Here is a 72,089-nt window from a genome sequence, read left to right on the forward strand (position 1 = left end):
CTGCCTGTAGCACTGGCATCCCATATGGGTACTGGTTCTAGTCCCAGCTGCTCCTCTTCCAGTCCAGCTCTCTGCTACGGCCTGGGAAAGCAGTAGAAGATGGCTGAAGTCCTTGGACCCCTGCACCCGCATGGGAGACCAGGAGGAAGCACCTGGCTCCTGGCTTCGGATCAGTGCAGCTCTGGCTGTTGCGACCATTTGGGGAATGAACCAACGGAATAAAGTGTGGAAGGTTGTATTTTACCACCTGTAACATTATTTGACTCTAAGCCCCATTATTTTCCACATCACTAAGAAAAAAAAAACCTGCCTTTTCAACAATGGCCATGCTAATGGGTGACTGACTGTAAGACACCCTGAAGGACTTGCTAAGATGTGACTTGATAAAATCCAAGACAGCCCAGACAGGCAGCTCCAGGCCATGGTGCAAGGAGCTTGGGACCCCAGAGCAAGGCAGGGTATATTTCACCATTTTCCTCGCAGATGCCCCAGAATTTCAAATGCTGTGGTTTCAGCCCCATGCCAGCTTCTGAATTTGATGTCACATATTGATCAGAAGTGTTTTATCCATGAGCTGATCACCGCGGCCAAGGGAAGAGAGTGCTGTGACGCGGGAGAGCGGAGTCACGTGCCCCCATTCTAGGCAGGTCAGGACGGGACCACTCCACTCCAAGAAGGGGTCTGCAAATGTGGGCGGAGGAGGGGAACACCTTGAGGGGTGCCAGCCAGACAATATACACCCACAAGGTTACTATTACCCACAGAGTGGATTCCAGCAAATCTAAGATGTGGAACAACACAGATGGGACAGAAGAGTTGGTCTGGCAAGAAAAACAAGGCCCACATCGTGTCAGTTTCCTCAAAAGTGCTTTCCTGCTCTTACACAAGTCTTTACAACTCACAGTTCTTTCTATTACCACCTACTGCTGAAGGCAGTAACACTGTTAGTACGTCTCCACTGGTAGGTGTATTGATAAGACTGTGAGTTTGAAATGCAACAGGACCTCTATCTAAAAGGAGAGTCTGCTTTCAAGCATCTGGAAGTCATTTAAAGTATCTAAATTATTCATTCTGCTTGATTGCAGTCTTCAAGAACACAAAGTCAGATGATTCTCACGACCTTACCAGACTCCTTTCACCTTCCATTCAAGTACTCACCACTTATCAGGCACAACCAAGAGCTAACCATTTCCTCCCAACGTATAATTAACTCCCTATGAACGAGAAAGCATGGGCCAAAGACTCTTATTCCATTTTCACGCTCTTTTTGTCTACTTCATCAAGGGATGTGTCCATGTTTAAAAACCGGCTAAAACTTTACTATGTATGTACATATATATTTGATAGGCAGAGAGAGACTGACCAGTTCCCCTCCTCCAATACTGGGACTCAGGGCTGAAGCTGGGAGTCAGGAACTTAATCAGATTTCCGATGTGAGCGGCACGAAGCCAATTACTTGAGCCATCACTACCTCCTCTCAAAGGCAAGATCAGCAGGGAAGATGGAATCAGGAACTGAACCAAGGCATTCTGAAGCAGGACAAAGGCATCCTAACAGACTTCTTAACTCATAGGCCAAAAGCCTGCCCCATGTAAAATATTTTGATGAAAGATTTCAAACACAGTTCCTTTATGGGAGTGGAAGCATCTGTGGTATCTTCCAAGGCACTGTTTTGGGTACAAACATGGCCCCAGCAACCAGTCTGTTTGCACACTCTGGAATGCTGAACAGCCTTTGAGTTACTATTCATGGACAGGGAACTCAAGGAGCACAGAGTCCTCCCAGTTCCAAGTGCCCATCTGCAAATCTCAAGCATTCGTCTGGGAAAGTTAGGAGACGTGGGGGGCAGGTTAGTGCTGGTTTTGCGTTCAGGAAGGTAGACATGGACATGGTTAGTTTCTGTGGGGTAACCAACACCATAGGTGGGGAAAGAGCTCACATGGCAGATTTTATGTTTATTTAGTTCAGTATTTCGGTCTAGAAACAGTTTATGCTGACGGGCTCCATATGAACTGCCGCCGTGCTGAGCCGTGTTCTCTCATGCGTTGTTTCATACGAGGCCGAACCTTCCCAAGACGTATTCTTAAAAGTGATTATTCTGCAAATAATTAAGATATAACCTTTTCAAAATTTCACTGAAAATCAAAGACCCAAGCCTTTCATTTTGGTCACCCAGGAAGCCATTCCCTCCAAGAGGCCCTTATTTAATGATGTGAATGCTTGTTACACAGGAGTTACAGGGGGAATGGGGTTCTTTCTCTTTGCTTGTATACAATGTCTGATCCCTGAGAAAAGCACGGAGTGAATGCAAATGGAAAACCAGAATACAGATTTTCAATTGAGGACATTGTCAGATCCAGCTAACTCTTCCATGGGAAATAAGCCCTCCATTAATCCAGGTAGGTTGTTTTTAGTTTGTTTGAATTCATTTGTAAATTTCTGTTTCAAATTAGCACATTGTTGAGTTTATCCAGAAACAGTGGTCTAAGGCTTAGGAAATAAAAATACCACAGAACTCACAAGAATAAAGTAACCAGGAGAGAAGCCATCAGTGGGTGAGCAACAACAACAAACACCTGGACAGGAAGCAGGAAGCAGTGGGGATAAGTAAAATTGAGAAGGCTGAATACCCACAGTGCATGCAACAAATCAATTCTCACCATGACAGGCCAGCAAACTCCAACAACCCCAGGTGCCAGCTGCTGGGGAAGGTTCGTGGGAGCCAGGGAAAGGAAAACAGGAGGCTGGCCTAAACTGCAGAAGGCTGATGGTACATTCTGCAAACTTAGGCTTGCTCGCTTTGACAAGACTACGGGCCCAGGTGCAGGAGGGCATGGGGAGCGGCCCTGTACTGAAAGCACGCAGATTAATCAAAACCTGCATACTGAGAGTTGAGCAACCGCCAGGTCAGCTACAGGTGGATTTTGCTCTGAAGGCACCAGACAGCCCCAGATAAAAAGCCTACAGACACTGACATCTGGAGGCCCCCAGTGAAACAGCAGGATCCACAGCTAACCACCCACACAGGGACAGAGAATACTGTGAGGAAAAAGAAGTTGCCCCCTTTCTCGGCAGTCTGTGAGATTTAAGGAGTCAAAAATCTCTCCTGGGAAGCCTCAGACCCAGACCAAGCATCTCCCAGAATGGTAGGGCTTGCCTTTTTATTTTCTGATTTTTTTACTTGAAAGAGAGAGAGGGAGAGAATCTTCCATGTGCTGGCTCACTCCCCAGACAGCTCCAACAGCTAGAGCTGTACCAGGTGAAAACCATGAAGCAGGAGCTTCATCCAGGTCTCCAACATGGGTGGCAGGGCCCAAGCACTTGGGTCGTCTTCTGCTGCTGCTCTCCAAGATGTTAGCAGGGAGCTGAACTGGAAGTGGAGCAGCCAGAGCACAGAGCAGCAGCTTGAACTGCTACAGTACAACACTGGCCCCAGAGTTTGGCTCTTCCCACTAAAATGGTTCCTGTGCCCAGCACGAATAAACAAACACACCTGACACATACCAATGCACATGACCCTGAATTATGAAAAAACTGGGGAATTACTTTTAATGCTGTAAATCTGTAGATGATTCCTCCCCTATGCCACCAAAAGTGCCACACACCAAGGACAGTAAATAGGGCCCTGGACTCCCACTGCAGCTGCTCAAGCAGAAGACAATATCGACCACTGCCTTCACATTTGTGGTAAAATTAAAATACAATTCTACATCCAGGTGCCAAAGAGTCGAATAAAGACAATCAGATCTGGAAGGTCTTTACAAGGCCACCTCACACCCATTCTTCCTTGGGAAGTTACTTACAGGTTGTACCTCAATTCAAAAAAGGCTGCTAATTCCACAAGCAAAATATGAAGGTATTTCAAAGTTCATGGAAAATGCACTTAGAAGATGTTTATTTTCATGTAAAAATTTTGAAATCCACAGTTTTTTTTTTGTTGTTGTTGTTACTAAGCACTTTTCATGTACTGCTTAAAGACCATTTGTACGCACAGGTATCAAAGTTTGAACTGCACCAAAATAAACTTACCTTTTAGTTCCATTTCCCAGGAACTTTTTATGCTTGGGATCTGAGAAACAGGCTCTCCAAGGGGGAGGAACAAAGGGAGGGTGCAAGATGATGGTGGATGTAGTTCTTCAGGGCAACCAGAAAGCCAGCCGGGGCAATCCCAGCAGCAAGTGGAAATGCTAGCTGATGCAAGGTGTTGAGCAGCGTGCAAATCACGGTCACAGACAGTTAGCTTGGCATGCTTTGGCTCTAATTTTCTGAGATCCACTTGAACAATGACATAAGTGGAAAATTGGGTCCATCCTCTCAGATAACCAGAAGTTCTGGGCAAGTGCAACTCCAGAAGCTGATTTATCCAGCAGGCCTACACTACTAAAAGTTCCAGACTGTTTCCACCTGTCGCTCGGCCACCCTCAGCATGTTTGCTATCTTTTCTCAAGCTACAAGACGGCATGACAGCTTTGGACATCCTATGCACATTCCAAAGTCAGCAGGGAATAAAGAGCTGCTCTTTAATCCAAAGGGTCTCTAAGAAAACACTGCCGGGAACACCACCACTCTCCAAGGTTCTGGCCAGGCTCCTTCCTAAATCCATCACGGACTTCAGGAATGGGCCTCATGGATGAGAAGTGCGCCTCTGCATAAGACACCCGGGAGACACATATGCAAGGCTGGGGGATATAACCTCAGCACATCCATGACCCACTCAGTAACACTGGCTACGAAACACGGAGTCTTACCAGTCAGACTGCATTAGCCACGTGGAAAGGAATGGACGCCAGAGAGCGGGGGAGACTTGCCAGGCTGAGGAAAGAGGTAAAGGGCTGCAAGGCAGCCGCTAATGGTGCCTGCGAGAGAGGAGTCTGAGCAATCCTAAAGAAAGGCTTGGGAAACATTAATAATGAGAATGAAGGAAACTAAGTAAATGAAAATAAATGAGGTAATCATTAATTCCAAGAAAAATAAAGTGGCAGAGGAAATGAGCTCACTACTTGATTCAATATTTAACAATCCATGCAGGTATAATAATGTAAACCCTGGACAGCGATTCATCAAAAATGATGCAGTTCCTGGGAAGGGAGAGAGTGAACAGCGTGGTCCAAGTCCCCGGTCTGGGAAGTCCAAAGGCAGCAGGTAGAAATCATAGATGAACAACCACAAAGGTCAATCCAGAAAGTCACGCGCAGAGGGGCAGGCAGTGGGGTAAGCACGCTGCTTACTTTACAAGCTTATCCAAGGACTCTTCCAAATTACGTACACGCCATCTTCATAGTTTCAAGGATGAAATAAGTCCCACGTGTTTCTCCTCTCTCTGAATGGATCCCTTATTAGAGAACACAAATCGTAACGTAGTTGTGACACTAGAGCCTGCTTAGTGCTGCCTTTTACCCACTCACCTCCTCGGGGCAGCCCGACAGCCCCACGTTCGTGCCCAGCCCCTGCCACTGGCCGGGTGGCAGCTGGGGAAGAAGCATTCTTCCGCTCCATTACTGTTGGAAGCCATTGCCATACTCCCAGTAAAGTAGGGTCTTTTTGCTTTTTCTTGTTAAACTTCTTATTCAGTGAAACATGAAGCCTTTTTACTGTAAATCTAAACTGTTATCTCAAAAATTTAAAAAAAGACAGAAAAAAGGTAGAAGGAAGGGGGGGAAGGAAAGGGAAAATCATTATGTTCTTAGAACTCTATCTACAAATCACATTGAATATTTTAACAACTAATTAAAATTAAAATAAAATATTTAATGGTCGGCGCAGCGGCTCACTAGGCTAATCCTCCGCCTAGCGGCGCCGGCACACCGGGTTCTAGTCCCGGTCGGGGAGCCAGATTCTGTCCCTGTTGCCCCTCTTCCAGGACAGCTCTCTGCTGTGGCCAGGGAGTGCAGTGGAGGATGGCCCAAGTGCTTGGGCCCTGCACCCCAGGGGAGACCAGGAGAAGCACCTGGCTCCTGGCTCCTGGCTCCTGCCATCGGATCAGCGCGGTGCGCTGGCCGCAGCGCACCAGCCGCGGTGGCCATTGGAGGGTGAACCAACGGTAAAGGAAGACCTTTCTCTCTGTCTCTCTCTCTCTCACTGTCCACTCTGCCTGTTAAAAAAAAAAAAAAAAATTTAAAACAAAAACGTGGAGGGGTACAGGTATCCACACTTTTATTCTTCGGGTGGGAGACAGGGTGGCAGGGGCGGGGTGGGGGAGGGAGTGGTGGTAGCTTTAGCTGGGGAGTAATCCTGGGAACAGAGACTGGATGAGGAAGGCCCAGCAATCCTGAGGCAGGTTTAAGCACAGCAGCAGCAGCCCTGAGTGGCTCTTCTGTTAGAGCAGAGCACACAGACGAGGCCCAACACCGGTACTGAAAGTGGCAGGCTGCGCAGAGCCATGGCCACCGGAGCCTGAAGGATCCACCTATCATTCCACTTCTCTCTCTCAAATCCTTTGAGTGCTCAGTTTTAGTGACAGTTCCCAAAGGCAAAGTCTGATCACAGGGAGCTACTTACTTGGAAGGCCCAAATCCCGAGACAGGCAGATGTTACCCTGACCCTCACACTGTGCTCACTGCGACCCACTAACTCATTTGGCTCATCTCTCCCTGCGAGCTTACCTTACCAGAGTGGTTCTGAGACAAATCTCTAACAAGGAACTGCCTGGTTGAAGGGTATCCCCTAAGATTTCCTGAAGATCAGTTCAAAACCATTATAGCTCCACCTCAGTGCCCTCACCAACTGTCTCTGCTTTTCCGCATTTTGACCACATTTGGCACAATGATCTCTCAAACGCTACCTCTTCAAGAAACCTTCTTAGGCTATTCTCACCAAGACGTGCACTCCATCAGATAATTCAATCACCCTTCATGTATGTGACCGTCTCACTCCACATGACTGCTAAGCCTGCCATGTTACCGTCTTCATTGCAATCGAATCACTACTCGGTATGATAAAGGAGACAGCGGGGATTCACAAAAAAATTTAAAAATAATTTTATAAACAGATTCTTATATAAAGAAGCAGCTTATACACAGCACCCAATTACCAACAAGTTGGGCCCTGTCACTCTGCACTTGGAAAACAGAAGATAGGAAAAATGATCCCGCTTTGTTCTTCACTTTCTCCATCTATGCAGTCAATCTTTCAAGCAGAATTTCCACTCCTTTGCTGGCGTTTTTGTTTTTTTCCAACGTGGGAATCAGGCTTTTCAATCCAGCTCGGACTTTGCCTGCAACTTCTTGGTCAGAGCTCTGGAGAAGGCTGAAGAGAGGAAAAAACCCAGAAATTGAATTTCATAAAAATCTCTAGATATCTGCAAATGCCACCCAGATCCACTGCAGGAAAGAATGTTAACTTTAAGACAAATCTTGTAAATACGTTCTCATTCAACGGATAAACAACGAGAGTCAGAAGTCTATATTCTAAATCCACATAAAAAACATTCTACTGGAGCCGGCAAGGTGGCACATAGCAGTTTAAGTTATCACCTTCCAGACCGACATCTTATATGGGCACAGGTTGAATTCCTGTCTGCTCCACTTCTGATCCAGCTCCTTGCTAATGGCCTGGGAAAGCAGTGGATGGCCCAAGTGTTTAAGACTCCTGTACCCATGTGGGAGACCAGCACTACTGGCATAAAGCAGTCATCTAAGAAAAGCTCACTGGGTAGCTGAACTAACCCGAGGGAATGGGTACACAGAGGGGCGAGGTAAGTGGTGAGAGCTGTACCCTACAGCTCTAATATCTTTTTTTTTTTTTTTTTTGACAGTGGACAGTGAGAGAGAGAGAGAGAGAAAGGTCTTCCTTTACCGTTGGTTCACCCTCCAATGGCTGCAGCGGCTGGCGCACCACACTGATCCAAAGCCAGGAGCCAGGTGCTTCTCAGGGCCCAAGCACTTGGGCCATCCTCCACTGCACTCCTGGGCCACAGCAGAGAGCTGGACTGGAAGAGGAGCAACCGGAACAGAATCCAGCGCCCCGACTGGGACTAGAACCCGGTGTGCCGGTACCATCTACAGCTCTAATATCTAATGGAGATTGAAGAGCTTTACCTTGGCACCTAACACATTGAGTTTAAAGTTTGTCTCTGCAAGTCAACAACTGTATAAGCCTCAAGAGCATGCTATTTAAATTCCCTAAGACTTGGTTTCCTCATTTGACAATGGAAGTAATGACAGAACTTGCTTTTTGAGGCTCAAATGATCATGTATCCAGAGTATCTAGCCAGAGCCTGACAATAGCAAGGACTCAATAAATGTCAGCCACTGGACAAAATAACGTCAGCCTCTGCTTTCTGAGAGCTTGCCAGAGGGTTCTGTCCATACCAGTGAATGCAGCCTGGAGGCTGGGGGAACAGCAGGCCCAATTCTCTTTAAACTGGGTGAGGCAATAGGCACTGGGCTGCAGAACACCAGGTATGAATTTCCTGTTCTCCCCCACTTCTTCAGGGCCACACATAAGTGTTCACCCCTAAAACACATTCTAGAAAGAAATCACTTGGCAATTTCAAAAGTGCCTGCTTTGAATAATGTCCATCATGCCCATAAAAAGAGGCTAAGTTACCAGCACAAAGCAGCACTGTACTGTTTAAGGAAGACAGCAGCAAAGACAGCTTGCCATCTGCAAAGTTGGAAATCTGCAAAGTAAAGCACCCTTTGAATGGATGTGTGACTCACGGGGGGCTTTATTTCATAAACCGTGGCTAAACACACAGTCATATAGCAGTCATATAACTGTATAATACAAGTTAATACAGTGAGCATGTGTCACACCTTCAGCATTTTACATGTTCAAACTCATTTAGTTTCTCTCATTTTTTTTAAGGATTATTATTAAACTTTTTTATAAGCAAGAAAAGCAGGGCTCAGGGAAGTGGAATGGCTGTTTCCAAGGCTATCCAGGAGGGTGGCGTGGAAACCGAGCCAGTGGGCCTCACTCAGTGCTAGAGATTCCTTTCGCCCACGTTCTCTGCAGCCAGCATACAAGGCTGATTTTCTCTTTTCATCCAAAACACTTTCCCACTTACTGTAAAAAGACACAGCACAAAATCCACAAAAATAAAACGAACAAACCCAAAACACATGAGTTGTAAGTAAAATATAAACAAGCAGCGAACTTTACCAAAAAATTAAGTGAATTACATTATACAAAAAGCAAACAAAAATGATTACTGTAACAACTTCTTTATAGCTCCAACTTCATTCAGAACCTCAATTATATCACGTGTGCCTGTCCCAATTCTATGCAGTACTCCACAGGGACCCTACACTACCCTTCTTATGTTTAAACCCACCCAAATGGGGCTCTGATTGATGAGCAACCTTTTTCAATTAATTTCATGGCATTGCTGAAATTTCTAGTTAATTGAGTATAATAAAAGAATGCATCAGTAGGTGTTAACACTTCAAATGCCTGCTAAAGAAACTCATAACAAAAAAATCTCATTCTTCAGCTAATGGATTCTGGCAGTTCAACATCTATTAGAAAATTGACTGATTTTAATGAGAAATGCTGTAAATTATCTAACACATCCATTTATTTAGAGAAACTGATATACCTGAAGAAATGAATGCTCTTTTGTGGGCCTGTTTGTGAATTTCTACTGGAGGAACACTTAACACACCACTTTATAAACAATACAGATTAAATTGCCAGTGAAATACTGTGGGAAAATCAAACGAGGATTGGTAGCTGACTTTCCAAACCTTGGTGACACAGCAGGGGTAGAATCAACTATGATTACTTCAAAGTAACATACAACTCTTTTTTTTTTTAAATAAGTGTTCTGAACAGAAGGGTTTCAGCTGTGCACAGTATGTGTGGAAATTCCAATGACTTGAAAATTAAAAATTCAACATTTCTAACTCCAGAGAACAACGTGCAAGATGGACCTTAAAATCCACACACTACCAGTTTTCTCTCATTTTAAGATAAAAATCAATTCCCACATTGATTTCTGTAGCAAATGCTTTTCCTATCTTTTTAGAACTGCTGAGAATAACGAATGGAAATTACATGTAAAGTTAGGCACATGTAAAGTTGGTCACAGTTTTCATAGGAATAGGACTTACTGATTAAAAAGAATACAAGTATGTTTTGGTCAAAACTGTATCTGTAGTGAAACCATATGAAAGCACAACCTAAAAAAACCCCTAAGGACTGAGCGAAAGGGCTCCATTTGCTTTCTGACATTGGTATGCCCGTGTAGACCACAGTGACCGCGAGGAACAGAGTGAGAAAGGAGCACGGACACAGCGTGTCTTCTGAACGCATGACCAGGCCCTGTACAGAGAAAGCCACACACTATACACACCTGGAAAGGATTATGGCACCTCGATTGACACTGGCCCACGACTTCAGGTTCTTAACACCAACATGCTCTACCAGTGCTTTTGCAAAGCAACCTGTAAAATGCACAGACACTTCATGAACACCACTTCCCAAGACTTAAACTCTCAGTCTCCAGCTCCATTGTCTTCAATCTGAAAAATGTTCTCATAAAAAGCTAATGGAAGAGTTCTTACTCAAACCCCTTAATGCTAAAAATTCCTAAGTAGGTTTATACAATGTGTTTTTAATACAGCCACTTCTTGGAATTCTGATCTAAATCCTAAGCTACGCTGAGCAGTAATTACTCAGGAAAAACAATGAATTCTTGTGAAACGCGCCCTTGATCATGTCTGCATGTCTTTCCGACAGTGAATGATTTAACCTGACCTGACAGTTGTCTAGGAAGTAAATGTTTGTTTGGTGGAATCAGAGGTGCAGAGAACACAGCTGGTGCTGAAGAATAACAGTTTTGCCTCACACATGGTCATTCTCTGTAACGCTTGAGCATCAAAACTACCATTCAACTTCTGTTACTCTAGTATTTCCAATTCTCAAGGTTGTATTATCGTACTCATGGTCTCATCCCGATTTAACTTTCTCTTAGATAAAGATAAAGGAGAAATTCTGATGGCTAGAATTTAGTGCAGATGGACGTAGGGATAACCTACTTGCAGGCAAGCACCTTGCTTAGGTAGCATGCATCTGGTAAAGGGAGAGAGAGACCAACGACTGAGGTAGTCTATGTTTTCCAAAAGTGGCTGCATTATCTATTTTGTGCACTCTTCTAGGATACTGCCTCTTTCCAATCCAGAGGTGCAATCTATATCTTCTCTTGACTCTGCGTAGGCTCTGTGATTGATTTGTGCCAGAGACTATGGTTAAAATGACATTAAGTAACTTCTGAGGCTAAATCACAATCTATAACGCATCTGCTTTCTTCTCTTGGGATGCTCAATCTCTCTCTCTGTTTTTAAAAGATTCATGTTATTTGAAAAGCATAGTTACAGAGAGTGAGCGAGAGACAGAGAGAGATCTTTTATTTGCTGGTTTGCTACCCAAATGGCCACAACAGTTACAGCTGGTAAGGTGGATGCCAGGAGCTTCCTCTGGGTTTCTCTAGTGGGTGGCAGAGGCCCAAGTATTGGGTTATCACCGCTACTTTCCCAGACCCATTAGCAGGGAGCTAGATGGGAAGTGGAGCAGCTGGGACTCGAGCCAATGCCCATATGGGATGCTGAAACTGCAGGTGGTGGCTTAACCTGCTGGCCCCGGGATGCTCACTCTTAGAAACAAATCACCATATTGTGAAGATGCCCAAGTGGCTTAAGGAAAAGGAAGTGAGGCTGCGGGCTAGGACATGCCCACCATGTGAGAGTGCTGCTGTAAAAGCAGATGCTGCAATCCCAGAATGAGCAGACCCAGATGGTTCTGGTGAGAGCAGAGACAAGTCCCACCCTGACTGGATGACTGCTCTTTTGCAAAATATGAAGCTTTGAAGTAGCTTGTGACACAGGAACAGATAATCAAAACAGACAAACCCTCATTTGGTGCTACATGAAAATGACAAACACATCAGGTTCCAACAGGAGTTATTTTAGCACTGTCAGTACATTTTAATTAGGAAGGAGAAAAATTACTAGAAAATTCCTTGGACTTTAAATGTAAGCCAGACAATGTTTTGGCCTCAACTCATATATAACCATTTTTTTCTGAATGATGAAAAAGGTGTTGGATAATTTTCTTCAATATTTATTATAAGCTTTCTCTTTCACAAAAAAAGCTAATGTGAAAAACAGCCCTCAGCACCTTTTCTACTGCTATTCTGAAGGCCTCCACAGGCATTAGAACTGCAGCTTGCCTCAAGACACAAATTTATAATCTGCTGCTTTTTCCAGACAGTGAGAGAAAAGCCCAAACTGTTTGAACTCAGTGGAGGGGTTTAAGAGCAGACAGAGTCAGAATCTAGCAAAAGAAACGTCTGGTTAAAGCCAGGACTGAGAGAGAATGGAATGCAGCTTTTCAAGGAGATAAAAGATGCTGTCCTCCTCGTGAGAACAGAGCTTCTACAGAGCAGCTGTAAGGCTGGCAAAACCCAGAGAGCCCCAAGCACTAGCTTGCTCTCCAGTCACATGCGACCCAGTGCCAAATAATTCTGCTATGCTTGCCTCAAATCCAGAAATACCAAGCCTTGCGATTGGAGCCATGGCATTAACAAGTGGGGTTCTCCACCCCATCCCTCATCCTCCAGGAACAGCATGGCATTTTAGGGTGATGACCACACCCAAGCACAAGTCTGAAGCAGCAGAGCAGGGAAGAGAGAGAGAAGAGAAGACAGGTGGGAAAGGGGAAAAAATTAAGATTCTTGGACACAATTTTTAGAGGGAAAAGCAGTATCTGCAACCTCTACATCATTTCTTACATGCAGCATTCGTGAGCACTTGACATACCACACCCTGAACTTTAGTGGCCAGTGCACAGTTTAGGGAGGCCAGCGATTACTGAAGTTCTTCTGTGTAAGACAGAGGAAGAGTTGTTTCACAGCCTACCTTCTCTTCCACTTTCTTTCATCTTTCTGTCTTGCTCTATCAACCACTTCAGAACCAGATGTCCTGCAGGATGTTCCGCAACATGAAGCTGTGAGGAGTCAAGAACATGTTCATTTTAAAAGCTGGCTTTCACACATGCCTCGACCCACGATTCATTCTATATCACCACATACAGGTAAGGGCTCAGCCAAGCTTAGAGTTCCACAGAGCCTAAGAGGTCTTTACCTAGAATGCCCATCATACTGGTAGGGACTAGTGCCACTGCAGTCCCCAGCCGGGCCCCAAGATGGTCACATGGGGCAATGTATCTAGGGCACAGCACATCAGGCTCAGCTGCAGGAGGCCTAGTTTGAACTGCACCCCCAGAATGCTCATTTTGAAATCACGGCAACTACTACTTGGACTGCAGCAGCAGTTCTGAGGTACAACTGAATGAAAGCCAGAACACCAGGGCAGAAACGTGAAAACCGGATGCTGAACGATGTTTAAATCCGTGACTACATGACAGGTGTTATGTGAGGAGCAGGCCAGGGCTCTCTTCGTCCCAGCCTTCCTCCTTCTTAAGGGCCATGGCAACTGTCCCCACAGGGCCGAGAGGCGCTCCCCGCTGAGTACAGGCGAAAATGCTCAGTAGGGATTCATCTTTCCCATGTACTCCTATGATGTGCTCTAGGAGGACAGAGACCCGGGCTGGACCCAGGGCCACTGCTCTTTCCCAATCCCATGTGTCAGAAGCAGCCAGGGCACTCAATATTTGGCATCATTTTCTCCAGAAAGAAATACCTGTCCTTAGCAAACACAGCCAATTGCAGGGCTTTGACCCAGATGGTTAGGGGAATCAGAAGTGAAAACAGGCCGGCGCTGTGGCTCACTAGGCTAATCCGCCCGATAAGGGCGCCGGATTCTGTCCCGGTTGCCCCTCTTCCAGGTCAGCTCTCTGCTGTGGCCAGGGAGTGCAGTGGAGGATGGCCCAAGTACTTGGGCCCTGCACCCCATGGGAGACCAGGATAGTTACCTGGCTCCTGCCATTGGATCAGCGTGGTGCGCCAGCCGCAGCGCGCCAGCCGTGGCGGCCATTGGAGGGTGAACCAACGGCAAAAGGCAGACCTTTCTCTCTGTCTCTCTCTCTCACTGTCCACTCTGCCTGTCAAAAAAAAAAAAAAAGAGAAGTGAATACAGGGGCCGGCGCTGTGGCACAGCGGGTTAATGCCCTGGCCTGAAGCACCAGCATCCCATATGGGTGCTGGTTCAAGACCGGGCTGCTCCACTTCCAATCTAGCTCTCTGCTATGGCCTGGGAAAGCAATAGAAGATGGCCCAAGTCCTTGGGCCCCTGCACTCATGTGGGAGACCCGGAAGAAGCTCCTGGCTCCTGGCTTTGTATCAGCACAGCTCCGGCCATTGTGGCCAATTGGGGAGTGAACCTGCAGATAGAAGACCTCTCTCTCTCTTTTAACTCTGCCTTTAAATAAATAAATAAATCTTAAAAAAAAAAAAAAAAAAAAAAAAAAAAGTGAATCCAGTGTAACCCTGCTGTGGAAGACTCTTGGGCGCCTGCTTCATAAACATGTCGTTCCCCAGCTCTCCTCCCCGCAGCAGCCCCTCCTCGTGTGCATTTTCTAGAGGGCTCTCTCCAGGGCGTTCATCACCAGCAGGCCTGCTAACCCGGAAGCCGGTATGTGACTCAGTTCTGACAGACAATCGTCAGGCAAGCCTGTCCGGGGGTTCTCCTAGGTAAAGGAGGAAAAGCCCCACGCTCTTGTTTTCTCCCTCCTGCTCAGGACCCAGCCGTGGTGGTGTGAGCTGACGCTGCAACAGGGAGCCTGCAATCATGCAACCACACAGCAATGGCAGCAGAGCAAGGACAGAGCGGGCCCAGGAGGCGGCGTCCGTGAGGCCAGCCCCACGTGCGGTGATCTGCGCCACTCTACTCCTTACTGTGGTAATGAACGTCTGATGAGGCCATGAGGTGTTCTGATGTTTGTGGCCACTGCCGTCCACAGTGACAGAAGTCCGGAGATCTGGATAAAAATTCAGAACCCCCTCACATCCTACCAGGCTCCCATCCATTCCCATCACAGCCCAAACCATGCTACTACAACGATTCCCTTGTTGTCTGGTTAACATCCTGCTTGCATGCCACTCTTCAACGCACCGAGCACCGCCAGGACAGAGACCCCATCGTTTCATCTTTGAATACTTTTATAAGCACTCAGTAAGGAGTTACTATAATTTTTAAAAGTTTCATTTATATATTTGAAAGGCAGAGTGAGAGAGAGGGAGAAACAGAACAAAATCTGCCATCTGCTGCTATACTCCCCACGTGGCTGCAACAGCCAGGCCAGGATCAGGCCAAACCCAGGAGCCAGGAACTCAGGCAAGGCCTCCCACTTGGGTGGCAGGAACGATCATCTGCTTCCTCCTGGGGGCATTTCCAGCAAGCAGGGCACGGAGGTGGGACTCGACCTCAGGCACCCTGAGATGCGGACGTCACAAGCGGTGGCTTAACCCTTGTGCAGGTGCCCACCCCGACGTGTCTGATTAATGAATGAAAGGAATGCAACCTGAACAAATCCTTCCATATCCTGAACCTGTAATATGAGGGATAATAATAAGTGGGGATTCCAAGAATCAAGTAAGATAAAGGCTATTGTGAGATGAGGTGAGAGCAGAGGCCACTGCCTCAGAAAACAGGCTTCCCACAGCCACCTGTCAGGAGTTACAACCTTGTCCAAAATGAAGGTCCTGTGTGGTCTGGACTCCGCTTCCTCTTCCCTGCACTCAGTGACTTCCAACTCCTGAACCTTCTGTTCTCAAACATGCCTGGCTCCCTCCTTCCTCAAGCTGTTCCTTTAGCCCAGAATCTTTTACCATTTTTCACTGAGCAACTATCAACGGTCTCAGCTTAGCTTTTACTGCTTACGGGAAGCTTCCTGGCAATCAGCTGGCTTTTGTATATTCTGACACAATCCCACAGAACCTGTAGTTTTCCTTCACAGATCTTATCTTAATACTAACTTAATTATTTGTGTAAATATTTTTTTTGGAAACATGTGTTGGCCTCTGTCTAGCACTTATCAGGGGCACAGTCAGTTGAATTTAAGAAGGCAAGGTTGGGCCGGCGCCGTATCTCACTAGACTAATCCTCCGCCTTGCAGTGCTGGCACACCGGGTTCTAGTCCCGGTCGGGGCGCCGGATTCTGTCCCGGTTGCCCCTCTTCCAGGCCAGCTCTCTGCTGTGGCCAGGGAGTGCAGTGGAGGATGGCCCAAGTACTTGGGCCCTGTACCCGCATGGGAGACCAGGAGAAGTACCTGGCTCCTGGCTTCGGATCAGTGTGGTGTGCCAGCCACAGCGGCCATTGGAGGGTGAACCAACAGTAAAGGAAGACCTTTCTCTCTGTCTCTCTCACTGTCCACTCTGCCTGTCAAAATCAATCAATCAATCAATCAATCAATAAATAAAAAAGAAGAACATGAGTCCCAGTGCTGGCATTGTGGCATAGCAGGTAAAGCCGCCGCCTGCCACACTGGAATCCCAGATGGGCACCACTTCAAGTCCCTGCTGCTCCACTTCTAATCCAGCTCCCTGCTAATGCACATGAGAAAGCAGTGGATGACAGCCCAAGTGCTTGGGCCCTTCACCCATATGTGAGACCCAGAAGAAGCCCCTGGCTCCTGGCTTTGGTCAGCCCAGCCCTAGCCAGTGCAGCCATTTCGGGAGTGAAGCAGCAGATGGAAGATGTTTCTCTCTGTAATAGTGCCTTTCAAATATAAAAATAAAACCTCACAGCAAATTCACAATAGAAATTAAGGGTACAGAATATGCTGGAAAAGGCAGCCTAGAGTCAACCATGGATAAGACAGTAAGAGGGTAAGAGGATTTTGTTGTTACTCTGTAAGCAATGTGGAGTCGTGGCAAGTTTCTGAGAAAGAGAAGTGTTGCAAGGGCCCTGTTTTGATTTCAGAAACTCCACATGCACTTGTTCTGAGACAAGCTCAGAGGTCCTGCTGTGCTGTTCTCCCTGTGGGAGTTTCTGCAGTGTGGCTGCCTGTCTTGAGAGCAGTTCATTACCTCTCCGTCGCTGCCGCCAGGATGCAGAGGTGCTGCTGCCAGGGTGGCGATGGCAGCCATGGCGGGCTGGACGTCCCCAGTGGCAGATCCGAGAATGCTGGACACTAACACACAAGCAGACTTATCTAGCACCAGCTCCTGGGCGTGTCCTTGCAGGTAGCTTAGCAAAGCTGGAGAAATGGACTCTAAGAGCTCACGTCGGCGGATCTCTGTATCTTTCTTACTGTCAGAAAATATAAAAAGAGAAATTTGGGTAAAATAAATGGCAAAGGAAATGTGGTGATCCTATTACCACAGAAACTTCTCTAAGTGCTTATCACTGCCTTCCCCACCCTCAACGTTGATAGCCTATTTTAAAGAATATAGAGGGGCTGGTGCTGTGGCGTAGTGGGTAAAGCTGCTGCCAGCAGCACCGGCATCCCATATGGGTGCCAGTATGAGTCCTAGCTGCTCCACTTCCAATTCAGCTCTCTGCCATGGCCTGGGAAAGCAGAAGATGTCTCAAGTCCTTGGGCTCCTGCACCCGTGTGGGAGACCCAGAAGAAGCTCCTGGCTCCTGGCTTCAGATCGGCGCAACTCCAGCTGTTGCGGCCATCTGCGAAGTGAACCAGTGGATGGAAGACCTCTCTCTCTCTGCTTCTCTGTAACTCTTTCAAATAAATAAATAAATCTTTTTTTAAAAAAAATAAAGCATGCAGGTGCTCAGTGATTTGAGTGTTTGTTCTATTTGTCATTTCTATGTCTCCAACAGCTGAACAGTGCCTGGTACAGAACAACCACTCATAAATGAAGCTTGGATCATGCAATAATAGTAATAATATTATTCATATTATATATGTTCGAATGAAACAACAAAATATTGCGCAGGACAACACACACTTAGATTACTTTACGAACCCTACTCTCTGCACTCAAATGCTCTGTATATATGTGAATAAAGCAAAATAAAATACACTGCACACCTGAGTGTCTACTATGTGCCAAGTGCTCAGAGGTATTCTTTTGGCATGACACTTTTATTTCACTTTCAAGATGAAAACTCCTGTACCTGCATGGGAGTTCTGGAGGAAGCTCCAGGCTCCTGGCTTTGGTCTGGCCAGTCCCAGCTGTTGCAGCCATTTGAGGAGTGAACCAGAGGACGGAACATCTGTTTTTCTTTGTCTCTCTCTCTTTCTCTCTAACTCTGCCTTCCAAATAAACAAGAATAATATTTTTATTTTTTATGTATTTTTTTGACAGGCAGAGTTAGAGAGAAAGAGAGAGAGACAGAGAGAAAGGTCTTCCTTTCGTTTGTTCACCTCCCAAACGGCCGTTTCGGCCGGTGCGCTGCACCGATCCGAAGCCAGGAGCCAGGTGCTTCCTTCTGGTCTCCCATGTGGCTGCAGGGCCCAAGCACTTGGGCCATCCTCCACTGCCTTCCTGGGCCACAGCAGAGAGCTGGAGCAACCAGGACAGAACTGATGCCCCAACTGGGACTAGAACCCGGGGTACCAATGCTGCAGGCGGAGGATTAGCCTAGTGAGCCGCGGCGCTGGCCATAAGAATATTTTTTAAACAACGGGATTCACCTCTTGAGAAATTTTATAGAGAGAAGGTGTGCATCCTTGAGTGGACCTGTGGCGGCACGGGCTACTCAGCATTAATGAAGAACTGAAGCAGAGGAATGAAGGAGTGAAGCCATTCTACTAGCTGTTACCTGTGTGCATTTCCATCTCCTTTCTGTAGAACTTCGATGATTTCTCGTACTGTATGGGCAGGATCTCTGGGGCTTAGTAAATATAACAGGACCTTTCTTCCATATTTGTCATTTACAATGCTAGGCAAGGAACTGATAATCTCCTACAAAATTACAAACAACAACAAAAAATTAATACTACATTTTAAAAATATACTTGGGAAGTGAGTGGCAAAAAAGTTTGCACTGTGCTTCACTTGTTATATAATCCCAGGCTTCCTCCACTTTTTGCACAAAAGTGTATGTGCTTTTGATAGTAAGAGTAGTTAACACGTGTTATTCTCCAGGGTACTTAATGGAAAATGTGGAGCTAGTTCTGCATCATTGCATTAAAACACAGAGATGCACCCTTGGAATGCAGAATCCATTCTCTATTGTGACTGGCATTACTGATAGTTCTTAGGCCACTGTGCTTTGGGACGTGGCTTGCTGGGGTCAATGCATAGACACAGTTCATCTGCAGCTGCAACATCAGCATAGATAAAGAATGTTGCTATTAGACCTGCCCTGTACGATGTACGTGATGGAGATAAAGAAATTTCATTAAAGAGAATAAGTGGTAAAGGCTTTTAGAATTGGTGGCTTATTCAAGGCAAATGAATGCTATTGTAACCACTGTGCTGAGCAACAAACACAGAGGGGAAGGGCAAGCAGACCCAGAGGGCCTCCACTGAGCAGTGGCACAGGGCACTGTGACTTTTTGAGGCAACACCCCCAAGGACAGGAATCTCCTTCACTGGTGGTTCAGAGTGAACTGACAAAACCAGTGCTGGCCCCACCTCAACTGAGCTCCTGTGTAAACTTACTGATGTTTTCAAAGACAGAAACACCACTGCATTAAAAAAATCCCTTTACTCCTAATAAAGAATACACAGAAAAAAAAAAAAAGTCATTAGCTTGCATTTCCCCACTCTGACAGTTCTATTTCTAAGAAAACCTACAACTATTTAAATGCATGTGTAGTTCCAGCACCACAGGTGGTTTACAGTGCCAGGGGCCATACAAAGAACTCAGCCCAACTCGTTAGGTTTGCAGTGATGCTTCCAGCAGGGGAGAGAAGTGATTTGCCCAGAGGATGTATAATATCAGTGACAGGGCTGTGCCTAGTCCTGAGCCCGATACAAATCTAGTTTCTTTGGAAGAACACACAGCCTCCTCTTAAGAAAGGAATTCTCTGTAGGATGATGTATTCAGCTTTGTTTTTCTCAAAAGCTTAGGGCAAAGTTAGCAACTTTAGAACGAGGAACCAAGCTAAAATTTAATCAGTAAAATTAATGATTCTACAACTGACAGTGTAACTCCACATACCACATTTGTTTGTAGTAGTCCCAAACTTGCCTTACGTTTTTGCACAAAAGCATTTATGCTTTTTGACAGCAAGAGTAGCTAACACGTTAAGTGCTTAATTCGAGCCAAATGCTGCCGATGGTCTATCTTGTTAAATACTCTTCACTCCATGGTGCCCTGTTCCCATGACTCCAACTCCACTAAGTTCTCCTAACTGCTTCTGAAGAAGTTTAAAGTCAGAGGATAAAGATCAACATACAAAACACTGAAGTTCCCAGAAAACCAATCTAACCACCTCAAAATGGGCTTATAATTTCAATCATCTAGGGAAAATGAACTTAAAATTTCTGTAATAAAAAGGAAGACAGAAAAAAATCTACAGAATTCTTTACAGGATAGGGAGTTCTTCCATAACTTCAAAGTAAAAATCATAAAGTGGACTCAATACGAGCAAGTTTTGGATTACGAAGCGTTCGGGCCTCTAAAGAGGGGTACTTGAGTGTCTCCAGGGCATCTTTCTTTAGGTACCCTGTATGGAACTTTCTCCAATTCACAGAAGACAGATGCATTAATTTGTTGTTTTATCTGTTAATTTGATGAGACAAAAGGGGTGAGAAGGACACAGGCTGGCCCATTCTAAGACAAGGTGCCTGATGGTCCTTAGTTTACCTTTGAGGAGTATGCCAGGAGCAACTATCACAACCACTCTGTATTTTAAAATTGAACATTTTTTCTTGGTAGAAGAAGGAAAGGGAGGAAGCATGTAGCTAGCAACATATTCTACACTGAGCACTTGGACAGAAACAGCTTTGTAACACACTAAACTGGTACTTCAAGATACACACTGAACCTAGGCATAAATACTACTCAAAGGCTTCTTCCCAAATATCTTGCACTTCACTGCCTTTCGGTTTGTAATCAAGAATTTGGAATCTACACTTATGCTGAATTAAAGGTTTTTTTGCAGGACAATATTAGTAAACAATTTTATGAATCTCAAAAATATTTACTTCAAAATTTAAGATTTAATTTCCCACTCCCACCTCAGCCTTGTTCTTTCCAGTTTTGCCCTATCATGTAAAAATATATGTCTTCAAATAAACAAACCAAACAGTACCTAAGTGTGGTTATATATGGACTACAAATCCATTTTACTTTAACCCGGATTAAAACCATGTTTTTAGATCACTGCCCAGAGACTACGGATTACCAGCAACAAGTCTAAGTAAGAGACAGCTGTGGTGCAGCTCTTTTTGTGGTGAATTTGGTCTCTGGACTCCTCAAGTCAAGCTGAGGAGCCTCCGGCAAATTCTTTAACCTCTCTGCACATCTGTGTCCTCATTTTTTAAAAAGTTTTTAAAGATTTATTTATTTATCTGAAAGTCAGAGTTACAGAGAGAGAAGAGAGGCAGAGAGAGAGAGAGAGAGAGGTCTTCCATCTGATGGTTCACTCCCAATTGGACACAAATTCTGCGCCGATCCAAAGCCAGGAGCCAGGAGCTTCCTCCGGGTCTCCCACGCAGGTGCAGGGGCCCAAGGACTTGGGCCATCTTCTACTGCTTTCCCAGGCCATAGCAGAGAGCTGAATTGGAAGTGGAGCAGCTGGGTCTTGAACCGGCGCCCATCTGGGATGCCGGCGCTTAAGGCCAGGGTGTTAACCCACTGCGCCACAGCGCCAGCCCCTGTGTCCTCATTTTTAAAAGGAAACAGTATACCTTTTGGATCCAGGAGCTATTACCAAGAACAAATCAGAAAATTTTCACTCCAGGCTGAAAACTGATATAAAGTAATTGTTTTCAATTACAGAGACACTTCTCAAGATAGAGCATCCTTAACATACCAACAATTAACCCATTTGAAGACTGTGGCTTAGTTTACCTCTGATAGGAACTAATTTAGAGAAAATCACAAATGAACAGATGGCAAAGACCAAGACTACAGCAATTGAGAGGATGCAGAGAACAGACCTGGCTTGAAGATCATAGAACATTCATTTGGGAACTGACCAGAACTTGGTCTTGATAGGAAACTAGGAGTGATTATCAGGCCAACACTCCAATTTGACATTTCAGGAGATTCACTCCCTCTGAAGAGAATGTTTAAACACTATGTTTTCTTGGCTCTTTTTTAAAGCACAGCATAATGTAATGGGTTTTGTAGTGGCTGGGTGGGAAATACATGGTCATGTGATTCTATATAAACATCTTGTATACTAGCATATTGGACAATTCAGCAATTCTAAGTGAATGCCTATAAGAAACTCTTATCATGTGCACAAGGAGACAGAAATAAGAATGATTAATTATTTGAAATAGCAAATATTAGTAAGAATTTAGAAAGTTTCTGAAATTGTAAACAATCTAAATACCACAAGGAAGGTAGAAAAACAAATTCAAATTGCAGTATATTTATATGGTAGTCTACTGTTTGACCTCAATCAATCAATGATTTAGAACAGGAGTGGGCAACTATGTCCCATGGATAAAACCTAGCCTGCAGCTTATTATTGGACATTCTCCAAGACAGGAATGGTTTTTATAGGTCGAAGGCTTGTTAAAAGGTGAAAAACAAGACAAAGAGTATATGACAGAGATCACATATGACCCAAAAGACCTGAGATAATTACTATCTGGCCTTTTACAAAAAAAGCTTGCCAGCCCAATGATGAACATCAGAAGGTGTCAAAAATGCAAGTTGCACAAGAATACATATAAGATAGCTTTTATTTACAATTTATAAATATACAAAATCATATTATATATGCTCTACATTAGTGGACAGATAAGGAAATACGTATGCACAATAAATGCCCAATTCACTACAGTAGATAGGCTTGGGGTAAATACACAAAAGGCCTGAACTATACTTATCAGATTTTACTTCTTTATGTCAGATGGAGAGACTGACTGCTCACTACACAAGCTGAAGTGTATTTTGAATACATTTTAAAATATGCATCCATATTTATTCACCCTCAAACAACAACTGGCTAGTACTTGTTTTTTCTTCAGAATCACTGCTGTCAAACTAGCTGTATCCTGTCAATGACTTCAGGGTGAAATGGATCAAATTTTCTAAGTATATTTATATTGGAAGTAAAGTATGTAAGACATTATTTGTATTCATTATGAAAGGCGAAGGGTTCAGCTGACCAGGCTCTGATTTCAACTTGAGATTCTGGGAAGTCTGCATATCCTGAATACAGTGTTTTACTTAGCAGTATTCAACTTTCCTATCTAGTTTTTAAAAGTTTTATTTATTTATTTAAAAGGTAGTGTGACAGAGAGGGAGAGACAGAGGGAGGTATTTTCCATCTTCTGGTTCCTCCCCAAAAGCTTGCAAACAGCCAGGGCTGGGCCAGGCTGAAGTCAGGAAGAAGAAATTCCAAGTGGGTTTCCCACACGTGTGGCAGGAGCCCAAGTGCTTGGGCCATCACCCACTGCCTACCAGGTGCATCACAGGAAGCTGGATCTGAAGCAGGCAGTAGCCAGGATTCATACCACGCACTCCAACACAAGTTGCTGGTATTCCAAGCAGCAGCCTTGCCCGCCACACCACAACACCCATTTTTGGTATGGTATATTCAAAAGCAATCTACATGTTGCAACAAGTTTTTGTGGTGATGATGGGTGGGAAATACGCAAGACAGACTAGCATGCCAGAGTTTTATCACTAGCTACATAGTTGAATGATGTAAGAATCTGTTGGGCGTTTGGCAGTTAGAGACAACAGATCCGCAAGTAAAGCTATTTCGGAAAGTTGCCCCAAGTTAGGGAAACTAATCAGGAAGATGGGTTAAATAAAATTCAACTGCTAAGAACAAGTAAAGAAAACTGTTTCAATGGATATTTTATGTGGGATGAATCTTTGGAAAGAATAAACCTAGTAGACAACACTGGCAAATCCTAAATGAAGTTTGGTTTCTCGCGAAATCCATTTGGAACAGTTATGCAAATTTTAGTCCTCAGGAAAATATTAAACAAAAGCAAACTTTCAATAGCCCAGTCTGTTTCCATTTCTGTGAAACAACTTATTCATTAGCCAATTCTATGGCTTCACATCTCTGTCACAGGAATGAAAAACAATCATTATTGATTGGAGTCAAAGGGTAATAAAGTCACAAGGAATATGTCAAAACACTCAGTTTGTGACAAGAAAGTCTTGCCAACTTGTTTCTTCCCACAATCCTATCCCAAAGAGAGTCACCACACTCTTGAAATAGTCAAGCCCAAAGTTGGAAAATGACAGCAAGGGCATGAGAAATTCACACATACTGGGATCTACAGCTGGCGTCTAACAAAATAACCTTCCCTTTCCTGAGCTGATAGCACTTTTTTTTACCGCACCCAGCTCTACTGGTCCAGAGGCCACAGGATCACCACCTGACAACAAAAAGTAAATTCTTTCTAAACCATCCGTGCACTTTCCCTTGTTTGTGATGTAAAAGCACCTCTGTCACTAAGATTTCTCCAAAGACGTGTGTCAAATGAAATGTCTGTAATTTTCACATGAATAATAACCATTTATACAGATTAGGTGGTTTTCAAAACTTAAAGTCTGGATACTGCTACCAATGTTTCAATTTCTTATTCCCACTCTTGTAACCTCCACCAAATACCACATGTACATTAAAAGAAAATGGAGAGAAGAGAGAAAGGGGCAGTCTCTGCAGCCCAAAGGAAAGAGAAAAAGCTCAGAATGTAACTTATTCTATAGTAATTTTACCAAGAGGACAACACATTTTTCTGCATTCAAGTAATACCATTTTATTCTCATTGTACCAGGCCAGAAAAAACTGCTGAAATGTAAAAAGCAATCCAGTATTTTGATCTTAGTATTAACTTTTAATCTGATTCTACAAAAGTTTTCATGAAAGCTCCAATAAACATCACAACTGAGTGAGTGCTCTGAGTTTTTTTGTATTTTCTGTATCAGCTCAACCTTACACAGATGTATGGATAAACTGAGTTAACTATGCAGCAGAGTTTCTCTATAGGGAGAAAGAGTTTAAAAGGCCATGGATAGCCTCTGCCCATACATGAGATCCTGAATAACTGAAGATTTTCTACATAAACTAATTACTGGCCAAATCTCAACAAGGCTTTGCTGATTTTCCATTTTTTAGTATCTCATACCATCTAAAATCCAGGTTATCTTAATCCAAAATTAGTGTTAAGATTGATTTACTCAGTCTTTTAAATATTTAAAATGGTGTTAATAAATCAATGCATAAGCATATCATTTATATAGGAATAAAGCAAACCTTTAAAATCAGACTTGAGACAACTAAAAAAGTAACAGAAAATACTGGTATAAAGCCATTGAAAATTAGTATACATACATGTGAGAAAAAATTATATATTCATAACTGATGAATTGATGTAACTTAAATTCAAGACAATCAGAATTACTTACTGATATGATTATCTGTTTCACAAGCTTAGTATCGTCAATGCAATCAAATGCTGCCAGTAAAACCAAATGTGAGTATTGGCCCTGTAAAAAGTGGAAGCCAGTAAAGGTTAAAAAGAAATACATAGATTTTTGCCCTCTTATTCAATGCATAGAGTCGCTGTGTAAAGGTTACCACCACTGTCTACTTGTCTGATACAGGGTAAACAAGATGAATAAAAACCATTCAAATGAGCTTCTTTGCTTATCACAATCTAGTTCATTATATTCCAAGAGAAAGCTGACTTTTTTTGAAAAGAGAAACATAGGTGCTTTCATTTTAATACTTCATTATCAAATTGCCCAAGACTAACTAAGATATAATACCTGTCCAAACAGGTATCCTATTAATGAAAAGCTACTTGAAAACTAACTCATGAAAACTGAAGTGATAAGATTAAGTGGGGAAAAAACTATACATATATCTAATACATAGATCATGAAAAAATATAAACTCAGACATAACTGAATACATCCTCCATACCTAATACATACATACAGAACACCCTGTAAGGCTAAATACTACAATGCAATAGTCATGTCTGAGTTAAAGGATCATAAATGATCTTTCATTTCCTTTTGTATATACTGTTCAACTTCTTTAAAATGATTCTAAATAATTAGAATAAACATAAACTAGAAAAGTATACTTATACTGAATAATACAGAAACATCTGCTTTTTTGATATCCTGGGTGATGATATCCTATGTTTTCCTCTTAATTTTGAAGGAGACTTGATTTTTTTAAAAATAGCCAACATTCACTCAGAACCAGGTACAATGAATATGAACTGAAAACTGTTGTTAAGATTTCAATGAGAAACAATGATAAGATTGCTAACTATATGGTCAAAAGACAAACTGCAGAGAAATAACAAAGGCATAACATCCCTACTAGAGAGGTCAACAAACAACTAACAATGTACAAAGAACATGAAGAGTCAGTCAGTAAACAGAAAAGTACAATGTTTTCAAATGCATGGAATAATGCTATAAGAAATCATTAAGTGCGATAATTAAAGCAACAAAATACCATTTTCTATGTGTACGATAAAAAAATGGAAAAAATTTTGCTAATAACAAATTTGTCAACGCTTTGGATACAAACAGGCACATATTTATGCTGGTGAGTAAATAAAATGGTTGAACCTCTTTAATTCTAGCTATACAGATTCACCCTACAAACATGCTTCCACATAAGGATAAAGACTTATCCATAAGGATATTCACCACAGTACCAATTTAAAAAGCTTGACCAAGAACAAAATACCTCAGGATGGACACAACAGAAGCTGGTACAGAATTAAATATAAGAGAAAAAAAGACAATTTTACAGTATTTGGAGACTTTAACAATGCTTCCCTTTACAACTGATAGAACTAGAAAATAGTACAGAAACCAATAAAAACATTGCTGACCTGACCAACACTATCAACTACCTTCATCTTACTGACATTTATAGAAAACCATACTAACAAAACCACAATATACTCTTTCCAAGATACTAAGATAAACCACATGCTAAGCAAGTCTCAACAAAGTAAATCAACTAAGTTAGTTCGTCTTCTTTCTGTAGAGGTAACTCTTGGACAGTAAAAAGAGTTCCAGCTGCTCTGCTTCCAATCCAGTTCCCTGCTAAACAGCCTGAGAAGGCAGCGGAAGATAGTCCAAGTACCTGGGTTCCTGCCAACCACAGGGTAGACCCAAATGGAGTTCCTGGTTCCTGGCTTCCACCTGGCCCAACCCTTGCTTTTATGGGCATTAGGGAAGTGAACCAGAGGATGTAAATCTTCTCACTATTACTCTGCCTTTCAAATAAAGAAATACATAAGACTTAAAAAAACAAAGATACTAAAAATTTCTGTTTGTATCACAATGTCATATTGGGATTAGTTTATCAAAAAGCTTATTGTTGAATTATCTGACACAACTAAACTGCAAAATCAAAACAACCAAATCAATTTTATTATTTAAACATGTCTTACTTTCTATAATTTAAAATAGTCAAATGAAATTGTCAATGTATACATGTAGACTTACTTAAGCCATAACTGATGTCTAGGAGTCTGCATTAGCAGGAAGCCAGAATCAAGTGCCAGAGTTAGGAATCAAACCCAGATACTCTGATATGAAATATAGGCATCTTAACAGCTATACTGAGTGTCTGCCCCCAAACATTATTTTTGAGGCATTTAATTCCTGATGAAGTAACTTTTTTTGTATCCAATAATTTCATTAGGAAAGCTGTTATTGCATCTCCAGAATACACCAAAGAAACATGGAATTTATCAGTTCAAAGTTTTCTACGTCTGTACTGAATTCATTCTAAGAAAAAAAGATAAATTTTAATTTCTGATGTTTTGATGGTAATAAAAACTGGCATCAGTTTCTAAAGTGCAATATAGTATTATCTGTAGCCTAAAAGCTATGTATACCTTACCCAGCCAATAACTCCTATATTTAATGAACATGACTAGAAACACTAATTAAAGAAGCTAGTAAATTACAGGACTTTTAAGAATATTGAGTAAAAATGAAGAACTGTCATAATACAATGTTTTACTAAAAGGGAAAAAAGAATACACGTAGTATGAATCCCATTTTGTGTAAATAACATGAAAACATACATATGAAAAAAGTGCAAAGAAATAAAACAATGGATAATTTTCTTCTAGGGAATGTTTTGAAATTTTCAAATTTTCTCTAATACTATGCATCACTTGACTATTAAAAATAATTAAAGTAAGTAGTTTTAGTGTACTCACATTAGCCACCTTCTCAACGTAAGATTTCATTGTTTTCACAATCACTTTCCTGTCCTGAGAAAGGAAAAACTGCCTCAATGATCTTTGGTTATAGATTAAGGGTATTTCATTGTTAACATTCTTACAGTAAAGCATCAGCTGAGTGGTGTACTTTCTATCAGTCAAAACAAGAGTCACACTGCCGGAAGGAGGAGAAGCTTGCATTTCAAAAGTCCTCTCAGAGCTATTATAATCTTGGGCTTGTACCGGACAATCCATTCAGACATTAATTTGGAAGCATAAAATTCCAGTTGAAAGGCAAACCTCGTGAAGGCATCTTTTACAGTGTAACCCGTGAGATCCCCCTTCCACTGTCTGAATTCAAATGTAGAAGAGTCTAGCACACAGTACTCCAAATGCATTTGCCGAAGTAAATTAAATTTGCATAAATAAAAAAAGCCAGCAGTGTACAATTATCTTTTGAAGGTGGGATTATACTGATTAAGGAAATGATGCTCATTTGTTAAAACTTCTGTGCTTCACATGGGTCCTAACCCCTCTTCTCAGTGTACTCAACACCCACATAAGAAATACTGCTGGCAAGTCATGTCTTCCTTCCTCCCCTCTCCCATTATGCTCAATAAATGAGGAATGAATGAGACTCACAAGTACCAAAAGCTTTACAAACTAAAGCTGAACAAAAATATTGCGTTTATCTAGCTGACAGATACTTTATCATACTTTAGTGGAACCACAAGTTGTCTACTGAAGTGGAGAGGAAATACAAGGCCTAAAGACATCCAATGCCTTGGGCACAACTTTAAGGAGGGAATGTGGTTTATGCAGAATAAGGCAAAGGGCAAGGCCATAGGGGACTGAAAGCCAAAGGCAAGACCAGCCTACAGATAAGGCATGGTCCTGACTGACACACTGTTTACCTACAAATAAGCCCCTGCCCACTCACCTTGGGCGTTCCATGCCACAGACAGTGCATGGCCACTCTGGCGCCATCGTGTGTGTGTGCCAGGTAGATCACCGCTTCCCGGATAGCTTCAATCATTTCCTAGGGAACAACTGCTGTCAGAGCTTTGGGTTTTTTTCCTCCCCTCTTTTTGCTATTCTATCTGTCTGTCTACAAGGAGGCAGTTATGCAGAAACAATTAAAGGAGGAAGGCATAGGTAGTAGTTTTATTTTCAATTTTGTAAACAGTAAAACAAACATAACCTTGTTTCAGAAACATTCTTTGCCACTAAGAACAGCCAATACTATCAGTAGATGACTCCTATTAAACAAAATATCGGATTTCTATCAATGTGTGTTTTTAAAAGACCCATACCCTATAATACAGCGTAATATATTCTAAATAATTTTCTAAGAAAAAGAGTTCTAACAGGTGTGAAAAGTGTTTTTAAAAGAACAGCTTCTCTAAATAAAATATGCTTCTCTAAAACAGACATGTATAGAGAGAACCAAAACACTTCAAAAGAAGTTTTCTTTTTCAGATTATCACTAGTTACCTCTAAAAATCACACCAATTCTTTACCATAAACTCACTTAAATGACATTACCCTCAGAAAATATTAACATGTTTGTTAACATTTAGTCCAGGCCCTCAGCCATAAAATACACTTTTATAAATTTATCTTACAAGGTAGTTTAACTTAATCTTGAAGCCTTCATTTTCAATGTATATAACTTCTTATTTATCTTTTCAAAGTGTAAGTACATAGCATGTACAAGGGTTATTGTAGCCAACCCCTGAAAGGCATTTTAGCCTGTTCCCAATTTAAAATTAATATTAAAAGAAAATGAGTATTAAGCCTCATGCCAGAAGAATAGAAGGGCAGTTGCCTAGTTTCATCAGCAAGCAATTTCACCCCCAAGTACTTTATAATCCTCTCCTAGGATAAAGCTGAAGAACATGGCTGCCTGAACTTAGGAATCTTTTCCAAGCTATCCAGTTGGAGAGATGCATAGGTTCCAAACACACTTCCATTATCCCCAATGCTTTCAGGCTCTTTTTGAAACCCACCTAGTGCCAGAAAAGTCAATTTGTCTCATGACTTTACTTTTTTTTTTTTTTTTTTTTTTTTTTTTTTTTTTTTTTTTTGTGACAGGCAGAGTGGACAGTGAGAGAGAGAGACAGAGAGATTGGTCTTCCTTTGCCATTGGTTCACCCTCCAATGGCCGCTGCGGCCAGCGCGCTGCAGTTGGTGCACCGCGCTGATCCGATGGCAGGAGCCAGGTACCTATCCTGGTCTCCCATGCAGGTGCAGGGCCCAAGTACTTGGGCCATCCTCCACTGCACTCCCTGGCCACAGCAGAGCGCTGGCCTGGAAGAGGGGCAACCGGGACAGAATCCGGTGTCCCGACCGGGACTAGAACCCGGTGTGCCAGCACTGCAAGGCGGAGGATTAGCCTAGTGAGCTGCGGCGCCGGCCTCATGACTTTACTTTCTAAGTTTTCAATGATTTCATGACTTTACTTTCTAAGTTTTCAATGATTTCCGTTGCTCTGAGGAAATTAAGTTTGTACGCCATTTTTGACAGGGTTAGAATTCCTATGGCTGGCACAATCCAGCATTTTTGGTAGAAGAAGCTGGTCTCATTGTTTTAGTTGTCCCTTGTGCAGAGAAAAGGGGGACACAGGGACAATAAGCTCACTGTACGATGAGGCAAACCAAGTTCAGAGAACTGAGGGGTGAATTCTCCTCTGTATTCTCATCACTGACTTGAAGGGCACTGCGATTTGCCTTCACTTTCTGTCCCTTCTCTTCCTAGCACACAAGGGCCAGGTTTTCATGGGCCATTTAGTTTTATATTACGTATCCTCCTCTAACCTTTACTGTCAGCATAATTTTTTGGGCAGGGGAGTAACTAAACAGTTGAATTTAAAACTACCTGAATGCTGAATACTCTCTAGATAATTAAAATCTAAAAATTCAATGGAATTAATAAATAAACTAGAGTCAATTCTATTGCTTTCTGGAAAAAACCTACATAGAATCAGCAGACTTATTCAAAGTAAATTTAGTGAATTATTTTTTCTAAATAGGGAAGTAACTGTTTAAAATTTCCAAAAGACAATGTTTATCAGAGCAGTGCTTCCGACTTCTACGAGGCTTCTCCTCTGTTTTGGTTGAAGAACAAAAACCGAGAACTTACTGATCTGAGTTTTGGGGGTGCATAGGTAAAAAAGTCCAAGAATACTTTATGCACCAATGAGTGCTTAATCACAGCTTCCCTGAAAGGAGAAACAAAGAAAATACATCAGTTCTGGCACTATGGTCATACAAAGATAAGTAACCTCAGCTATTCTAAAATTTTATAAACAAGTGAAATCATTTTATTAAATATAATTTATCATGAGACCAATTTTTATTTTTCAATAATATTAAGACTTCTAACAATTGTTTAGACTATAAAATTCATTTAGTGTCACCTACAGCCAAGACAAAAGAACAAATTTCTATCTACTCATCTGTGAATCATTAAAAATATGCTCTACCTTCTTAAATAGACATCTTTATATTTTTCACCAGCAATGGATACATGGTGAAAAATCTACATGTGAACCATTTATTTTTTCAGTTTTTAAGATAATTTATTTTATTTTTATTTGAAAGGCAAACAGAGACAAAGAGAGAACTTCCACCCACTGGTTCACTCCCCAAAGACCTGCAACAGCCAGGGTGGGGCCAGACAGAAGCTAGAAGACAGAAACTCAATTCAGGTCTCCCACATGGGTGGCAGGGACCCAAGTATTTGAGACATCACCTGCTGCCTCCCAGGGTACACACTGGCAAGCAGACAGAATCAAAAGCAGAACAAGGACTTGAACACAGGCACTTTGATATAGCATGCAGGCATCCAAATGGGATCTTAACCACCAAGACAATCCTTGTATTCATTCTTCATTTGCTTGTATTTATTGAAAGTCAGAATTACAGAGAAAGAGAAAAAGAAGAGTTCTTCCATCCTCTGGCTCACTTCCCAGGTATCCCATGATACTCAAGGGGCCCAAGCACTTGGAAAATCTTCAGGCCATTAGCAGGGAGCTGGATCAGAAGTGGAGAAGCTGGGACAAGAACCGGCACCCATACAGGGTACCAGCATTACCAATGGAGACCTTACCCGCTATGCCACAACACTGGCCCCTGCACCCATTTTTCTATAGCTAGTTTCTCTCTGTCAACTAACTTTTACATTCAGTTTCATAAAATATTTTAGCAGAAATAAAACTTGAATGGGGATAGGCATTTAGCCTAGAGGTCAAATCACCAATTAAGACATCCACATCCTGAATGCAATGCCCAGCTCCAGCTTCCTGCTAATGCAAACTCTGGGAGAGAGCAATGATGGCTTAAAGAGTTGGGTTCCTGCCACCCTCAGGGGAGATCTAGATTGAATTTCTTGCTCTTGACTCCAGCTGTTGCAGGCATTTGGGAAGTAAAGCAGCAGATGAGTTCTATCTCTTTCTCCAGAAAGAAAAGATGGGGCAGGTGCTGTGGCGTAGCAGGTAAAGCTGCCACCTGCAATGCGCTGGCATTCTCATACAGGCATGGGTTCAAGACCCGGCTGCTCCACTTCTGATCCAGCTCTCTGCTATGGCCTGGGAAGGTAGTAGATGACCCAAGTCCTTGGGCCCCTGCACCACGTGGGAGACCCAGAAGAAGCGCCTGGCTCCTGGCTTCAGATTGGCACAGCTCCGGCCATTGTGGCCAACAGGGGAGTAAACCAGTGGATGGAAGACCTCTCCCTCTCTGCCTCTCCTTCTCATTCTATGTAACTTTGACTTTCAAATAAGTAAATAAATCTAAAAAAAAGAAGGAAAAAGAAGAGAAAAAGAAAAACAAATAAACAAATATCCTAGGGACCAAAACAGTGTTAGCAACTGCAATGCATCTACTTGGTCCATGCCTTCTAGTGTGATACTTGGTGAATTGAGGTACACATATAGGCTGATGGTCAGGTATCAAAGACCTAAAGTTCACAGGGAATATCGAGAGAGCAAAAACTAATGCTGCCTTTGTGGGCAAAGCACCCTTCAGAGTGTTTTAGAAATATTAAACCATTTAGCTTCATAGAATCCTATGAGGTAAGAACTACTCTAATCCCAGTGTTATAGAAATGAAAACTAAAGCTCAGAGAAGTTGCCCAAGTTTGCCATTAGTAACAGGTGGAGTAGGTGCGGGGTACTAGGCATAGCACCCAGGCAGTCCGTTCTCAAAGGCCATTCTCCCAGCCACTCTACTATGCTACAGATACCGAGAATGTCACATGCACAGGTTTCTAAATCTACAATCCAATTTAAACAACAGACAATATTCATAAAACTATTTAGTACATAGGGGCTCAACATTAACATTTTATTGGGGAAAATGTTTTATTACTTAATATGTTATAATTTTACAGGATACAGTATAAGAAAAACTGCTTTCCCTCTGTACCAAGAGGGCTGTGTGTGTGTGTGTGTGTGACAGGCAGAGTGGACAGCAAGACAGAGAAACAGAGAGAAAGGTCTTCCTTTGCTGTTGGTTCACCCCCAATGGCCGCTGTGGCCAGCGCACTGCGCTGATCCAAAGCCAGGAGCCAGGTGCTTCTCCTGGTCTCCCATGGGGTGCAGGGCCCAAGGACTTGGGCCATCCTCCACTGCACTCCAGGCCACAGCAGAGAGCTGGACTGGAAGAGGGGCAACCAGGACAGAATCCAGCACCCCGACCGGGACTAGAACCCGGTGTGCCGGCACCGCAGGCGGAGGATTAGCCTATTGAGCCGTGGCGCCGGCCACCAAGAGGGTTTTAAAACAAAATTTGTAAACGTTTATTTAGGGTACATTAAGGGAGAAACAGCTACTTTTTCTGGGCAAGGGTTATACAAAACTTCCCTTCTTAAAATGCCTCCTTCCAATTTGTTTAAAACAAAACAACAACAACAAAAAACATCTTTCTTACTTTTGAGCCATTGGTGTTAGAATCTGTTTCATTTCATCCATAATAAGCTCTAATTTTTCTGGCTGTACCTCTAACACTTTGTCCAGAGTTGGATGATCTGCTGACTGCAACAAAACAAAAAATCAAACTTTTTTAAATGAATAAAACTCTTCACTTCAAAACAAAGAAAATCATAGTAATCTTTTTTTTTTTTTAACAGGCAGAGTGGACAGTGAGAGAGACAGAGAGAAAGGTCTTCCTTTTTCCGTTCACCCCACAATGGCCGCTGCAGCCGGTGCACCGTGCTGATCCGAAGCCAGGAGCCAGGTGATTCTCCTGGTCTCCCATTTAGGTGCAGGGCCCAAGGACTTGGGCCATCCTCCACTGCACTCCTGGGCCACAGCAGAGAGCTGGACTGGAAGAGGAGCGACTGGGACAGAATCCGGCGCCCCGACCGGGACTAAAACCCGGGGTGCCGGCGCCACAGGCAGAGGATTAGCCTATTGAGCCGTGGTGCCAGCCCATAGTCATTTTTAAAAAGCTTAAAATAAATTTGAGATTTCTCAGATTTACATTAATGGAAGTCCTGCTACATTACGCACTAAAGCAGCAATTCCTGATTTTAATTCTCAGTCTGTATGTCTACCAACATTTTCCGGACATTTGAGCTAAACAACCAAGCTTACCAGCCAACAGGTACTTGTCAAACACCTGGAATGTGCCTAATCCTAAATAAATGGTTCATATATTCTGGCTAACATCTTTTGCAGCTATTTGGATTATTCCTATAGGGAACTCATACAGAAGAAACACAACAAGTTCAACCTCGAAACTAAACTTGATTAAGGAAGGCCATTCAGGAACCAATCCACATCCCTTCACATAAATGCAGGCATTTACATCCCAAAGTTTGGAACAGATCTCTTAACAGTCCTAGATCCACTGCTGGCCAGTCTCAGGTTCAGTTCCTGTACTCCATCCAAGATTAGGTCTCTCTATTCCTCTTCCTCTCCAGATACTACCTGCAGGAATGCAGGAAAAAACTGGCAAATCAGAGCCCAACACATTTCAGTCAGACTTGGCAAGCAGGTAGTTAACAAAGCTTTGCAACTACTGAGAATCTTTTACCTCACTCTGACCGACTAGAAATAGAAGAAATGAAGCAATCACACAGAGCACGTGGAAGAGAGTAACAACAGTTTGATGTCCCAATACTCCGGGACAGAGAGAAACCCAAGTGTGATCACTTGCTAAATATACGGAGACAAAAGCATTACAAGAAAACTTCTGAAAGCATCACCTTGTAAAGCTGAAACGTATTTCCATAGAGTTCCTCTGTGAGCATGTTCCTCTGCTCCAAGATGGCTTTGTCATTGTAGGCGTACTCCACAATGGCTGACGCCTCTGCATGCCGCAGCATCTTGCGCACATGGCCTTTAAAACTTCTGATTATCTCTGCAACCTGTGGTTTACTTCTAAACTCAACACAATCACAGGAGACATAAAAGCATAACTTATTGCTCTGGAGACACAATCATCAATGTATGTGAGCAGAGCTCTCCTACAGTGAAATACTTCTGAGTAGGAACATCAATGTGCCCTGAATTTCTACTTTAAACTTTAAGCTACTCAGGAGCCAGCCCAGCCAGGTTCGAAAGCTAGCTGTGCTTCCCAGCTGAAAGATCCTGAGAGAAGTCATTTACTCACTCAGTGTCTAAGTTTCCTATCCCACAAAATACAAAGAAGGCTGCTGTGAGGATTAAATGAGCTAAGATGCACTGAGAAGTGAGACCAGCATCTACCAAACACCCAACGAATGCAGCTCCTATTAAACTGGTCAGCTGGAGGAAAAGAAGGGCAGAAGAAAAAAGGGAGAAGTCAAAGATACAGGGAAATAAGAATCAAATATATTATACAACTCCCTTTTAAAATAGGGCTTACTTATAAGCAGTGATTTACATCCTAAACATCAAAGCAGATTATAATTATACCTAGAAACATCTTTTAGAAAATCTTGTCAACTGCACATGTTATACATTATTAAACTCAGAAAAGACTGGTCAAGTACCAATTCACCTCATTTAGAAAATCTTCCCGTTTGACTTTTCCTAACCCTCTAACACACCTCAGGACCTACTCACCTGCCAAAGCAAACCGTTCACCTGCCAAACATTGGTACTAATCATGATTATTCCATCTCTTGTTTTCCAAACATTCAAGATACAAAAATTTGTCCTTACTAATTGTGAAGGCAATACAAAAATACTCATTTCATTTCAATAACTGTTTTTAACATGCTATTCCCTAGAAATCACACAAGCACGTGTGGGGAGCCATTATTATGAGCAGTATTTATAAGTAATATTTGAGCACACTCAGAATCCACATCTTCAAAGATCTAATGAAAAATATACTTTATGAGCAGAACAACTTACCCATACATAAGAAATTTCTTAACAATATTTCTGGAGTATTTGGCTTTACTTAATTCAACCAAATCACCTGAAAAACAAAATATATTAAAGTGATTTGATATCATACTTTCAGTTCTCTGGAAACAAAGGGAAGAACTAAATACATGAACAATGCTGAGAAGACAAATAATTTTCTATTTGTCCCAGGCAAAGAACAAATAAAAACAAAAAGAGCCCTGCAGAGGACACATCAACAGAGTTACTTTCTAAGACAGTCCTGCATATTTCAAGAAAAAAACAGGTGACTCATTACAAATCATAACAATCTTCAGAACGTAACAAATACCTTGCAATTCTTCAAATGCCTGTCTTCTCTGTTCTTCATTGCCATACTGAATGTAACACTGGATCACACGAGTTGAATCATGTGCAAATGCAATCTGTAGGAAAAGCAGTTTGAGCTTCTGAAGAGATATCTTTCTTTCTTAACATCTGCTTCATTGCTACTCCTTTTAGTATTCCTTCTTAGGAAAAAAAATAGCATCTTTACGGATGAAATCAAACCTAGACTGCTTCAGAGGGGATATACTTAGTTGAATTGTACAGAACATCATTCTTTTGCTTTTGCTGTCTACCACATTTGAAAGATATAATTAATAATGAAACTAAGGCAGGGTTAGATTTAACTATTTTACAGGATCCCTGTAATTAAAATCAAGACCAAGTCAACTGAAAGCCATCAAAGGACTATGTGGACCAGTTTTCATTTCTCTCAAAGTTACTTTCTTTAAAAGGGTGCTATGCAGTCTAAAAAGCCTATATTATTCAGGGCCAGCGCTGTGGCATGGCAGGTAAAGCCACCGCCTGCAGTGCTGGCATCCCATATGGGTGCTGGTTCGTGTCCCGGCTGTTCCACTTCAAATCCAGCTCTCCACTGTGGCCTGGGAAAGAAGCAGAGGATGGCCCAAGTCCATGGGCCCCTGCACTCGTGTGGGAGACCCTGAAGAAGCTTCTGGCTCCTGGCTCCAGATCCTCATAGCTCTGGCCATTGCAGCCATTTGGGGAGTGAACCAGCGAACGGAAGATCTCTCTCTTTCTCTCTCTCTGCCTTTCAGATAAATAAAATAAATCTTAAAAAAAAAAAAAAAAGCCTATTATTCTACAATTTCTATATATGGGATTTAAGAATGTTTGGCATTGGCAAATGTATGGCATGCATAAGGTAGATCAAGCTAAGTCTTACTCCACAAATGTAACTACACAATACACACTAGCCAACTACACTGTAAGTCAACCACTCCATATAATCTCTGTACATATATCCTATCATATTCTCAGAAAAGTTGTATTTCAAATCTGATTCTATAGCCCATCCCTCTCACAAATATGGGATGACTCAGATCCTTACTGAAGGACCTCTGATGGCTTCTCTGTAGCAACATTCAGAAATCATCAGTCATGAAAAATTATTTTTACTACATTACATTATAGTACAAGTCTGCTTCAAAAGTGCTTGTTATTCACATTGTCTTTACAATATTTTAATACTAACATATTCTAGCATTTGTTATAAGGGATATTTAACCTGTACGGAGTTTTTAGTCCATGCTATAAGAGATACTGGAAATTCTGGGGCAATTATGCTGGAAAAAATAACAAGTTTACCTGTTAATAGCCAAGTACCTTTTCCTTACAGAGGCAAATTTTTTTTTTTTTTTTGAAGATTTATTTATTTATTCGAAAGTCAGTGTTACAAAGAGAGAGGAGAGCAGAGAGAGTGGTCTTTCGTCCGCTGGTTCACTCCCCAGATGGCTGCAATGGCCAGAGTTGTGCCAATCCGAGGCCAGGAGCCAGGAGCCAGGAGCCAGGAGCTTCCTCCGGGTCTCCCACGTGGGTGCAGGGGCCCAAGGACTTGGGCCATCCTCTACCGCTTTCCCAGGCCATAGCAGAGAGCTGGATTGGAAGAGGAGCAGGCGGGACTAGAACCGGCACCCATATGGGATGCCAGCGCTTCAGGTTAGGGTGTTAACCTGCTGCGCCACAGCGCCAGCCCCAAGAGGCAATTTTAATTGTATAAGACCACAACACTGAGTTTGGCTTACTTACAGTTTTAATTTTCCCTTGAATCAACTTCTGCAAGTCACTCATTAACTTTACTCTTTTGTCTTTGTCACAGTCTTTTCTACAAACGAAAAGAGCAAAAATATACACTTTAAGCACAGGATTTTAAACACATACAACTGAAAATCATACCAGCCAGTATATGTTCACCAGTTCAACATGATTTCTTTTAGAAAGCTGCAAAAACCTCTGACATCAAAATTACTAGTCCAGGGCAGCCAGACAAAAGTAATTTTCTCTGAAGCAGAAACTCATCTCAAAAGGTGTAATTTTATGCATCAATCTAAACCTTAACAGCTAAAAGTAAAGAAAATAATAAACCAATTCTTAGATATTAAATACCTAAATGTCTCAAAACCTAGCTGATAGGAAATTGTCCTTCATTTTCTCCGAACGTCCCAGGGAGCATGTCAAATCCATGTTAACTCCTGGACATTTCCATAAACAGAGCTGACACCGTCTCACTGACACCACCCGTTTCTGCAAAGGCACACATCCAAATCCTGATGCTTCTCCTGGGGGTCATGAGTGCTCCCTAAATAACTCAAGGGCTCTGTCCCTCATTTCAGGGCCTCTCTATTCTCAGAGCACACTGGTACCTTTCCATCATCTCAAAGGCGCTAATCAAGATGGCATCAGGCAAAAGTTACCTTCTCAGGATCTCCCAAATCTGCTTTGCCCGAACAACAATGTCATAGTTGGTTTTATCACTCAGTTGCCTGCTCTGCTTCAGTTCTTTCTTCTTCTTTTTGAAGTCATCCCATTTGGGTTTCTTGGCTGCTGATTCTAGTTATCATACAAAGTATTTTCAATTACAATTAACATTCTGAGTACCATAAACAAACACAGATGAGGTACAAAGGGCAACCAGTAATCAGGATCAAAACTCATTGTAGAAGCCAGAAGAGGGAAAATAACACTCCCTACAAATTTGTAACTTCCTGCATTTCCTGAGCATTTTTTAATATTCTACATGTGGCTAAAATGAATCATTCACTTAATAGCTCTTTATTGACTGTTAGCAGGATGCTACTAAACAAAAAAATGAAACTAAAAGGAATGTAAAAGCAACTAAAACATTAAACATCATTTTCACCTTTAATACAGGACTCTATGTTAGAACATCAAGATCACTGAACTTAGATGATAATTAGCTTTCAATGGAAACAAAAATCAGTCTAAATTTAAACAGCCAGGATACAAGCCCAGAGACAAACCTCTGTTGTTCATGATAATGCACAATCAAAATTTCTATGTTCCCTACAGAGTGAGGCTATCAAAGTCAGTTACCTATTATTATTTTGCTTTTTTCCTCAAAATGAATAATTTACCAATTGAATCAAAAAGCCCACTGAGTCACACAGATGAACCACTTAATCTCTTACCATTATTCACGGTGGGATGCCCTGCACTAGACAGCAGAGCATAACCAACTAGAGTTTATTTAATTCTACAGATAGCTGAGCACATATGACATAGGCCATTCTGGGTTATAGCAAATTTATATTTTCTGGGATACACCTAGTATCCAATACCTCTCAATTGTTGGTATAAAAAGAGGAGAAAACAAAACAAAATCAAGAGTTCTGTTCTGAAACACCAGAAACATACCTCCCACTGCAAAAGGAACAAGGGTTGCAGCATGCACCATCTTAACATAAGAATGAATGAGTAAAATACAAGTGTCAAGAACTCCAGTAAGGAAAGGAAGATTTAGGCTAGCAAAGAGGAGATAGGAAAAAGAAGTTGGAGAACTATGTGGGGAGGCAGAGATGAAGAAGAAAAGCAAAGCAACCGAAAAGGTAAGGTTGAAGCGTGAAAGGATCCGCTTCCCATCTCCCTGCCCTAAGGCTGTGGTCCCTCCAGTGAACAACCCTTTGGCAGAGTAAAGAGCAAGGACCAGGACTGAGAAGGCCTCAAGGCAACAGTCTTAGCTGGCAGCAGTTAGACAGTAATTGTGATGAAGAGATTAGCAATTTTGTTTCAATGACAAACAGGAGCCCTGCCAATACATCCAATGAGTGAGCAAATTATCTGACCCAATTCAAATCCAATCAGTCATGTGCAAAGCCTGCTTGGACAAGGTCTCCAGGTCTCTTGCTCACCAAGGCATCCCTAGCCAAGGCTGACACTGACCTAGGATACACTGGTTCTTTTTTTTTTTTTGACAGGCAGAGTGGATAGTGAGAGAGAGAGACAGAGAGAAAGGTCTTCCTTTGCCGTTGGTTCACCCTCCAATGGCCGCCGTGGCCGGCACACCGCGCTGATCCGATGGCAGGAGCCAGGTACTTATCCTGGTCTCTCCATGGGGTGCAGGACCCAAGTACTTGGGCCATCCTCCACTGCACTCCCTGGCCACAGCAGAGAGCTGGCCTGGAAGAGGGGCAACGGGACAGAATCCGGCGCCCCGACCGGGACTAGAACCCGGTGTGCCGGCACCACAATGTGGAGGATTAGCCTAGTGAGCCACGGCGACGGCGATACACTGGTTCTTTAGGGGTGGCTTCTGTACGGACTATTTGGGGTCTGTATCCTTACTGGTTGTTCATTTCTTTCCCACCACTTGGCATCATAATGCAGAGGAAATGCAAATATTTGAGTGAATGAGTGAATGGACGAATGAATTTTAGCCTGAAGTAAGCAATGTCACACTGAGATGCCACTAAAAGAAGCCATTATAATTCAGCTTAACTTGATGGCCAACTCATCTCAGAAAGGGTCCAAAAAATAAGTAACTCTTAGCACCAGAGGGAAGCTGTGGCCAGGAAAGATACTTTTTTTGTTTCTTTTAGCCCATTTGCCCTTCTTCCCACCTAAAAATACTGCATGACAAGGAGCAAGCCTGAGGTCTCCAAAGCACCTGCAGAGCCCCCATGCACGAGGATTCGGACAGCAACTGGGGAGGGCGAGGCCTCCGCACAGCCTGTGCTGAAGGGATCGGGGCTCACCATCACTTTTATTGTCCGACTGGAATTTTCTCTTCTTGCTGAATTTATTTGCCGCCTGAAATTTGTTCTTCGATCCTTTGTCCCCTTGTTGCTTAGTCTTGAACTGCTTCACACCCTTTTTCCCAGGTTTTGTGGCACTCTTCTCAAAGTTCTTTGATGTGATTTTAGGTCCACCTTCCTTAGTAACTTTCCTTGGGAATGTCTTTGAAGAACCAGAATCTAGAGATGATGACAAATAATTATTAGTTCAATGATTCTGGGCCTTGATTTGATTTCTTCTATACACTGGACTATATTTGCTCTTTATCTCTTGCCCTATGCAATACTTATCTTTTTGAATAGAGTATTGAAACAATCAAAATTTATCTGACAATAAAACTGTAACATATTCAAGACGTAAAACCTAAAAGTAAAGGAATGTACAATAAAAACTATCTATAATTCTGCCATCTATACATTGCTGTTGCTTTGGAAAACTTCTCTAGTTTTAAGCAGATAGCAGAGATGAGATAGGTTATTTATACACCTGTCTATTCTGCTTTATATCATTAATGAATTTACTAATTTTTTCATTTACTTACTTTCACTTTATATGAAAGACAACAGGGATCTTCATCCATTCATTCAGTCTCCGAATGCCCACCAACAGTGAGGGCTGGGCAGGCCAAAACCAGGAGCTGGGTACTTACTCCAGTCTCCCACATGTGTGGGAAGGACCCAAGTATTTGAGCCATCATCTGCTGCCTCCCAGGATGAAGATTAACAGGAAACTTGATCAGAAGCGGAGTATTTGGGACTTGGGACAGCCCCTCGACATGGCATGCTAGTATAGAAATCAGTGACTTAAATCGCTGGGCCAACACCCACTCCCATATCATTACCCTTTAAATACGATTCTTGGGGCTGGCGCTGCAGCACAGTACATAATGCCACTACCTGCGCCGACATCCTATGTGAGCACCAGTTCTATTCCTGGTTGCTCCACTTCTGATCCAGCTCCCTGCTAATGCACTTGGGAAAGCAGTGGAATATGCTCCAAGTCCCTGGGCCCCCACACACAGGTGGGAGACCTAGAAGAAGCTCCTGGCTTCAGTCTGGCCCAGCTCTGGCTGTTGTAGCCATTTGGGAAGTGAACCAACAGATGGAAAACCTCTCTTTCTCTCCCATCTCTTCCACTCACTGTAATTCTGCCTTTCAAATAAAATAAATAAATTTTTAAAGAAAAAAACATAATTTTCATTGGCTCAGGAATCTGAGTCAAAGAATAAAATGGATACTCTTGAAATTTAGAAAATATAACAACATATTTAAAATGTTAATTTTCCAATTTTAGTTGAGAAAAAAAATCTTAAAGCCTTCTAATTTATTTGATAAGAAACTATCTGGGTGCCAGTGCTGTGGTGTAGCAGGTAAAGCTGCCACCTGCAGTGCCAGCATCCCATATGGGCACTGGTTCGAGTCCCAGCTGCTCCACTTCCAATCCAGCTCTCTGCTGTGGCCTGGGAAAGCAGTGGAAAATGAACCAAGTCCTTGGACCCCTGCACCTGCATGACAGACCCAGAGGAAGCTCCTGGCTTTGGCTTTGGATTGGCACAGCTCGCCCATTGAGGTCATCTGGGGAGTGAACCAGCAGATGAAGACCTCTCTCTCTCTACCTCTCTCTGTAACTCTGCTTTTCAAATAAATAAATAAATCTTTAAAAAAAAAAAAAAAACAATTATCTGATAAAAACCTCCTCTGACAACAAAGCTTGCAAATTAAGTACTTAATAAATAAGAAGCAAATACCAAAGCTATGCCATAAGAGTACTACAAGGGAAAAAAATAAAGGTTGGTTTGGTAATATACAGTCATTTATACATCTCTGACTTCTCTATTTTAAAATACTGACACCCAATGGAATAGAAAAGACATCACCATTAGAAATTCTAAAGCTTAAAGAATTTGGTTTGGGGCTGGAGCTGTGCCGTAGTGGGCTAAGCATCCACCTATAGCAGTGGTCCGTATCCTGGCTGTGCCTCTTCCTATCCAGCTCTGCTATGGCCTCAGAGAGCAGTGAGAGATGGCCCAAGCTGCACCCACGTGGGAGATACAGCCTCCGGCCATTGTGGCCATTTGGGGAGTGAAGCAGTGGATCAAAGACCTCTATATCTCTGTCTCTCCCTGTCTGTGTGTAACTCTACTTCTCAAGTAAATAAATAAATCTTAAAAAAAAAAAAAAATTTGGTTTATCAGCAATAGCTATAAAACAGCCCCAATTTCTCAAACACTAAAATAAAATAAATGGTAGATTGGTGACTCAAATGAGGCTACAGCATCAACAGCTGAAATCAGGGGTCTTCCAGGAATAAAGCATTCATTAATTAAGAATTTCCTAAAGGTCTAATCTTCATAAGGAAGAGGCTAACAACTTATATATGTATCTGCCTCCTCCTACTGTTTAAATCCTAATCCTAGTCCATGAATGTAAGTTGGGCTCTGTTCCAGTGCCCCACCCCACAAATGATAATGGAAAAAAAACAAAACAAAATGAAACAAAAACCACAACCACACATGGGAAGCATGTTTGTGCATGGCTGTCTTACCGCTGTTTTTAGGAAATCTGCTTTTTTCTTGCGATGGCTTTCTATTCTTTCTTGTGAATTTTTTTTTCCCCTTTACTTCCATTATAGCCAACTCTGGAAAACCAAAAATAAAGCAATCATTAAATGGCTCCTCACAAGTACATGTCATTAAATAGTCGTTGCCAAATTCTGTCCTTGGGTTCATAGATACAGTTCAAATCGCTCAAGCAGAGCATGGATGTCCACCCACACAATTTCTGCAATTATGAAATCAGTCTCTAAGATTTAAACCTGGAAAGGAACAAGACATCAGAGTGAAAATGATGAAGATGCACATACCCCAACCAGTGTGCGACTTACCTTGAGCAAACAATTCAGTTACAGTAGTGGCTAAAAACAGGTTGTTACAGTAGTACAAACATCAGTGTTTGCACCATGTAACCCAGAAAGACTTGGTGATGAGTAACTGACTATATAACCATTTGATTTCTTGGTCTCTATCCTATGAAACCAGGAACAACTAGTAGGTTGCACTTACCACATATTTGAATTAAATGAAAGAAAATAAGGGACTATCTGAAAGATCCCTATGTAACCCGACAGAAGTACAACAAAGATTACCAATGTTCAATTTGTGATTGTCTTAGCAACAGACCAGAAGCTTGCAGTGAACTCCAAAACAAGATTATATCAGACCATTTAATACTTCATTTAAATGGATCTGCCTAGCAAGTCACTTCTAGGGTATAGGTATGCCATGTTACACAGGATAAACAGATAACCCATATGTACCCAAGGCTCCAGAAAGAAACAGAACAGATCAAAAACAAAAATGATTGGCTCATTTCTTCACTTTCCAAAGTTGCACCTTCAAGTCATTCCTAAAGTAGATCCTAAAGAGTATGTGTTAGGGATCCCTAGACAACATCCAATATTTCTAGGTTACAATTCCTCAGGATAGTAACAAGTATAAAGAGAAAAGAGGGGTTCTAGGAGAGTTAAATGACAATAACCAGCTTCTAAGGAAAGGCTTCCCAGTTCCTTAAATTGCTTTTATAAACTATCAATTGCTAGGCAAAGGCTAAAAGTATGCAGGGGTTTCTAACTTGAGTTGAAACCTTATTCCTGGACCACCCTAGAGTGTTTCTAGGGAACACTCTGGAAAATGCTGTCTTAGTCTACTATTCATGAACATGATTCTGAAAACTAGATGGCCCCTCAGCTATTCAGCTTCCTGGGGCATGTAGGACCACAGGGTCACTTTCCCTCGTTGGCTAACACTATCACAACCACGCCTGCATCTCTTAGCTCTGCTGTGCACAGCTCTCTAAGAATCCATTCCTTTACATGTTTTCTGTGTAAATTTAATTTGTGTTAGACTGTGTTCCCACACACACTTGCCCAGTTTCTCCTAATTGTTAACATCTTACCATGATGATTTATTAAACCCAAGAAATTTGTATTAGCACAGTACAGTTAACTAAGCCACAGGGGCTTATTTGTCCCACCTCGCCTGCCACCTTGTCCACTAATGTCATCTTTACCAGGATACACTGAATTCTGGCATCATGTTGCCTTTGTCTTTTGCAGAATATGCCTCACTGGGGCTTATCTGGTGTTTTCTCACAACTAGAGTGAGGTTCTGGGGTTTTTTTTGGAAGGATACCAGAGTCCTCTTGCCACCCTCTACCAGAAGTGAGCTACGAAATGCAGCCTAACCCAGAGAGGGAAATAGAATAAGCTCCACTTCCTGGAGACAGGAGACACAGAAAATGCATAGACATACAAGAGTACTTCATAAAGTTCATGTAAAATGAAATCAAAAGATAAGTTTATTTTGGTGGGAAAAACTGAAATCCAGGCCTAGTTTTTCCTTAATATGCATTTTCCATGAATTTAAAAAAGACATTTATTTTACTTACTTGAAATGCAGAAAAGACAGATATCTCCTATCGGCAGGTTCACTCCCCAACTGCCGGCAACAGCTGGGACTAGGCCAGGCCAAAGTCAGGAGCCAGAAACTCAATCCAGACTCACAAGCACTTGAACCATCACCTGCTGCCTTCAATATGCCTATCAGCAGGGAGCTAGAATCCAACAGAGTCAGACCTGGATTTGGGCATCCCAAAGGGCATCCAAAGTGCTAGGTCAAACACCTGCCCCTCCCAGAACTCTTCCAAGTTTGCTCTTAAACTGCCACAGCAACAAATAAACATTTTGAGATTATGCAAACATCCTTTAAACATCCTCTAATCTAAGCCTTCCTAGGTGGATCTTGCCTGCAGCAATTACTGCAGCATTTGAGTGAGGACTTTCTGTTTCTCCCATTATGTCTCCCTTTACAATTTCAAATCCACCTGTAGAGGTTTGTCTCCTTTTCTACTTATTCTTCATTCATAGCAGTATTATCTCAAGTACTTATTTTATTTACTGATTCCTAACCAAATACCATTGCTATTTGGTTGCACAAATAGTCCAGCAGCAAGTTTTCTAGGTTGCTGTGTCCTTTTGACATGGTCTTTTTAAAAGTGTGTCCTTATGGGTGGGGCCGGTGCTGTGGCACAGCGGATTAAAGCCCTGGCCTGAAGCACCAGCATCCCATATGGGCGCTGGTTCTAGTCCCAGCTGCTCCTCTTCCAATCTAGCTCTCTGCTATGGCCTGGGAAAGCAGTAGAAGATGGCCCAAGTCCTTGGGCCCCTGCACCCACGTGGGAGACCTGGAAGAAGCTCCTGGCCCTGGCTTCGGATCTGCGCAGCTCCGGCCATTGCAGCCATCTGGGGAGTGAACCATCAGATGGAGGATCTCTTTCTCTCTGTATGTAACTCTGACTTTCAAATAAATAAATAAATCTTAAAAAAAAAAAAATCAGAAGTATGTCCTTATTTCCTGGCACTTGCTTCAAGCTCATCTTGTATTTTTCTTTTTTAAGATTTATTTTATTTATTTGAAAGTTACAGAGAGAGAGAAGAGAGAGAGAGAGAGAGAGAGAGAGAGAGAGAGAGAGAGGTCTTACATCCACTGGTTCACTCCCTAAATGGCGAAAGCGGCCAGAGATGGGCCTGGCCAAAGCCAGGAGCCAGAAGCATCTTTTGGGTCTCCCACAAAGGTGCAAGGACCCAAGTAGTTTGGCCACCCTCCACTGCTTTCCCAGGCACATTAGCAGGGAGTTGGATAGCAAGTGGCACAGCTGGGATTCGAACCAGTGCCCAGATGGGATGTTGGCATCACAAGAAGTGGCTTAATCTATTATGCTACAAAACCAGCCCTGTTCAATGAGATTATATTTTTATAAAACATTTCGATTTATTGTCACAATCTGCATTCCATACCCAGAATCGCTGGCTGATCTGTCAAATCTACTAGAGCCCACTCACTCTCTTTGGTGCACTGTTCCAGCGGTTTTGACACAGTCAACAATCTCAGAGCAGTTGTTATCACCATCGAGACTCCTGGGCAGCTTCTTGTCGTCAACCCCTTCCCTGTCCCTAAGCTGCTACTGGTCTGTTTTTCATTCTTATTTTTCCCTTTCCAGGATGTACTATAAATGGAATCATACAACAGGAAACCTTTTGGGTCTTGATTCTTTCACAGAGCAAAATGCATTTTGCTTGGGGACCCAGTACCTTAATAACCAATCATTACATTCCAGTGTCTCTCAGAATAGCCCCCTCTTGTTACACCTTGCTCCGGCTGTTTTACGTTTAGCTCCACCATGCAATCCATATGCTACCTGATTAATCTGCCACTAACACACCTATTTCATTCCATTGCCACACTTCTACTGCTTCACAACTTTCCCACTGCTTACAGGAGAAAGCTCAGACTCAGACTGGCATCCAGGGTCACTTAAAATCTGGTACTCATTCATCCCACTCACAAACCCCACACAGGAGCCACACTTTCACACTCCAAGCTTGAAAGCTGGTCTTCCCTCAACTCCAGGTTCAATGAGAATTCCTGCTCATCCCTCAACTCCAGGTTCAATGACATTTTCATATAATTTCTCCTCCATATATTTTCCCTTTTCCCAAATGATTTTCTATGGCCCTCTTAACATCTACACTTGGAAATTTACATTAAAGTTATTCATGGACAATTCCATCTGCTCACACAGAAATTTGTTGAATATCTACAAATTATGGAACGCCACAGGGTTCAAAAAAAAAAAAAAAAAAAAAAAAAAGAAAGCCAAGGTGTAGTCTAATAGGCAAACAGAAAACTAAAACACACTGTAACCAAGTGTTATAACGGAAGCAGGGCAGTAGGCCCTCTCTAACTGCGGGTTCTACATCCATGGAAACAACCAAATATGTGCCAAATATATGTAGGGAAAAAACAGGGTCTGTATTAAACATAGAGACTTTTTTCTTGTCACCATTCCCTAAACAATATAGTATAACAAATATTTAAATAGCATTTACATTGTAAAAGATATTAAAAGAATCCTAGAGATGATTTAAAGCACCAGCATACAAGATGACGTATGTAGATTATATGCTAATACCAGATCATTTAATGCTGGGGGGGGGGGGCGGCGGAGAGAAGGCAGAGATACTGAAAGACAGCCGTATATACAAAGTGTCAAGGTCCTCACTAGCTGACCACTCAGTTTGCCAAACGGGAAATACAGGAGCCTTCCCAGAGGAAGAGGAACAGCCTGAGCCCTCCTTACTCCTCTAAGCAGGCTTGGCAACGCCCTCTGAACGCAGCGAACATTCAATACCAATCTACAGATGCTGCGAATCTTCATCTTGGTCCTATCTTCCTTCTCTCTCCACACTTCTCCCTAGGTAACTGCATCCAATTTCTTCCTCACTTTCTATGCTGAGGACTTCCAAATTGCTTCTCAATTACATCCTTCTCTTTGGGTTCCAGACCTACTAATCTGTTCACCTGCCACCTCCGATTACGTGACTAGCAGGTAACTTACTATGTCTGAACCCTCATTCCCTGTATCTCCACGGTAAGCCATTCTCAAACACTATTCAGTCTACTTCTCCTACTTCATTCTTCCTCGGCAGCCAACTGCCCATCGTCTACCCTACTGCAAGCCAGAAACCGGAGAAATTATCTCTGGCATTTTTCTCAGACTCGTGTTTATCGTATCAATCCATCAGTATGTTCTCTTGAAATAACTCTAATCATCCAACTTCTATCTCCACTCCCACCACCTTAATACACACCATCAGTAAGTTCTTCAACAAACTTTCAAGTTAAATAACACTTCCTAAAGAGTACCTAGGGCCATGTTTCTCCCTTGTTTGTAAGCCTTCGGTGTTTCCTACACACGGGAAACAGAACGGGGAATGTTTCCCCCTTGTACAGAATGGCCTTCGAGGTCCTGCAAAACCTCAGCGACCCTGTCTTGCACCGCTGGGCTGTCAGTTCCCATCTCAGGGGCTTCCCCGTTTCTACCTGCGCTTAACACAGTCCTCCCTGGGTTTCGGGATCGAGGGTTCTCTCCCTGCATGTTTTAGATCTCGGCTTACAGACCCCTTTGACCCCTCTTCAGATATCCTATCTTCCATCTCCGGACCCAGCTCGATTCTTTCCCAGAGCGTACAACCTGCAACGGTACATTCAGGCTGTAACATCATCTGGCCCCGATCGCAAGCCGAACGGAGGTTCCTCAAACACGGGTTAGACAGGCGGACCGGAGCCAGCACAGGCCGGGATTTTACGACGAAGCTAGTTCAGTCTCAACCCCACACTCAGGGCAACGTGGTAGGAAGAGGGGTCGCGGCCCCGCCCTCCTCGCTAAGCTCCTGTCCATCCTCAAACTCCCAGCCTTCTCGCCACAGACGGAGACAGAGCAGAACACTTCTCCCCCACTACTACAACCCTTCCAGGCCCTTCCAACTTCACCAGGCGGAAGGCGAACCCCACCCAAAGACAACCCCAAAGTGCGCCCCACTCACTCCACACGTGGGGCAAAGTCGGGCACCAGCAGCAGACCGCTGCTTCCGCTTCCGCCTCGCACCTAGCTCCGCCCCCGGACCGCCGTTTGTCTTCTTCCGCCGCGTTGCTGGGGTTAAGAGGTGGAGCTTAGCATGAACTACGGCATCTCCGAATTTCTATTGGTCCGCTTGTCTTACCTCATCTACAGGCGCGAAGTGTGCGTCTCACACTTGTTTTGGCCTTTGCAAGGACCCGTCGGGCCGAGAATGCGTTAGCGGCTCCTGAAAGTGACGCAATTAACCCTGTCGCTTCCGTGACCCGGGAGAGACGGAGGTCTCTGCGGAGGGTTGACAGGTTGTTGGAGGGAACCTGGTTGGCAGTGATTACTAAAAGATGGTTAATGAATAAGATGGTTATGAAATAGCAAAGCTAACTTTGTGTATGTGTATGTGTGTTTTATTTGCATCGTTTCTGAGCAGTCCAGCTTGGAGAATAAAAGAGCTGTCTCGGGAGTGGGTTTGAATTGTATCCTGGTGGTTCTCATCTGCTAGCTGTGTGGCTCCAGGTAAATTACTGGATTTCTCTGAGCCTTGGTTTTCGGATTAATAGAATAGCAATAGTTAAATCATATGCAAAGCTCTCAGCACGATGAAGGATCATGAAAAGCCCTCAACAAATGTTTGCCATTTTTAATGTCTGCCTATTTTTGAATACTGCAATTATCCCACTTTCTACTTTAAGAAATAAGAGTAGGATATTAGCCCTATTTGTAGGCGAAAAAAACGGACACCACAAAGTTGGTCGTTTCAAATGATGATACCATTCTCTAACTGGAAATCTGAATTCAAGTAGGGCTGCAGGACTTTCGAAGACTCCCGGACAAAATTCTTAGCTTTTCCCAGTTTGCAGCGGTGCAAGGCACTCCCAGGAAAGTTGTTGCATGACTCCAACTTGTGTGTCTTTCATTGAATGCTCTGTTGCTGCTGTGTCCTCTGTATGTTGTAAGGACACTTGTCATTGGACTTAAGGTCTGCTATGAATCAAGAATGTTTTCATCTAGAGTCTATAATCACATCTGCAAAGACCCCCCCCCTTTTAAAAAAAGATTTGTTTATTCATTATTTAAAAGTCAGAGTTACAAAGAGGCAGAGGCAGAGATCTTCCATCTGCTGGTTCACTCCCCAAATGGCCTTAACAGCTGGAACTGGGCCAGTCGAAACCAGGAACTTCTTCCAGGTCTCCCACTTGGGTGCAGGGGCCCAAGTTCTTGGGCCATCTTCTACTGCTTTCCCAGGCCATAGCAGAGAGCTAGATCGGAAGTGGAGCAGCCAGGACTCAAACCAGCACCCATATGGGATGCCAACACTGCAGGCGGTGGCTTTACCTGCTACGTGCCATTGAAGTGAGCAGGGGGGATAGGCCATGGATGAATCTGTTGGAAACCATTCAATCTACTCTGCGAAATTGAGGAATTGGGACTTGATCCCAAGAGTGTTAAGCTTTGGATTTTTATCACATTTCCACTTAGGCTGTTTCCAGTTTCGGGAGGCACAACACTTGAGTGGGTAATGTATGCTTCCTGAGGACAGCTATCTCACTATTCAGCCTGTAGATAGCTCATAAATCCTTGCCTGCTGTAACTGGTACAAGTATGTTACATACCAGCTCCCACAGGTCAATGAACAGTTTGAAGTTCCTCAACTTTTGGAGAAAGGAGAAACATAGAGCAGATTTGATCTGGTGAGCTTGGCTCTAACTCAAGACATCTGCCTCTAGACTGCTTTCTGTAATCCATTAATTCTCCTGGAAATGCTCAAGAGAAGAGAATAGAGAATAAGAGTTGCTGGTGGGCCATTAACAGTATCTTTTGAGCAAATAGTATGGCAGTGAGTATTGAAGACATTCAATCACCTGACAAGTAAACACAGGCAAAAAAAAAAAAAAAAAAAAAACACCCTACCACACCCAATCCTGGGGAGAGATCCATTTGGATTTTCAGCTCCACAGACAGTATCACCTCATATCCTCCCAGACACATGCATGTAGCCCCCTTAAACATATGCATCAAAACCTTACTATGCATATGATTTTTCACTGGGGAGCAAAGAAAACGTAATGATACCCCCAAAGACCTAGATTATGACGGTAATATTTTTTGACAAGTCTTTGGTACTGTCAAAAAGTGAGTTGACTTGCATATTTTAATTGTTTGGAGTTGAAAGTATTGTGTCTTTACAGAACAGCACAAAAAAGTTTGATCCTGTGATTTTATTTCTTACCCAGAAGCCCATTAATTCTTCAGATTTCTAGTGACCAAAATGTGGAAAGCTATGGGTACTCCTGGAAGCATGAGACGCCCTTCCTCCATGATGCATTGTACAGTTTAATTAGAGTAACTAGCACACAGCCAAGCTCTTCATCACAATACCATAACAAGGAAGTTTAGAGCATGAGCATTGCAATCCAATAAACATGGCTTAAAATCCAACTTCCACAGGGCTGTGGACAAATAGCTAACTTGTACAAGGCTCAATTTCTGTATATGTAAAGTGCAATGAAACAGTTAGCTTTGGAAATTCCTGTGTGACTTAGAAGTGATACTATCTGTAACATTCTTAATCAATGAGTGATTCATAGCTTAAGAGAAAACCCAGATACATCCATTAGACATACTTTTTGCTGTAAGAAATGAAAAGCTCAGGTAACAGTGATTTAAGTGATACTTTTCTTCACGCAACAAAAATTAAAGCTGTTTGTTTTAATTCAGTGATGCCGCACATCATCAAAGATCCAAGCTCTTTCGATCTCTGTGTTCCACTATCATCCTCAACATGTTTACTTTTCATTCTCATACTCCTTGCTTTCCAGTCACAAAGCATAGTCCTTAGATTCATTCCTCAGATTGTATCAGCATGGGGAAAGTGATGAAATCCACTTTTTCTACCCAGAAAGGCTCTGTCCTCTTCTCCCAGAAGGAAAAGTCCCAGCAGGGGTCTCCCTTCTATTTCAGTCCCTAGACCTGGGTTACACAGTCACACCCCAAACTGAAAGACCATCAGGCAACGTTAACGAGACATTTGGTTTTCCTTCTTTTTGCAGTGTTCTGGTATAAAATTAAAGGCACTTGGCAAATATGCTTCCATCCAGCAGGAGAGATTTAATGTAATCTGGTTAAACTTAAAATAACTATAGTATCCAAGGTGATAGAGCTCAATTTTGGCAGCATGTGGCAATCACCTGTGGAGTTTTAATAAAAACACCAGTAATGCCGGTTTAATTGCTCTGGACCAAGGCCTAGGTGTCAAACACGTGGAAAATTCTCTGCCTCATACTAAGGGCAGGGAAGATTAAAAGCCACTTTTTAAAGGGATGAGGTCAGGCTGTTGATTTTATTTTCTAGTTAACTGAAGGTTAGACTGCACCTTCCTGGTACTTCTGATGGTATTCACCAGAATCAAAGAATTAAATGTATAATACATTTGTTTTTGTCAGTTGAATATCTTGGACATAATTGTATCTTTCTTGTTGCCTAAGATCTCCTATCATGATTTTACGTAATTAAATATTGGAAATAATTTAAATGTGAACTGTACACTTCCAAAAACATTCTGGAAAATGCTGCTTTTTAAAATACTTCATTATTTCATGCAATTTTCTCTGTCATAAAAAACATAGAGTATGTTAGATGTCAGCTCCCACACATCTCCCCTCCCCAAAGTCGTATCTTTGGAGTTCTAATTAGTGTATTTTTAACTAATTTGGATTGTTTTTCTGTTTCCCAAATACATAAGCAGGGATAAAGGGCATATTATTGATATAAAGAATAAGCGAGATTTTGGCAAAGATTGGGTTTTATTTTCAGGACCTATTAGAATCTTAAATCCATGGAAACGGGGCAGTTGCCAACCCATTTTCCTTCAGTGAAAAAGAACTGCTTCTGAAAAGGGTGCACTATGTTGTTCAATAGCATAAACTTGCGGAATATACATATATCACATCAACATTAACTGAGCACTCACAATATTTTAGCTACTATATAGTAAGCACAAAATTAACCTTATCCTAATTTTCTTTCTTTGGTGATATGCTTTGGATTAGCAGAAAAATTATATGACCAACATGGAAGTTTACCTGATGTAGTTTAAAGGCTCAGCTTTAATAAAGGATCATGTAACCATATAATGAAGGAAGAAAATAAAAATCAGTATCATTTAGTGTCTATGAATTATCACTTACATGTACCACACATACAATACTCTATGGGTTCTTATGAAATGCATGCAAATAAATAAATATTCTATGGGTTTGTAAAAGAAAATTGTTTAAGCAACACTTACTAGCTCTGCTCTGGAATGAGAGCAAATCACATGTTTGTGTTTTACGTTTTCATTTAAATTCTATCTTTAGGCATAGTAAAATATATTTCCTTTGGAAAGTAGTGATTAACTTCACCTTGTGATTTCTTTAATTTATGGGTAATGTAGATCTGAAAACCAAACACATATTCACTTGTGTACAAAAAGGGAATTGTTTTAAATATGAAGAAAAGTCAATCATTTTATAATTATTCCCTCTTGCTTATTTAAAAAGAAAACCTTAGAATTTTAACAAAGATTTATTTGTGTATTTATTTGAAAGGGGAGAGTAACACAGAGAGATCTTCCATTAGCTGGTTCATTCCCCAAATGGCTACAAGGGCCAGGGGTGGGCCAGGCTGAAGCCAGGAACCAGGAGATTCTTCCAGGTCCCCCATGTGGGTGGCAGGGGCCCAGGTACTTGGGCCATCTTCTGTTGTTTTCCCAGGCAGTTAGCAAGGAGCTGGTTTGGAAGTGGAGCAGCTGGGACACTGACTAGCTCCCATATGGGACATTAGTGTTGCAGGTGGCAGCTTAACCCACTATGCCACAAAACCAGCCCCCAAAAACCTTAGAAGTTTTAAGTTGGGTCTAAGAATATTGGGCTTCAGATGACTTATCTGTACCTATCTATCCAGCCTACCTGTTTTATTTAAAAAGGAAAGAAAAGGCCTGCTTTCCAAAACTTATTCTGTCAGTTTGAATTCTCTGGGAAGCAGATGCTGAGATAGAATTAGGAGGCCAAGAGATTTACTGTGAGAAAAATCTATGAAGGATGAGAGAAAAGGAAATAGGAGTGTATTAGTCAGCATTTCATTACTAGAGTGAAATACCTAGGGCAAGTTACTTATGAAGGAAGAGCTATGTTTTGGCCCATGGATCTGGAGGTTCACAGTGCAAGATCAGTCAGGCCCTACTGGCTGCATCGTTTGGTGAGGCCAGAGAACAGCAATGACAGTGTGCATGTGAGTGAATGGTCACATTGTGAGCCAGGAAGCAGACTGGTTAGGCCCAATTCAACGTTTATAACCAACTCTCTCATGAGAGCTATCTTCTAGGGGCACATCCTCAGTTAGCTAAGGACCTGTCCCATCAGGCCTACTTCCTAACACCTTCGTTAGATCAAGTTTCTACCCTCTTAGTATTATTCAGATAAGATTTCAGGTTCAGACTTTAAATATCTGCATGCATTCAGAAGCCATATCCTACTTAAACTCCAGCCAGGAGTAAGTGGGGGAGAACTTGAAAGTATGATACACACCTGACACCTGTAACAAGAAAGAGACGGAAAGAGGTGATGACAGAAAGTCTTCAGAATGTTGTAAAGCTTCCACGGGGTCTTCGCTAGGTCAACATGGAACTCTAAAGAAAAGATGTCCTATGAAGGGAAACCCAAATGAGGTCTAGAACCCAGTTCCAGTACCCCCGCTATTTCTCAGTCATACCCTGGGGACAACTTAGGGAGAACATGGCCTCAGAGTGAGTGTTGCAGTGGATCATGAAGTTATGGCCTCTGGGGGCTGTCCACTGATGACACCTTGCAGCAGGTTCTATCTCGAAAGGAGATTGGAACTGTTGGCACCCATGACTGCCACCCCTCACAACACAGACCTATTTCTTCATCTGTGGGGAGCAGCTCCTGAATTGTTCCTGTGGGCTTTCTCCTCCTAAGGGGAAAGTTGGAAGAGAGCACTGAGTGGTACAAACTGCAGTCTTCTCAGGCCTACAACTGGCACTCATTATCTCCCTCTTCCACTGCCCATTCTAAACGCAACTCACCCTCAGCTAGTAACTTGGTAGGTTTTGGTGACTGACCTGTGGGTGACATAATCCATCACTCCTGAGAACCCCAAGACCCTAGCAATCACACCCTTCTGGGGCAAGTGTTGCTATACATGGCCACCTCCAGTAACATTAAGGGTTAAGGAGTACTGAGAAGTGGCCAAGTGGATCGCCTGGGTTCTGAGGTACACAGAGATATCTTGATTCTGACTTATTTATTCTGCATTCTGAATGGCAGCACCCCAGTTCTGCAGATTATTGCCTGTAAATTGGTGCTTTGTGGTACCTCCACCAGGCCACTGCAATGCTCTATCATGTTGGCAGCCTCTGGATGGTGCAGTACAAACTAGGACTTGTTGGTCACATGACCATGGCTCACACCTGCACTTCCTTTGTTGTGAGATGTGTACCCTGTTTGGAAACTATGCTGGGTAGGATTCCATGCCTATGCATTAGGAACTTCACGAACTTCTGGACACTGAGGCTGGCTGAGGATCTGTGAGTATAAAAGGCAAACCCATACTTGTAGTAGGTCTCTATCCCCATCACAAGAAGCTACTGGCTCTTCCAAATGAAACAAGGCCTATGCCATCAACTTGCCACTGAGTGGCCTGCCTGTTGGTCTATTTGGAAAATGGTGCCTACCAAGGGCCCCTCATTGATTTCTCTTGCTGTAAGACTAAATTTAGAGGGAGCAGCAGTTGGACTCATTTTGCTAAGTGAAAGTTTACAATGTGAGGCCCATGTATCACTCCCACTTATTCCATTGATGTCACTCATATTCATGGGATCATCACGCCCAGTGCTGAATACTGACAAATGCCAACTGGCTAAGACATTTCATCCACTTGGTTGTTCAATATGTTTTCCTTAGTGGGTGGGTTTTAATGGGTATTATTATGTGAAAAGGTTTAAACTTTGGGTATACTCTCATCTGAATCCTAGAAGCTTTAGCGAAATGGTCTGTCCCTAAGTTTTTGTCTCTGCCCTCTAAACACATGTTTCTTATCAAGATCTCTAGTACTGCAGCTATGTCTTTATTTTATTGATGTAATGGATCCATGTGATATTCTGCAGAATGTCCAGATGGTCCACATCTCTTTAGACTATATTAAGACAAGGTGGGCGAGCCAACACAGCTTTGGTGCAAAACTAAATGAATATTGTTGTTCATTCCAAGGAATGTGAACTGTTCCTGATCCTATTTTCCATTTATTTTTCCCCTTTTTTTCACCATCTGTTATGACAACTTGAGCATTTAACCTCTGTTCAGCAACAGGGTGCTGCTTTTTCAGGCTCTGAAAAGCCACAGAGCAATGTGTTTGTCCCATCCCTCAGGGGCCTTGCCAGGGTGCTAAAACCCATGTCTTGGGCGGAGCCAAGATGGCGGAATAGTGAGGGCGTGCACCGATAGTCCAGGAAAAGATAGTTTAATAAAAGTGGAGTTACTGTAGCCTCAGGAGAAGGCTCAGGAAAAAATTGCAGAGGAAACTCTCAGATCTAGTGGATATGACACGGAGGACCTGTGGGGAGAGCGAGGTCGCCCACCACGTGGAAGCCGAGCTGTGGGAGCCGAGCCACAGAAGCCAAGCCACAGAGTCTGCACGCCAGCGCTGGAAGGGGAGGTGAGACAAAAACCCCGGTAACCCGAGACATTGGCGGGGAAAGGCAGAAAGAGCCTACAGAGAACGAGGCCTGAAGCCCCTCTGGGGAAAGTTCACCAGGCTGACTGGAGGAGAGAAAAAAACGAATAAATAAGGGGAACTGGCACAGACATTAGCCTCTCTCTTCACTCACTTTACAAAGCCAAGCAAGACAAAGAGCTGGCGCTATTTTAAATATGTAAAGCAGTGCCTGCCATTAGCCAAGCAGAAAACCCTGACTCTGGTGGGGAGAAATAACAGGAGGTTAAAACCTGGTGAAAGTGTGGAGCTAATGAACTGAGACTGTGAAAATCTGAGGGGCAGGGCGGAGAACTCAGCGAGTACACAAACTCAGTAACCTGGGCAACCTGGTGAGAGACTGCAGAGAAATCTGAGACCACACTGAGGGCCGCATAAACTCTTTGTGTGGTCCCAGGGGTAAGCAGACGAATTCCCACAGGGGCCAGATTTCATACATCAACTACCCTCAATTCCACTCAGCTGTGTGGAATTACTTCCCAACTGAGTCAAAAGAAAAAAAAAAAAAGAGAGAGAGAGAGAGCGTGAGCGAGCAAGAGAACAATCTAGGTGAGTCACCTTTGGCACACCCTTAACCCTGAAGAACCAAATAGAGCTCTCTGGCCACACCCATCACAGCCTCTAAGGATCCATCAAAGCAGACAGTCTACTTAATCTAGAGTCACAGTATAACGAAAAAAACACCACAGCGAAGAAACCAAAGAATATCTCCAATATGCCAAACAACAAACGCAGAAACCGAGGTAACAAGAACAAGGAAGACACTATGACGCCCTCAAATGAAATAGACACCCCAATTTAAGATTAGGAAGATGATGAGATAGAAGAAATGCAAGAAGCAGATCTCAAAAAAATTGATAAGAACATTAAGAAGTTCTCAAAAACAAATTCTTGAACTACAGAAATCCTTAATGGACAAGATAGAAAATCTCTCTCGTGAAAATGAAATATTAAGGAGGAATCCAAATGAAATGAAACAACTAGTAGAACATGAAACTGTGATAGTGACGAGAAATCATAATGAAATGAGGAATTCAATAGATCAAATGAAAAACACATTAGAGAGCATTAAAAACAGAATGGTGAAGCAGAAGAGAGAATATCGGACTTAGAAGACAGAGAACAGGAAAATATACAGTCAAACCAAAGAAAAGAAGAGGAAATTAGAAATCTAAAAAATATTGTCGGGAATCTTCAGGATACTATTAAAAAACCCAACATTCGGGTTCTAGGAGTTCCTGAAGGCATGGAGAGGGAGAAAGGATTAGAAGGCCTTTTTAGTGAGATATTAGCAGAAAATTTCCCAGGTTTGGAGAAGGACAGAGACATCCTAGTACAGGAAGCTCACAGAACCCCTCATAAACACGACCAAAAGAGATCCTCACCACGACACGTTGTAATTAAACTCACCACAGTGAAACATAAAGAAAAAATCCTAAAATGTGCAAGAGAGAAACGTCAGATTACTCTCAGAGGATCTCCAATCAGACTCACAGCTGACTTCTCATCAGAAACCCTACAAGCTAGGAGGGAATGGCGAGATATAGCCCAGGTACTAAGAGAGAAAAACTGCCAGCCCAGAATATTATATCCTGCCAAGCTCTCATTTGTGAATGAAGGTTAAGTAAAGACCTTTCACAGCAAACAGAAATTGAAAGAATTTGTTGCCACTCGTCCAGCCCTGCAAAAGATGCTTAAAGATGTGTTACACACAGAAACACAGAAACACGGTCATCAATATGAAAGAAGGTAAACGAAGGAAACCTCACAGCAAAAGATCACAGGAAGTTCAAAACATATATTAGAAAATATCTTTGGAAAATTGCAGGGCAAAGTTACTACTTATCAATAGTCACATTGATTGTTAATGGCCTGAACTATCCAGTTAAAAGACAGAGATTGGCTGATTGGGTTAAGGAACAAAACCCATCTATTTGCTGCTTACAAGAAACACATCTTTCCAACAAAGATGCACACAGACTGAAAGTGAAAGGCTGGAAAAAGATATACCATGCCAACAGAAATGAAAAAAGAGCGTGAGTAGCCATCTTAATATCAGACAACATAAACTTTACCACAAAAACTGTTAGGAGAGACAAAGAGGGGCACTATATAATGATTAAGGGATCAATTAAACAGGAAGATATAACGATTATCAATGTATATGCACCTAATTTCAGGGCACCGGTTTATTTAAAAGAGTTGTTAAGGGACTTAAAGGGAGATTTAGACCCCAATACAATAGTACTGGGGGACTTCAATACTCCACTCTCAGAAATAGATCAACAGGGCAGAAGATCAACAAGGATACAGTAGATTTAAACGACGCTATAGCCCAAATAGATCTAACAGATATCTACAGAACTTTTCATCCTACACAGAAAGCATTTACATTCTTCTCAGCAGTACATGGAACCTTCTCTAGAACTGACCACATACTAGGCCAAAAAGCAAGTCTCAGCAAATTCAAAAGAAATAGATTCATACCATGCAGCTTCTCAGACCATAAAGGAATGAAGTTGGAAATTAGCAACTCAGGGATCCCTAGAGCATACGTAAACACATGGAGATTGAACAACATGCTCCTGAATGAACAATGGGTCATAGAAGAAATTAAAAGAGAAATCAAAAATTTTCTGGAAGTAAATGAGGATAACAGCACAACATACCAAAACTTATGGGATACAGCAAAAGCAGTATTAAGAGGAAAGTTTATATCAATAGGTGCCTACATCAAGAAATTGGAAAGGCACCAAATAGATGAGCTTTCTCTGCATCTCAAGGATCTAGAAAATCCGCAGCAAACCAGACCCAAATCTAGTAGGAGAAGAGAAATAATTAAAATCAGAGAAGAAATCAACAGGATTGAATCCAAAACAACATTACAAAAAATCAGCCAAACGAGGAGCTGGTTTTTTGAAAAAAATAAACAAAATTGACACCCCATTGGCCCAACTAACTAAAAAAAGAAAAGACCCAAATCAATAAAATCAGAGAGGAAAAAGGAAACGTAACAACAGACATCACAGAAATAAAAAGAATCATCAGAAATTACTACAAGGACCTGTATGCCAGCAAACAGGGAAACCTACCAGAAATGGATAGATTCCTGGACACATACAACCTACCTAAATTGAACCAGGAAGACACAGAAAACCTAAACAGACCCATAACTGAGACAGAAATTGAAACAGTAATAAAGGCCCTCCCAACAAAGAAAAGCCCAGGACCAGATGGATTCACTGCTGAATTCTACCAGACATTTAAAGAAGAACTAACTCCAATTCTTCTCAAACTATTCAGAACAATCGAAAAAGAGGGAGTCTTCCCAAATTCTTTCTATGAAGCCAGCATCACCTTAATTCCTAAGCCGGAAAAAGATGCAGCATTGAAAGAAAATTACAGACCAATATCCCTGATGAACATAGACGCAAAAATCCTCAATAAAATTCTCGCCAATAGAATGCAACAACACATCAGAAAGATCATCCACCCAGACCAAGTGGGATTTATCCCTGGTATGCAGGGATGGTTCAGTGTGCACAAAACAATCAATGTGATACACCACATTAACAGACTGCAGAAGAAAAACCATATGATTATCTCCATAGATGCAGAGAAAGCATTTGATAAAATACAACACCCTTTCATGATGAAAACTCTAAGCAAACTGGGTATGGAAGGAACACTCCTCAATACAATCAAAGCAATTTATGAAAAACCCACAAACCCACAGCCAACATCCTACTGAATGGGGAAAAGTTGGAAGCATTTCCACTGAGATTGGGCACCAGACAGGGATGCCCACTCTCACCACTGCTATTCAATATACTTCTGGAAGTTTTAGCCAGAGCCATTAGGCAAGAAAAAGAAATTAAAGGGATACAAATTGGGAAGGAAGAACTCAAACTATCCCTCTTTGCAGATGATATGATTCTTTATTTAGGGGACCCAAAGAACTCTACTAAGAGACTATTGGAACTCATAGAAGAGTTTGGCAAAGTAGCAGGATATAAAATCAATGCACAAAAATCAACAGCCTTTGTATACACAGGCAATGCCACGGCTGAGGAAGAACTACTAAGATCAATCACATTCACAATAGCTACAAAAACAATCAAATACCTTGGAATAAACTTAACCAAGGACGTTAAGGATCTCTACGATGAAAATTACAAAACCTTAAAGAAAGAAATAGAAGAGGATACCAAAAAATGGAAAAATCTTCCATGTTCATGGATTGGAAGAATCAATATCATCAAAATGTCCATTCTCCCAAAAGCAATTTATAGATTCAATACAATACCAATCAAGATACCAAAGACCTTCTTCTCAAATCTGGAAAAATGATGCTGAAATTCATATGGAGACACAGGAGACCTCCAATAGCTAAAGCAATCTTGTACAACAAAAACAAAGCCAGAGTCATCACAATACCAGATTTCCGGACATACTACAGGGAAGTTGTTATCAAAACAGCATGGTACTGGTACAGAAACAGATGGATAGACCAATGGAACAGAATAGAAACACCAGAAATCAATCCAAACATCTACAGCCAACTCATATTTGATCAAGGATCCAAAACCAATCCCTGGAGTAAGAACAGTCTGTTCAATAAATGGTGCTGGGAAAATTGGATTTCCACGTGCAGAATCATGAAGCAAGACCCCTACCTTTCACCTTACACAAAAATTCACTCAACATGGATTAAAGACTTAAATCTACGACACCGACAGCATCAAATTATTAGAGAGCATTGGAAAAACCCTGCAAGATATAGGTACCGGCAAAGACTTCTTAGAAAATACCCCAGAAGCACAGGCAGTCAAATCCAAAATTAACATTTGGGATTGCAACAAATTGAGAAGTTTCTGTACTGCAAAAGAAACAGTCAGGAAAGTGAAGAGGCAACTGACAGAATGGGAAAAAATATTTGCAAAATATGCAACAGATAAAGGGTTGATAACCAGAATCTACAAAGAAATCAAGAAACTCCACAACATCAAAACAAACAACCCACTTAAGAGATGGGCCAAGGACCTCAACAGATATTTTTCAAAAGAGGAAATCCAAATGGCCAACAGACACATGAAAAAATGTTCAAGATCACTAGCAATCAGGGAAATGCAAATCAAAACCACAATGAGGTTTCACCTCACCCCAGCTAGAATGGCTCACATTCAGAAATCTACCAACAATAGATGCTGGAGAGGATGTGGGGAAAAAGGGACACTAACCCACTGTTGGTGGGAATGCAAACTGGTTAAGCCACTATGGAAGTCAGTCTGGAGATTCCTCAGAAACCTGATTATAACCCTACCATACAACTCAGCCATCTCACTCCTTGGAATTTACCCAAAGGAAATTAAATTGGCAAACAAACAAGCTGTCTGCACATTAATGTTTATTGCAGCTCAATTCACAATAGCTAAGACCTGGAACCAACCCAAATGCCCATCAACAGTAGACTGGATAAAGAAATTATGGGACATGTACTCTATAGAATATGATACAGCAGTCAAAAACAATGAAACCCGGTCATTTGCAACATGATGGAGGAATCTGGAAAACATTATGCTGAGTGAACTAAGCCAATCCCATAGGGACAAATATCATATGTTCTCCCTGATCGGCGACAACTAACTGAGCACCAAAGGGGAAACCTGTTGAAGTGAAATGGACACTATGAGAAACAGTGACTTTAAGAGCCCACAAGAGTATTTTAGGCATGGAAAGCCAAGACACCCTGGAAAAAAAAAAAAGAAGACCTAAATGGAAGATCTCTGTGAGTGAGATCCCAGTGGAAACAACGGGGCCATCAAAGAAGGAGGTACCTTTCTCTGAAGGGAGGAGAGAACTTCCACTTTGACTATGACCCTGTCGGAATAAGATCGAAGTCTGTGAACTCAAAAGGCTTCCATAGCCTTGGTAACTCATGACTAGAGCCTAGGGAGATTACTGACGCCATAAACAATAGTGTCAAATTGTTAAGTCAATAGGAGTCACTGTGTACTTACTTCTCATGTGGGATCTGTCCTTAATGTATTGTCCAATGTGAGGTAATGCTATAACTAGTACTGAAACAGTATTTTACACTTTGTGTTTCTGTGTGGGTGCAAACTGATGAAATCATTACTTAATATATACTGAATTGATCTTCTGTATATAAAGAGAATTGAAAATGAATCGTGATATGAATGGAATGGGAGAGGGAGCGGGAGATGGGAGAGATGTGAGTGGGAGGGAAATTATGGGGGGGGGAAGCCATTGTAATCCATAAACTGTACTTTAAAAATTTATATTTACTGAATAAAAAAAAAGAGAGAAACAGTGACTTGATCAGCTCTTGTCCCGACGGTTGATGTACAATGTAATACTTTATCCATTTTCGTATTTTTTTTTGTTCTAGTACCATTGGTTGAACTATGTAATTAACACACAATTATTCTTAGGTGTTTAAATTTTAACTGAAAAGTGATCCCTGTTAGGAATTTGGAAAGCATTATGCTGAGTGAAATAAGCCAGTCCCAAAGGGACAAATATCATATGTTCTCCCTGATTGGTGACAACTAACTGAGCACCAAAAAGGAAACCTGTTAAAGTGAAATAAACACTATGAGAAACGGTGATTTGATCAGCCCTTGCCCTGACTGTTGATGAACAACTTAATACGTTATCCCTCTTAGTATTTTTTTTTGTTTGTTCTACTTAATACTTTTGGTTGAATACTGTAATCAATACACAGTTATTCTTAAGTGTTGAAACTTAACTGAAAAGTGATTGCTGTTAAATATAAGAGTGGGAATAAGAGAGGGAAGAGTTGTGCAATTTGGGACATGCTCAAGCTGACTTGCCCCAAACAGTAGAGTTAGAAACATCCCAGGGGATTCTAATTCAATCCCATCAAGGTGGCCTGTACCAATGCCATCTCACTAGTCCAAGTGATCAATTTCTGTTCTCAATTGATCATAATGATAGGACTAAGAACCAAAGGGATCACATAAACAAGAATAGTGTCTGCAAATACTAGCTGATAGAATAAAAAAGGGAGAGAACGATCCAACATGGGAAGCGAGATACACAGCAGACTCATAGAATGGCGGATGTCCTAAACAGCACGCTGGCCTCAGAATCAGCCCTTAAGGCATGTGGATCCAGCTGAAAAGCCCATGAGAGTATTTCAGGCATGGAAAGCCAAGACACTCTGGGAAAAAAAATGACCTAAATGAAAGATCTCTGAGAGTGAGATCCCAGTGGAAAGAATGGGTCATCAAAGAAGGAGGTACCTTTCTCTGAAGGGAGGAGAGAACTTCCACTCTGACTATGACCTTGTCTAAATATGATCAGAGTCGGTGAACTCAAAAGGCTTCCATAGCCTTGGCAACTCATGACTAGAGCCTAGGGTGATTACTCATGCCATAAACAAGAGTGTCAATTTGTTAAGTCAACAACAGGAGTCACTGTGCACTTACTCCCCAAGTAGGATCTCTGTCCTTAATGTGCTGTACATTGTGATTTAATGCTATAACTAGTACTCAAACAGTATTTTTCACTTTGTTATTCTATGTGGGTGCAAACTGTTGAAATCTTTACTTAATATATGCTAAACTGATCTTCTGTATATAAAGAGAATTGAAAATGAATCTTGATGTGAATGGAAGGGGAGAGGGAGTGGGAAAGGGGAGGGTTGTGGGTGGGAGGGAAGTTAATGGGGGGGGGAAGCCATTGTAATCCATAAGCTGTACTTTGGAAATTTATATTTATTAAATAAAAGTTAAAAAAAAAGCCCATGTCCTGAGAATGTGACCTCAAGTTGAAGTATTCTTGCTTATTCACTTCTACCTTCTTTTTACCTTTAACAGATTGGTTCCCGCATAAATCTCTTGTGTTTGTAACTCAGTCTTTGTTTCTGATTTCTGGAAAGCTTGGAAGAGCGCAATTGGTCCCAGGAGTATTTCCAGGCAGCTGGCAATAAGACGGGGGTGTTGAGAGGGAATTGCTCAGCACCACCTGGCAAGGACAACCACAATCTGAGTGGACACACATGGTCCCTAGCACAACACAGCTGCCCAACTGGCCCAGTGCCCTCATAATCTACCCACTGGGTATTTCTCCTCTCTTGATGGTACACATTGGGCAAGTTTTGTAAGACCTTTGTAATATAATCTCCCTTCCCCCAAAGCAGGCTCAGCATGTCCCTGGGATTAACTCTATTTATTGTCCAGCAATTAGAAAATGCAGTGAAGCAGCCTCCCGGTAGGGTGGGGAGGGCAGTTGCTATCTTGCAGGGAGAAGCCCCTGCAGTGTTTTCCTATATTAGGGATGTCTACATGTTACAAGGAGGTGGGAGCCACCTGGCAAGCTCTGTGTGTTTAGGGTAGTCTCTGGGGTCACCTACCTTTGTTTCTATTTCATATGTCAGGGTCTCAACTCTTCCCAAACAAGGCACTGACCCCAGTGTACCAGACAACTTTGGCTGAACATTAGAAAGGTTCTGGAGATTCATGACTCTTAAACTTTGTACTTGCTCTTTATGGTGTCCTCTTTCCTTTCAGGAGATAAGAGCTTCTTTATTTTTTTGTTTTACATCAAAGAGGGCTGTGGATCTCCCACTGGCTTCTAGCTGTGTCCACTTTCTCCTTTCTCCTCTGCAGGGAATCGTTTGCCCTCACTGTCCTTATGTGCATTGGACCCCCTCTTCCCGTAATTTCTAAATGCCTGAACCATTGCACTGCCAAGAGCATTTCTTTCCACCAGATGTTCCCCTACACCATAAATAGTGGATTTTTTAGCAGTTGGGAAGTCACATGGTGTGCTAGGGACCATGTGTGCCCCACATACCACTTGGATTGTGGTTCTTCATGGCAGAGGCAGGTGGTGCTGAGTGATCCCCTCTCAACACCCCATCTTAATGCCAGCTGTCTGGAACTACGCTTGGGAACAATTACATTATCCCAAGTTTTCCAGTAAGCAGAAACAAAAACTGGGTTTGAAACGCAAGAGATGTATGTGGGCACTATGTATGGAGCCTGTGAAAGACAAAGGAAAGAAGAAAGAGGCTTACTGGGAGAACTTCAGAGTGTGGCTAGGGAAGGAAGGCTGTGAAGAAAGAGCTGGGTAGAAGCTCTGAGAAAGCTTTGGGCAGGCTGCTAATGTCTGGTCAGTGACTACTCTGTCACAGGCACTTGGGATGTGTCAGTCAATAAAACAAAGATTCCTAGCAAATACATATAAAATGCTAAGCATATCAGAAATGAGCACCTTATAAAATACGTTAGATGCTCCACAGTACAAACAACAGAGAGGGGCAAAGAGATGAGGAGTCAGATGGGGTAGAGAGTTACAGTGTTAACTGCAGGGATCAGAGCAGGTCTCCTTGAGAAGCAGACAGCTGAGAGAAGGCATGGCTGTTCTGGGAGCTCACCAAACAGGTATCTGAGCAAGGAACCTCCATGGCCGGAGGGAAGAACTGGATCCAGGTCCTAGGGCAGGAGGTTGATGGTGTGTTTTAGAAACAGCCAGAAGGCCAGTGTGGCTGGGGTCACCTGAGGAGAAAGCACAACTGGAAAAGGCCGAAACGAAGATGGGACAGTTAGCATGAGCAAAAGGCACTGTAAGAACTTTGGGTTTGCAGTCAAATTCGGAATCATTTTAGGGTCGTGAATAGGAAGAAAAATAGACTTACACCAAAACAATATACTTTTGTAGAATTCAAGAGCATGAAATAGATTTGACCATGTTGTTCTGCTATGCAAGAACTGGCTATGAAACTCAGTGTAATAACTTCATTTCAAAATGACTTTTACTGATAGCCACATTCTTCATCTCTAGGGAACTGCAGGTCTTGGCTACCATTTTATCATCTATCACTCTTATTTTCTCAACAGCAGAAGGAGGAATGATGACCAAACACTTAATAATGACTAATTTTCATACAGCATATATTATAATTTTAGCATATATGTTTAATACTTGTAATATAGAAGGTACTATTCTAAATGTTGCACATATATTGATTTATTTATGCACCATTAAATAAGATTCCATCAAGTTAAAATGAGCATATTTCTGTATTTATTTTTTAGCTCCAGTCGTCACTACAATCATGTGTATTAGGCATGACTAAGCTCAGAAGTGATACATGCCCAAGGGCATTGCTAATAAATGGTGGAGTTTGGGTTTTGCCTCCTCAGCTAGTATTTGTAGGGTTACAGATAATATTTTGAGGTCCTAAAGATGGAGTTAGCTTGTTTAACTACCCTTGAAGGGCTTATAGCATAGGAGGAATGTGAGGACAGGAATAAACAGAAGTATGGTAAGCTTCAGAATAAAGAAGTAGAAGATGAGGCCAGCGTTGTGGCATAGCAGTAAAGCCTTGCCTGTGATGCTGGTATCCTACATAGATACCTGTTCATGTCCCGGCTGCTCCACTTCCAAGCCAGCTCCCTGCTAATTTGCCTGGAAAGAAACACAGATGATCCAAGTGTTTGGGTCCCCGCACCCTTGTGGGAGACCCGGATGGATCTCCTGGCTCCTGGTTTTGGCCTGGCCATTTGGAAAGCAAACCAGCAGATGGAAGGTTCTCTCTCTCTCTGTCTCTTTCAAATGAATAAATAAATCTGTTAAAACAAACAGAAAAGTAGAGGAAAAGTGTCCAACTCATAGGACAAGTATACTTCAAAGAGTTCATGAAAAAGGGAATTAAAAGATAGGTGACTATTGTGGCACCGTGTGTTGGGCACCACTTGGGATGCTGGCATAATATATCAGGGTGCAAGTTCCAATCCTGACTTCCTCACTTCCTATCCAGCTTTCCTTGGATGCATCCTGACAGGCAGCAGGTGAGGTTTCAGGTGCTTGGGCCCCAGCTGCCCACGTGGGAGACACAGATACTGAACTCTTGGATTCAGTCTGGTCCAGCTCTGGCCGTTTTGGGCATTTGGGGAGTAGACCAATGGATAAAAGTTCTCCCTCTGTCTTTCAGGTAGATGAAAAAACAGGGCCAGTGCTGGGGCCCAGGGGTTAAGCTGCTGCCAGCAACACAGGCACCCCATATAGGTGCTAGTTTGTGTCCTGGCTGCTTCACTTCTGATCCAGCTCCCTGCAATGTGCCCAGGAAAGCAGTGAAAGATGGCCCAAATAGGTGGGCTCCTGCCACCCACTTGGGAGACTTGGATGAAGCTCTTGGCTCCTGGCTTCAATCACTAGGCCCTTGGAGCTATCTGGGGAGTGTACCAGTAGAAGGAAGATCTCCTTCCTTTTCTTCCTCTCCTTCTTCTTCTTCTAGTAACTCTGCCTTTCATCAATCCCCTGGTTCACTCCCTAGATGGCTGCAATGGCCAGAGCTGGCCCAGGCCAAATCCAGAAGCCAGGAGCCAAGAGTTTCATCTGGGTCACTCTTGTGGATCATAGGAGCCCAAGCACTTGAATATTCTTCTGCCTCTCCAGGCCATTAGCAGGGAGCTGGATCAGAAATAGAGCAGACAGGACACAAATTGGTATCCATACAGGATGCTGGCATCATAGGCAGTGGCTTTACCCCACACACAACTCTGGCCCCTAAAAATATTTTTAAAAAGAAAATAAATACTTAAAAATATTAGTTTGGTGCAAAAAAATTGAAATCCATGCATACAAGGGATTTTCAAAAAGTTCATGAAAAATGCACAGTATGAGAAAACAATGCATGGAATTCACAAGGTGTTTTGTACTAAAATTACCTTATCTTTTAATTCAATTTTTCCATGAATTTTTGAAGTACCTCTGTACACTCAGCAAGGTCACAAAACAGTCAATGGTTGTGATGGTTGGTAGTCTTAGATACACCAAGCTTGGGCTTGGGTGTTCAGCAGATACAGAGAGTGGGAATATGCTTGGAACCTCTAAAGTGAAGGAGATTTGTAGGAACCAGGATGAGAGCGGGTAGAGAACAGGCTAGATTAAGCTAGGTTTCAGACTGCAAACTAAGAACCATTTACACTTAAATCACTGGAAGTTGCTGATGAGGTCTAAGTAGAGACATTGATGTTTGCTAAGCTTTCTTTTTTTATTATTTCTTTCAACTTTTAAAGCAAGATCAACATACCAGGACTGTGTCTAAATCGGGATAGAGGTAAGAGGAAGTGTTTTAGAGTGAGCTGGCCCTAAAACAAAGATTCGAGTACAAATAGCTTATTTTGGAGGTGAGCTAAGGGGATGCTTACAGGGAATGAGGAGTGAGACAGAGAACAGGGGAACGGAAGGTAGCCCAGAGCGTTCACTGTCTAGCATTTGCCAATGTGGGTAACTGGAGATTCACCTTCTTGGGGAACTCTGGGAGCAAGCATAAAATGCATGCTTCAGAGGTACCTGCCTTCAGGGGTGCAGGGGCTGGGGTTTGGGTACATGAACTCCAACCAGCCACTGGGTGAGGGCTGCTTCTAAGGGTGAGGACTCATAGTTCCTAGTACTTTCCGTCTGTCATATGGACATTAAAGTAGTATCTGGGAGCACTGAAGAACCACCCCCAACAAAGATCCATCTGCTGGCAGTGAGGGGCGGGATAGTGTGCAGTATAGAGGCAACAGTAGGGATGTGGACAGTCTACTGCAGGATCTGCTACAGGTAAGAATAGCTAGGTTACCTAAGTCCCCCCAGAGTCACATGGGTCGAGACCAATGTGCTGAATGCAGGGAATGAAATGAATGGATGGATTTTAAAGAGTTGTATACAGAAAGGTTGATCATACAGAGTCTTACCTTATAAGGCAACAGGTGATTTTGGCCCTTTATTGACTTCAGTGTCAACCTCTAAAAAAGGTAGCCTGGTCCCACTTGCACTTTTTTTAAATACCAATACAATAGGGGAAATGTATACCATTAGCCTTCTCTATTTAGGATTCCATATGCACAGATTCAGTCAACTGCGGCTCACAAGTACTTTAAAAGAATCACATCTGTACTTAACAGGTACAGATCTTTTCCTTGTAATTATTTTCTAAATAACACAGAACAACTACTTACACAGGGTTTATATCATATTAGGTTTTATGAGGGTACTTCAATAAGTTTGTAGAAAATAGAATTAAAAGATAAGTTTATTTTGATGTAAAAAATTTGAAATTCATATACAGCTTTTCCCGCAATACACATGAATTTCAATTTCTTTGCACCAAAGTCTAATTCCATTTCTCATGAAGTCTTTTTGAAGTACCATCATGTAAGTAATCAAGAGATGACTTATAGCACGCGAGAGGATTGTGTAGGTAATGTGCAAACACTATGGTATTTTATATAAGTGAATTGAGCATCTGTGCATTTTGGCACCCAAGCAGGGGGTAGGGAGAATCCTGGAGCCAAATCCTCGTGGATACTGAGATCTGATCACATTAATGAGATTGGCCTTTTAAAATACCTATAAATTATACACGTTAGGGAAGGATCTTGGGAAAGGTGGGAGTGAAGCTTATAAACACACTGATGGAAGAGTAGTGTAACATCCATATTCCACATCTGCTCATTTTAGTCACTCTGGTTTTTTCTCATGGGAGCAAAACAAAAAAATAAATAAAGAAAGAAATAATGTAAAGCAAGAAAATTACCTGGGTGTAACTGAGATTAAAAAACAAGTACAACCTAACCATCTGTTCGGATATTTCCAAAAAGGAGTTTTTATGAAAATTGAACTAAGATTAAAAATCAGAAAATAGAAGTATGGGAAAATAAGTTATTGAGGCACCAGTCTCGTTCTCAAAGCTCTGACAACATGGGAGGGATCTACCCCTTTCTTCCCTCCTTTGCTCCTTGGCAGGACACAATAGATTTGTATTAGTCCATTTCTGTTACTCTAACAACCCACTTGAGACAAGGGATTTTATACAGAAAATATTTATGTAGCTCACAGTCCCTCACACTAGCCTTCTTGCTGGCAGAATCCCAAGGTGGCTCAGGACATCAGGTGAGAAGAGATGGGGCGCAGGTGTGTCTACCTGCTCTGCTCTCTCCTAACACAGCCACCACTGTTCACTCATGGCCACCCCACTGCCCATAACCATATCTAGTCCTAATAGCTCCCAAAGGCCCCCGCCTCCGAACACCATCGTCATACTTTGTTTCTGTGTTCTCAAACTGTCTGGGAGGGAAAGCATCCAGGTGTCACCAGGCAGGAGTGGCATGGTGATGGGAAGAGAAACAGCCGTGGGAAGAGCAGAGCAGATCTGCCAGCAGAGAACACAAGATGAGATATGCTTTTGGGGAGGAGGCA

General features: G+C 42.3%; 1 protein-coding gene across 6 annotated transcripts; it reads right to left on the reverse strand.

Moving 5' to 3' along the window:
• Nucleotides 1–6,961: 6,961 nt before the first annotated feature.
• On the reverse strand, nucleotides 6,962–50,168 carry PUM3 (pumilio RNA binding family member 3). Of its 6 annotated transcripts, none has more exons than XM_070051456.1 (19): nucleotides 50,047–50,088; nucleotides 46,050–46,214; nucleotides 44,149–44,241; nucleotides 41,565–41,783; nucleotides 39,267–39,402; nucleotides 38,602–38,677; nucleotides 36,842–36,935; nucleotides 36,517–36,583; nucleotides 35,382–35,556; nucleotides 34,103–34,206; nucleotides 31,314–31,392; nucleotides 29,113–29,211; nucleotides 28,170–28,223; nucleotides 25,369–25,449; nucleotides 18,628–18,770; nucleotides 16,932–17,154; nucleotides 12,861–12,948; nucleotides 10,298–10,388; nucleotides 6,962–7,245 (listed from the first exon to the last, which is right to left on the reverse strand). In XM_070051456.1, exons 3-19 carry the CDS (start codon nucleotides 44,228–44,230, stop codon nucleotides 7,113–7,115), a joined length of 1,944 nt encoding a protein of 647 aa, XP_069907557.1. In that variant the 5' UTR covers nucleotides 44,231–44,241; nucleotides 46,050–46,214; nucleotides 50,047–50,088; the 3' UTR covers nucleotides 6,962–7,112. The 6 variants fall into 6 exon arrangements, with proteins under 6 accessions (XP_069907557.1, XP_069907558.1, XP_002708229.2 ...); XM_070051457.1 differs by having other exon boundaries at nucleotides 49,695–50,080; XM_002708183.5 differs by lacking the exon at nucleotides 50,047–50,088 and adding an exon at nucleotides 47,503–47,666.
• Nucleotides 50,169–72,089: the final 21,921 nt, after the last annotated feature.

The sequence above is a fragment of the Oryctolagus cuniculus genome, chromosome 1 (assembly GCF_964237555.1).
Source record: "Oryctolagus cuniculus chromosome 1, mOryCun1.1, whole genome shotgun sequence".
In the NCBI taxonomy this organism is placed as follows: domain Eukaryota; kingdom Metazoa; phylum Chordata; class Mammalia; order Lagomorpha; family Leporidae; genus Oryctolagus; species Oryctolagus cuniculus.

Excerpts from the sequence above, each read along its gene's own strand:
- PUM3 (XM_051846203.2), bottom strand. The coding sequence starts at position 47,569 with ATGGTGATAACAACTGCTCTGAGATTGTTGACTGTGTCAAAACCGCTG. Across the intron at positions 44,242-47,502 it reads GGAACAGTGCACCAAAGAGA|AGTTGGCTATAATGGAAGTA; the intron begins GTGAGTGGGCTC and ends TTGGTTTTCCAG. Across the intron at positions 12,949-16,931 it reads CTGGCGGCAGCGACGGAGAG|CTTCATGTTGCGGAACATCC; the intron begins GTAATGAACTGC and ends GACTCCTCACAG.